Raw genomic sequence first — 70,646 nt, 5'->3', positions numbered from 1 at the left:
TGACAATCAATCAGACTCTGTCCCTACCCCCACCCCACCATTTCCCCCATCCAAGCCCTGGCAGTCAGAGCAGCCTTGTGCAAATCTGAGCTCCCTCCAGCCCACACTGGACCTACCCAACACACCACAGTTGAACAGGATAAAACTTAATAAAAATTATGCAATTAAAATAACAATCACACAATTACTAACTCTTCCCTGAGCCATGTGGAATGTCCCAGCAGTGTCTGATGAGTCCAACATTCACAACTGATTTGCATACTACAATTAATTTTTGACAAACATGGTTCTGTGATAGATATAAACACAATTAAGGTATTGTATCAGGATTCTTGTCCTGGACTGAAGACAGAACAGCTCCAACAAATCCTGATTTGCAAAGCTGTCAGTGGTGGATGGAGAAGGGAGTCAGGCTGCTCTTGGTGTTGAGGAAATGCTGAAGCCAGCCTGATTCATTTCATCTCCTCCTGTCCTGGCTGATCTCCCCTCTTTGGCTTTTGTCTCCCACCAGCCCCCGGTGAAGAGCCTGGCTCTGTGTTCTCCATCCCCTCCTTGCTGGCACTGCATGGCTGGGATGAGGAGCCCCTCAGCCTTCCCTGCTACAGGCTGGACCAGCCCAGCTCCCTCAGCCTCTGCTCACAGCCCAAAGGCTCCAGCCCCACCTTGGAGGCCCTTCCCAGACCCTGCTCCAGCTGCCAGACATCTTTCCTGCCCTGGCCAACCCAACCCAGGCCACAGTGACCTGGATAATCCATGTCCTTGATGTCCTGGTCACACAGCCCTGGCCCCTTGTTCCCTGTCAGTCTCGGGGGTGGATCCTGTGGAACATCCTTTGGTGGAGGCTGTGGCTCCAGGTGGGCCAGGGGGATCCCGGGGGACAGGGACCCTGCTGGGCATGAACAGCATTGGACTTGTTTGGAGAAACTGTGAGGGGGAGCTGGGGCAGAGTGACCAACCCAGTGACCTGACACGGCCCTGCTGGGATGTCACACAGCCTGTTCTGTGATGTCACAGCCCATTCTCTAATGTCATGGAACTGGACTCTAATGTCACTACCAAATCTCTGATGTCATCATCTTCTCCGTGATGTCAGATCTCTGCCCTGTGATGTCATTTCTGGCTCTGTGATGTCACAGAGACAGTCTGTGATGTCATAGATTCTCAATGACCTCACATAACCCACTCTGTGATGTCATAACCCACTCTGTGACCTCATGTTATCAGATGATAAATTGTCTCCACCATGTGAGCTCACACCTGGAGCTTGTTCTCCAAACCCCAGGCCTATGGAGACCACAAAATGCCCATTGTGTGAGAAGGGGAACTGGAAGTTCAGCAGCCTCAGTGTCCTGCCAGCTCAGCCAGGCCCACAGGAACATTGGGGTCCACAACCACCAGGGACCACCAGAGAGACCTCCAGGACAGAAGAACTCATGGGTAAATAGCGGGGAAAATATGTTAATGATTTTTGGATAATTATTATCATATTTGTGTTTAGTTCAGAATAGTCAATGAATATGTGTGCTAAATAAGAAAATAAACAGAAACTTTCCTGTTCTCAGTACACACAGCTTTGGGAGGAGCTATGCCCCCATAAATCCACTTGAATAAAAAATGCTGCTTCTTAATGCTACATTGGGGTTAGGGAGTTTTTTGTTTTACCAAAATTTTGGTAACACTCCCACTGCCAAGGAAAGCTTTGTCTGCTGCTGTTCACAAACAGAGAAGGGCTGGTGGCAGATGTGGGGCTCGGAGGCTGCCTCGGGCACAGTGACCATGAAATAATCAAGTTTTCAATGTTCTGTGAAAGAAGAAGGGGCAGCAACAAAACTTCTACACTGGAATTAGGAAGGGCAGACTTTGGCTTATTTAGGATGCAGATTTGGGGAGTACCAATTCAGGTACTGATTCTTTAAAGGGAAACAGCCCTTAAAAAATAGGGGGTCCAGGGAGGATGGACACACTTCATGAAAGTAATCTTAAGGGGATGGAGGAGCTTCTGTCAGTGTGGCAAAATATGATCTAGTGAGGAAAATGACTGTCCTGGCTGCCCATGGAGCCTTTGTGGGAACTCAGGGGTAAAAGGAGGGTGCATCACTTTTGGAGAGAAGAACAGGTAACTCAGAAAGTGTTTAAGAATGTTGTTAAGTTATGCAAAAAGAAAAGGAAGGAGGTGAAAGCTCAACTAGAGCTTAACCTGGCCACTTCTGTGAAAAATAATAGGAAATGTTTCTATAAATAAAATTATAGCAAAACACCAGACAAACAGAACCTCTACTATTTATTGGATGCAGTAGGAAATACAGTAACTAAAGATAAAGACAAGATTGAGCTACTTAACACCTTGTTTGCCACAAATTTCAATATTAGGACAGGTTGCCCTCAGGAGTAGTGTTCTCCTGAGCTGGTGGATGGGCACAGGGAGCAGAACAGCCCCCTGTAATCCAGGAGGAAGCAGTTGCTGACCTGCTGAGCCACTCAGATGCTCACAGGTGTGTGGGATCAGATGGGATCCATCCCAGGGAGATGAGGAAGCTGGTGGATGAGCTCCCCAAGCTGCTCTCCATCATTTACCATCAGTCCTGGCTCAGCAGGGAGGTTCCAGAGGACTGGAGGTGCCAGTGTGAGCCCATCCCCAAGAAGGACTGGAAGGAGGAGTTGGGGAACTCCAGGCCTGCCAGCCTGACCTGGGTGCCCAGCAAGGTTATGGAACAGATCACCTTGAGTGCCATCACAGGGCACCCACAGGATGGCTGAGGGATCAGAGACAGCCAGCGTGGATTTAGGGGTGGCAGGTCCTGCCTGACCAACCTGGTCTCCTTTTATGACCAGGTGACCCGCCTGTGGATGCAGGAAAGGCTGTGGGTGTTGTGTGCCTGGACTTCAAAGTCTTTAAAACCATGAGCCACAGAATTCCCTGGAAAAACTGCAGCCCATGGCTTGGACATGTTCACCCTTCCCAGGGTAAAGAGCTGGCTGGAGGCTGGTCCCAGAGAGTGGTGGGGATGGTGCTGCACCCAGCTGGTGTCCAGGCACTGGTGCTGTCCCCCAGGGATCTGTGTTGGGCCCAGTCCTGTTTAATATCTTCACTGGTGATCTGGGTGAGGGGATCGAGTCCACCATTCAAAAATTGCAGATGGCACCAAGCTGGGTGTGAGTGTGGATCTGCTGGAGGGCAGGACAAGAAGACACAGCCTTAAGCTGCACCAGGGGAGGTTCAGGCTGGAGAATAGGAAGTTCTTCACAGAAAGGGTGAGTGGGCATTGGAATGGGATGGCCAGGGGAGAGGTGGCAGAGTCACGGTCCCTCTCCAGTGGCACTTAGTGGCATGGTCTGGGTGACAAGGCAGTATGAGGGCATTGGTTGGACTTGATGATCCCAAAGGTCTTTTCCAGCCTATTTGATTCTGTCATTCTGTGATGATTGGGACACTCTGGGGCCATTGTGACACTGCAGGGCCTCATGGAACTAATTGGACCATGGTGACACCATGCAGCCCCAGAGAACCAGGGGTCCAATGTGGTGCTGTGGGGCCAAATGGAACCAGGGAGTGCACTGTGACACTCTGGGTCCTCGTGGAACCACAGAGGCCATTGTGACACTGCAGGGCCTCATGTAACCAAGGGGTTTCACCATTTTGACACTGCAAAACCAAGGAGACCATTGGGAGACTCCAGGGCCCAGAGGAGCCGAGGGGCTGTTCTGACACTGCGGGATGGAATCAAGAGTCCATTGTGATGCTGAAGTGACTTGTGGAACCCCACAGACCATGGTGACAGTGTGGGACCTCATGTAACCATGGGGCCATTGTGACACTCTGAGGCCCCATGGAACGAAGGGGCCACTGTGAAACTGCAGCACCAACGAGAACATTGTGACACTGTGAATCCCCACAGAACCGAGGGGTCAACTGTCACATTTTGGGGCCCAATGGAACCAAGGACACCATTGTTGCTCTGCATGGTTATTACTGCGACCTGAGTGGGCGCAGCTGGTGAGAGAGAGACGGTGAATCTTGTTTCTTGAATCAGAAGGCTGAATTTATTAATATATGATAAAATACATTATAGTTATACTAATAAGAATATAGAGAGAGGTTTGCAGAGCTGCTAGCTAAGCTAAGAATAGATAGAAAAGAATCCACAACAAAGCTGTGGCCAAGGACTCAGTCCCCTGGCTTGCACTGGTGATTGGCTCTTAATTATAAACACAGAAAATTAGCTAATCAAGGTGTTCCTGTTGCATTCCCCAGCAGCTGATAATAATTGTTTACCTTCTCTTCGGGGGCCTCTGGCCTCCCGAAGACGCAGAAATCTGAAAGAGAGGATTTCTGTGGAGAAATGTCTGCGACACATGGTCTCATGGAACCAAGGAGACCAGTGTGACAGTGCAGGGCCTGGTGTAACAAGGAGGCCATTGTGACACTGAGGGGCCCCAACGAAACCAAGGACATCTTTGCAGATGACACCAAGCTGGATCTGAGTGTTGATTCTGTGGAAGCATAGGAAGGCTCTGCACAGGGACCTGGACAGGCTGGATCCACGGGATGAATCCAACAAGGTGAGGTTTAAAAAGTCCAAGGGCTGGGTCCTGCACTTTGGCCACAACAACCCCTGCAGTGCTACAGGCTGGGGACAGAGTGGCTGGAGAGCAGCCAGGCAGAAAGGGACCTGCAGGGACTGATGGACAGCAGGCTGGACATGAGCCAGCAGTGTGCCCAGGTGGGCAAGAAGGCCAATGGCTCCTGGCCTGGATCAGGAATGGTGTGGCCAGCAGGACCAAAGCTGATGTACTCAGCACTGATCTGCCCCCTGCTCTGCACACAGATATTGCTGCTGCAGCTCCAGGGAACGCAACAAAAGGGCATCTCTGGAAAAAACTTTGCTGGGAGATCCTTTAGCTCCTTTAAAGCCACCAGGAGTGCAGCCCCTCATTGACACAGTCTCTGGCCACATGGAAGTTGGAGAGAAACAAAATGAGAAATGGCACAAACATTGACATTTCTTTGTGGACAATACGAAAAACTAATACAAAGGAAAAAAGAACAAACCACAACCAAAGCAACAAGAAGTATGAAAGATGTCTTTTAGTACAAGTGATTGGCAGAAATTGGCCAGCAGTTTAATGTTCCTGGAACCATCCAGTGATCAGTCTCCTCACTGCAGCCTTGAGCTCCTGGTTCCTCAGGCTGTAGATGAAGAGGTTCAGGGCTGGAGGCACCACTGAGTACAGAACTGACAGGGCCAGATCCAGGGATAGGGAGGACATGGAGGGGGGCTTCAGATGTGCAAATGTGCCAGTGCTGAGGAACAGAGAGACCACAGCCAGGTGAGGGAGGCAGGTGGAAAAGGCTTTGTGCCGCCCCTGCTCAGAGGGGATCCTCAGCACAACCCTGAAGATCTGCACATAGGAGAAAACAATGAACACAAAAAAGCCAAAACCAAAAAAGACACTAACTGCAATGAGCCCAAATTCCCTGAGATAGGATTTGTAGCAGGAAAGCTTGAGGATCTGGGGAATTTCACAGAAGAACTGGCCCAGGACATTGCCATGGCACAGGGGCACAGAAAATGTATTGGCTGTGTGCAGCAGTGAGTAGAGAAAGGCACTGGCCCAGGCAGCTGCTGCCATGTGGGCACAAGCTCTGCTGCCCAGGAGGGTCCCGTAGTGCAGGGGTTTGCAGATGGACACATAGCGGTCGTAGCACGTGATGGTCAGGAGGAAAAGCTCTGCTGAGATGAAGAACAGAAAGAAAAAGAGCTGAGCAGCACATCCTGTGTAGGAGATGTTCCTGGTGTCCCAGAGGGAATTGTGCATGGCTTTGGGGACAGTGGTGCAGATGGAGCCCAGGTCGCTGAGGGCCAGGTTGAGCAGGAAGAAGAACAGGGGCGTGTGCAGGTGGTGGCCACAGGCTACGGCGCTGATGATGAGGCCGTTGCCCAGGAGGGCAGCCAGGGAGATGCCCAGCAAGAGGCAGAAGTGCAGGAGCTGCAGCTGCCGTGTGTCTGTCAATGCCAGCAGGAGGAAGTGGCTGATGGAGCTGCTGTTGGACATTTGCTGGGGCTGCACTTGGGGATCTGATAATGGAGAAAGGACAGTGACAAGTCAGGAGGGGCTGCTTTGAGCCAAGCCTGGGCCATTCCCCGCAGACTGTCCCTGTAGCCTTGTTCCTGCTCTGGGAAAACCTTCACCCAGGTCCCTGCCTGAGCTCCAGTTGTGCTGGCTGAGTGTGCCAGGAGCAGCCAGGCCTGTGCTTGGGGGCTCTCGAGGAGCCATCTCTGCCCCAGTGCCCTGGGTTTGTGGCCATGTGGCAGAGGGACAAGGCTGGATGTTCAAGATTTGACAGGGGAATAGCTTCTAAAGCAGACAGGCTTGGTAGCATCTGCATTCACAGTCCCATAAGATATGAATAGCAGAAGGTTTTTTTAGGAATTGTTTTCCTCCCCACACATAATTTCTGGCTCTCTGAGGTCAGAAATCCCCAGCATTCCTGCTGCACTCAGAGTTTGCCACTGAGAGATGGGAGAGGCAAAGGATTCCCTGTGGCTGAGGGAAGGTGAGGGGATGGATGGGCTTGTTCCCAACTGCCTTTGCACCTTTGGCTGCAATCAGAGCACAATCACACTCCTGGATCACCCTGGGATAAACCAGACCCTGCCCAGAGCAGAGGGATCCCTGAATGTCTCACCCTCTCTCAAGGTCTCTGGGAAAGGTCTCAGCACCCCTTTGTGCCAAGGACACTCACGGCTCCCTTGGCAAACCCAGCAGTATTTCCTCAGCTCTGGCACCTCTGCAGTTCCCCATGGGACATTCAGGGAAGTCCCAGAGGCTCTGGCACAGATTTGCACCCAGGAGGGCAGCTCAGAGCTTGGAAGGGCACAGCAAGGAGATCCCTGGCTGTGCCCATGGTGGGATCTCAGGGAGGGGGCTCAGCTCATTCCCCTTTCCCATGGACTGCTTTGTCCACAGCCTCACAGGTGCCAGGGAAGCTTGGACACCCCATTCCCATGGACAGCCCTGCCTGGCAGGAATGCCAAGGGCAGTGCCTGACTCAGCTGATGCAAATGCCAGAACCTCCCTGAGAGCAGCAGATAACAGTGACAATATCAGGGCAGGGCAGAACCAAGAGAAGATGTTGTGGTGCTGTGCCTGAGAGGGCAGGGCAGAGACAGCCGGGCACTCAGGACAGTGTTCCCGTGCCCAGCTGTGCCTGGCACCTCCCACACACCAACAGTGCCCCTCATCCTGCCCCAGCACTGCTCTCTTCAGCCCCCTCTCCTTCCCTGAGCATCTCCCTGGGCCTGGACATTCCCTCTTGAGAGGAGCCTTGTCCCTGCCAGTGCTCACAGAGCCCATCCCAGCCCGTGTGCCCTGGCCGGGGCCCTACAGAAACCTGCCTGTGTGCAGGGCCCTGGCTGGGGCAGGCTCTGTATGCAGCTGGGCAAGGGCAGCTCAGGAGTGCCCTGCTGGGCCCTGCAGAGGTGATGCTGCTGCTGCCCAGGGCTGAGGAGTGGCTGAGGGCCCTTTGGGAGGCTCCCAGCAGAGAGACTGACCACCCAAAGTTACAGTTCTGGAGTCTGTGTAAATGTCCAAACATTCCTTTGATGATCCTGTGTGTCCCTTTCAACTCAGAATGTTCTGTGAATCTGGGATTATAATTCCTGTTCTGCTTCTCTCATCACTCTGTTGTCCATAACCCAAAGAGAAAAAAAACCCACTTGCAACAGTGTTAGAACAGTAAAGTAAAAACCACACATTTATTGGAAGCTTCCAGGCATCGCAGTGGGGATGGGGCACACCTGGGCCCTGATTTACACACTTTATTAAGGTTGATTGATAAAGAAAATTTAACAGTAACATCTAATAGGAGATTCAGTTTCCCTAGTTACACACCCCTGGTACAACCTGTTGGATTAGGTCCAAAGGCTTCTTTGCCAAAAATATTTGTTGTGACTGCTCACATTCTGGTCAATTAAAAAAATGCTCCTATAGATCCTCTTCCTGATAATAAGACTACACAGTATTTCAGGAATATATTTAGACAGTCTAAAATGTCTATTTTTCTAAAATCTAAGAGAAAGGTTAGGAAACATACTAATGGTAATTAAGGATTATGGTTATATAAGTATATAATAGTGATTTAACAGAGTTGGTTAAGAGTTTACTAGAGTAAGGATTATAGTTTTATAACTATATAATAGTAATTTACAGAACTATGAATACATTCAAAATGTATAAAAAGCAAAAATCTTTTTGTCATCACCCCAAATTTCCCATCCTTCTCCAAGAAGAAAATTGAAACACTCTCAGGAAAGCTCCTGATCTTTACAGCAATCCCAGGCTTACCTTCTTTGGGAAGTGTCTTCTGGAGATGTACCCAGGCTGGTCTGGAGCTGGGAGCAGCCCTGCCCCACCCAGCCCCTCTCATCAGCAGCCCCTGCCTTGCTCAAGGTGGCTCCTTCCCCCCAGAGCTTCTCCCCGGTGCTGGGAGCAGCTGCCAGGGCTGGCTGAGAGCTGTCCCTGGCAGGCAGCAGAGTCCCTGCCCCAGCACAGCGCCCTGGGCTGCAGGACCCTGCTCTGCAGGACAGCCCTGGGCACCCCTGGCTGCAGCCCCGGCTGCTCAGCCCTGCAGCAGAGCCTGGCAACAGGAGCTGCCTTGGGCTGTGCCTGGGCTGGGGCAGCAGGGAAAGCCAGCCCTGCCCTAGGGCCACAGCCCTGCCCTGGAGCAGCTCTGAGAGTCCTCCTGAAAGGTCCTAAAAGCCGTGGGATGTGCCAGCTCCAGGAGATCCCTGCAGGAACTGCAGCTTCTCTTCCCACAGCCAGGGAATGACTGTTTCAAACCTGGGCTGATTTCTGCTCTAGTGAGCCCTGGGTGAGCTCTGCTCTGTGCTCCCAGCCCAGGCTGAGTTTAACCCCTGTGTGCCCCTGTGCTGTGCACAGGGGGGCTGCAGGCAGTGCCCCAGCCCTGCTGGGCTGTGCACAGGAGCTGCCCCTGGGCAGAGCCGTCTCTCTGCAGCGCTGCCCTTGCCAGGAGCTGCCTCTGGGCCAGGAGCCTCTGTGCAGGTTTTTCAAAGGACTTTGGGTTTTGCTTTTGCCTTGGAGTCTCTGAGAGGTTTGTGCAGTTACAGCCTCCAATTATCTGCTGTAATTAGTCCCTGGAGAGGCTTTGTCAGTAACAAAACTCAGTGGGGCTCATTAATACTTCAGGGTACTTCAGATTTTTTAAGGTACTTGGTGTTTCCCTTTTGATACAAACTCTGTGAGAGTTTTGTGCAATCATGGCCCCAATTTTCTTCTTTAATGAGTCCCTTGAGAGCTTTGTACTGACACCCAGTAGTGCTCATTAATACTTTGAGATACTCAAGGTTTTTAAGTACTTTGGATTTTCCTTTCTGCACAGAGTCTCTTAGAGGATTTCATGCAATCCTGGCCTCCAATTCTCTTCTCCAAGGAGTCCATGAGGAGCCTGTGTTGGGGATGGACCTCAGAGGGACCCATTCATGCCTCAAGAAACTTTGGGGTTTTTGTCCATCTTTGACTCCTGGAAAGGTTTGTGCAATCTCCTCTCAGGCCCTGAGGTTCCAGGGCTCAGCTCCTAATGCACCATGGGGCTCATTATGATCAAGCACTCCTGACAAATCATGGTTTTGCTTTGATTTCCCTCAACTGTAGTGCAGTTCACTAGGAAGTTCTTTTTCTATTGTTACAGAGAAATATTTCAAATAGCTTCTAATAAATCCACATTCCTGTTTTAAGGGTGTATGTTCTCTTTAGAGAAGAAATGCTAGCAGCATTCTGTGACTGATAGACCCAGGGGCTTTCCTAAGGAGGTCTGGCCTGCTCTGAGAAGCTGTGTCTTGAGATCTGACCCAGTGTGGAGAGCCTTGCTCGACATTTCCAAACCAGTCCTGTCTCTCCTCACTCACCTGGGGTCAGCTTAGCTTGGAGAACTGGCTGCAGCCAGGCAAAGAGGGGGTTTTCTTTATTTATTTTAGTAATCTGAAACTCCTAAGCTCCCTGTTGAAAACAGACTCCCTCCTCAAGTTTGTGCCAAGTCCAATCTGCCACCAAGACCACTCCAGACCTGCCCTGGGCCAGCTGTGAGGATGTGTGGAGGCCCAGAGCCCTGCCATCAGAGTCTCAATCTTCCAAACATGGAGAACTGGTTCCAGATAAGAGGAATAGGCTTTCAGGTTAGGGTGAGACACTTTCTTCTCCCATAGATCTTTGCAGACATATGATCTATGTCACGTTATGTTACCCCATTGGCCCATTGGCCTAATTACCCTAGTTCAACTCCTATTGCCTACATTTGTTTAGCCCTAGAATGCTCTTTTCTCTCTGTCCCTCCATTGGCCCTAGTTTGCTGTGTTCCTTCACCCTTGTTTCCCTATTGGTTGACCTGACCTCTGACCTCTCCTCTGCACCATTTTCCCCCATATCCATTGTGCCCTGACCCTCAGCTCCACCCTCACTACCCCATATAAGGCCCTTTTCCCTCAGCCTACATTCTGTCTTCGTCCCTGGGGCCTGTTCAGCTGTGTACCCTGTTCCTGTACCAATAAACCCACTTTGCAGGAGATCATATGAAGACCCATCCTGCCTATTCTCTCGGCTTTCTAAGGTAGCAGTGAGCTTTGGGCTCATGAGTGCTGGACACTCCAAGAGCCTCAGTAGTGCCACAACACTACACCTGGCACCCAAACAGGGACCTGATTCATTGAGGTCCCTGTGAGTTTCTCCAGTGGTGATCCTGCCAGTCAGACACCACTGGAAGCTGTACCCCTGTGGGTCAGCCGCAACACTGAAATGAGACTCGAGTTTTATCAAATCTCACTGAAGAAGAAGTTCACAATCCCTTCTGTAGATTTCATGTTTCTCTTTGCTGATTTATGACCGGAGATAGCTCAGGGACGCCACTTGTAAGTTTTCTGTGCTGTCTAGGTGGCCTGGAAAGGCCCAGGGATGGCCTTGAAGAGCCCGGCGCTTCAAAGGACGAGGAGAGACTTCTGATCTTGTCTCGGTCTCGGTGTTTATTAATTGTTTATCTAAAAGATTTTCTTTCAGCCCGACAGAGGTCTGCACAGCAAGTCAGCCATGGGCACACTCCGCAAGCCCCCGGGGCGGTCACTTATCTTTATACCCGAAGTTACGTGTACAATATTTATCATTTTTCCCCAATACCTTCTACCCTTATTAACCGGTGCACTTCTAGTAATAACCAATCCCAAAGTGCCACCATCACCACAGAAGATGGAGGCCAAGAAGAAGAAGAAGAAGGACAGGACACGCCCCAATTCCTCCATCTTACTTCTTTAGACCCCCCTGTACCAAAATCCTAAACCCTGTGTTTTACACTTTAACTAACTTATCCCTTCACCATTCACCCAGTGAATTCCTCCCAGTCCTCATACAGGTGTCGTCTTCTGTGTAGGATCAAAGCCCTGCCACCAGACACTTCTGGCAACATTCCAGGACTCCCGAGCCTCCCAAGGGTGGTCTCGGCCACTCTGCACCTCCATCCTGAGGTGCTGAGATCCCACATCTCCCCCCTCTGTTTGCACCAGGAAGACCTCTTTTGCTATCCGATTCATAGTGTGTTTTAAACATGCAAATATGCATGGGACGACAAGTATGAGGACTAGGAGAACTATTAAAACATAGAACCCTACTCTTAAAATTCCTCTCCAAATGGGAGAGATGTCAAAGAATTCTACCATACATTTTGCTTTGGCTGACTAATAGGTAAATTACCCCCATTGCTTATTGCAATGAATGAAAGAATGATGCGCATAAGCATCATAAAACTCATGGCTTCGCTTTTGTGTGACATCATTGCTTTGCATTTCATTCAGGACCTTAACAGAGAATTCCCCCAAAGTCCTTAGTTTCTTTTTATTTCTCTTCCGAGTCGTCTTGGCAATCTGAGTCTCGACCCCTGTCTGAGTACTCGTCTCTTTGTTTCTTGGATCTTTGTTTCTGGGATCCACGTTTTCATGTTCTCGCACTCGAAATGGTTTCACGTGTCGTGCCGACACCCACGTCAGACCTCGATCTGTGGAGATACAAGTGAAAGCCTTGCCCCCCACTAGGTGGCGCTGTCACCGGTCTCCCCAGCTCGGATGACAGCATGAGCTCGACTGCCCCTCGTCCTGTCAACTGCCGTGTTCGTGATCTCGTTTGAGACCGTGTCTGCCTGGCTTTTAATTCAGCTGAAAATGGAGCTTGAACACCAGAACGTCTCCCTTGAAGGGATGAGTCTGGAACTCCGAGGGTTTCATCCAGAGGTACCAAGTCCGAAGAGGGTGTGGAGCCGCTGGGACATAGGATCCCGAGCACGGCCCCTCCTCGCCCGAGACGTCACAGGGAACCTGGCCCGCCCGCGCTCTACTCTCTGCGCATGGGTGCTCTCCGAGCCGCTCCCTGTCTCTCCCGAGCTGACGTCACTCTCCCCCCCTTGTTCCACCTCCGAGGCTTCCTCCCCTCGGTCTGTCCCTGACTCTGTCTCCTCCCCCTCTGACATTGTGTCCCTGGCTCCTCCTGCCGGTGTGTGCCGCCCGCCCCCCGCCGGCACCCGGGTCCTCTCCAAGATCCGACCCGACTTTGCTCCCGGATTGTTGCGAGTTTTGCCCACCACGCGCGTCTCCGCTACTCTGCCGGCCGGAGCGGCTGCCACCCCCGGTTCTGCGCTGACAAAAGCCGCACTGGAATTCGTGTCTCCCTTTATCTCTTCACCCGCGCTCCCCACCTGCTCCGCCGCTGCCGCGCCGCGGGAAAGCGCCCCCCCTCGATCCCTTCTCTTCCCCCTTCACCCCCCCTTCCGATCCTGACTCTCCTGTACTCTCCGGAGTTTCAGGATGCTTTAGAAGCTTCCTGGGGTTTCTGGGTTTTGGGACCGGGGGCTTTAATATTATTTCCTGCTCTCTTTTCTCGAGAGCCCTTTCCCCCTGGCTTCTTGAGGCCAGAGCTAATTTTTTCCTGGAGCATTCCTCCCCCCCACCTTCCGAGGGTGCCGCAACTTTTCGTTGCTCTCCCAGTCTTTTCGACTGTACCGAAATGCCTTTCTAGCATTACTCTTGCCGGCGAGAGCAGCTTTAACGCTGTCTCGTCTTTTTTTGTCGCTAAGAAATATAAGTGCCTATTGATTTCCTGCCAAAACCCCACTTCGAATAGCAGGCATGTTTCGGCCAGTGGGTAATTAAGCCTTGCCCACAACAATAACTGTTTTAATTCTTTCTTTGGGATCCCTTCTGTATATGCTTGAGCCACACCTTGTAAGGCGGACAAAATTTCCCGTTGTTTTTGGGAGAGTGTGCCCCCCGTGTTCTTATTTTTTGACCTTCTCACCGAATCTGTTGTCAGAGCTGTCCGAAGGCTCCCTGTCTCTGTCCAGCAGGTCACAGGAGAAGGAATCCAGAGGCGCCTGCCGGTTCCGATCCGGACTGCTCTGCTACGAACTGTCTTCGGCAGAAGCTGAGAGATGTAATTCTGGCCGTTTTTTTTTCTTTCTTCTTTTTCTTTTTTCTTCAGGCTTCTCTCCTCAGGAGCTATCAGTGCTCTCCTGGGAACTCATCCTAGATCGGAGCTGCCCTCTCGGCTCTTCAGCTCTTCAGCTCTTCAGCTCTTCAGGGCTGATCCCCCCCCAAAAGGGTTGGTGGGGAGTAGCCCACGCAGCGAACGCCACTTGTCGCTTTCTGTTTCTCCCGGCTGATTTATGTCCGGAGATAGCTCAGGGATGCCACTTGCTCGGTTTCGGTGTTTATTAATTGTTTATCTAAAAGATTTTCTTTCAGCCCGACAGAGGTCTGCACAGCAAGCCAGCCATGGGCACACTCCGCAAGCCCCCGGGGCGGTCACTTATCTTTATACCCAAAGTTACGTGTACAATATTTATAATTTTTCCCCAATACCTTCTACCCTTATTAACCGGTGCACTTCTAGTAATAACCAATCCCAAAGTGCCACCATCACCACAGAAGATGGAGGCCAAGAAGAAGAAGAAGAAGGACAGGACACGCCCCAATTCCTCCATCTTACTTCTTTAGACCCCCCTGTACAGAAATCCTAAACCCTGTGTTTTACACTCTAATTAACTTATCCCTTCACCATTCACCCAGTGGAATCCTCCCAGTCCTCATACAGGTGTCGTCTCCTGTGTAGGATCAAAGCCCTGCCACCAGACACTTCTGGCAACATTCCAGACTCCCGAGCCCCCCAAGGGTGTTCTCGGCCACTCTGCACCTCCATCCTGAGGTGCTGAGATCCCACAGAAGCTGACTACCACCCAGACAGACCTGAATGAGGCCCAGGTGGGCTTGCTGCACGCTGGTCCAAGGGAAAAGCTGGAACAAAGTCCCCTTTTATTGCAGATGGAGTCTGTACTGGTGTCTCCAGGGCTGTCTGTGGTACTACACGGCAATCCAGTCAGAAACTGTGGATATGAGAGTTCCAACAGCAACCTGCTTCTCCAGGGTGAGGGATGAGGCCAGTCTGAAAGCCTGGAAAGTGCTCTGGGCACTGGAGAAGGCCAGGCTTTCCTTGTGCAGGGATGGGCTTCAAAGGGGACCTCACACCTTGTGCTGCTGACCAAGGGCAGCTGGTGCCCTTCCACAAAATGCTTCTTTTGTCCAGCTCTTGGAAAAGTTCCAGCCAGCAACAATTCCTGCTGCTCACACCAGCCCTTTCCAAGCAGGAGGAATTTCAGCAGCAGCCTGACAGCTTAGTGGCAGGAGAATAAAATACTCAGCTGAGCGTTATCAACTCTCTGTCAGAAGCCACATCCTCAGCCCCTCATCTCCTCCAGTTGTCTCACATGTGGAGGAAGCAGCAGGAAATCTCTGATCCTGGAAGGGAAAGCAGAAGGAGGAGAGGCAGCGGCTGGTCCCTGGGGCCTTGGGAGCAGTGAGAGCCATCCAAAACAGGATCTCTCCTGGGCTGTGGAGATAAGAGTGACCAATCAGCAATGCCCTGTGTCAGACTGGAGCCATCTGTGAAAGTGAGCATGGAAATCTGACCTTGCAAAACAGAGGAAAAGGTGTCCTTGGGTATTTGCCAAAGCTTGCAGGGGCTCTGAACCACCTGGTCTAGTGGAAGGTGTCCCTGCCCATGGCAGGGGGTTGGATCTAGAGGGTCTTTAAGGCCCCTTCCAACTCAAGCCTTTCTGTGAGCCTGAATTACAAACCTACAATGACAAAGAGAACACAGCAAACCTGGTCTTTGCTGCGTTGTTGGAGGTTGCTGCAGTCACTTGTGTCACCTGGAGAGTGGTTTGGATCTGGAGAAATTTTCATGGTCTCACAGTATTTCAGTGTGACTTTCCTGGTTCAGGGCCCTAAAAGATGCCAGAACTGATTATCTGCAAGCACAGAATTGGTTAAGCTGCCTGTGAACCTGATGGGAGAAGTGTATTCATGTTATTGCAGCATTTACCCTGTACAGGTGATATTTGGTTTCCATTTTGAAGATGCAATGTTCTTGCACAATGCTTGTATATGCAAAAATACTGGCTTTATATCCTAATTCCATCTTCACACAAGGATGTGTAATCCATCAGAAATGTTTAACACAGAGCCATATTAGCTTTGGGCTCAGTGGTATGGGTTGTTTAAAGTGTGTGATGAGTAATGGCAGCTCTTACAAATACCCCTCTTGTTAATTTGGGTCAGCCCTTTGTCAGCCCTGTTGCATAGAAATCACTTCTTTACAGCAGAGACTAAATGAAATTCCTTCATACAGATGAGAATTGTGCAATTCAGGCTGATTTAAGGGGAAGTTTCTTGTTATTAAGAAAGGACAGTCTAGATAACCTGTTTGCTGTACATCCTGGAGGGGCTTTGCAGTTAAGAGTGAAAAGGAAAAAGACATTTCTCTTAAGAAGTGTCTTGAAAGAGCTTTTTGTATTACCAGAAGCAGTTACACTGATATTGACCTCCACAATTAGAAATCTGGTGATTTCACTTAGGTGACTAAATCTGGCCATGACTTTTAGCTGCAATTCCAAAATCTCATCAAATATGTTGCTATCCTTTAAACAAGGAAGGACAGCACAAATACCAACAATTCTCATCAGCCTTCTGGGTTGGAAAGACCATTTAATTTACGCTCCCTTAGCTGTCAGCCTAAACTCTGCTGTGCAAACCTTAGGTCTATGTTGGACCTTATAAACTTCTTGAGCATCAACTTAGGTGCAACTCTGCTACAAAATCCTTCAGGCACCACACTGATTTAGAGTGGCAGGACTTCGCTGTTCTAGCAGAGAATTTTATTTACTTGCTCCTGCAAATCATTTCCAGAGTGGAAGTGCAATCAGCGCCTTGCTATCTGGATGTCATAGGATTTTCCTCCTGTTCCAACAGACAACAGGGGAAGAGATTTGTTTCTATTATACCATTACATCTAAATCTTTGGTTTGAGAGCAAAAGGAAAATGCTCCTTTAAGAAGTAAGTTCTGCCTGGACTTTTTGGCATGAGGACAAACTGTGGTGTGTTGGCAGGAGCAGCACTGTCTCTGTGGGTGCAAACCCCCTGAAGGATGAACAGGCTGCTGTCACAGGGGCCACACCTGCAGCATGAAAACCCACCATGCCATTAACTAGATGCAAACTAAACACAAGTGACTCAGCTCTGCATCCTCAGCAAGGACTTGCCTCTGCAGAGATGTTACTGACAGACTCAGCTCTTGTTTGCAAGGGCTGTAAATTGTCACACAAATCAACCACCCCTCCCTCTCTTGTCCTTGGCATCCGGCTGCTGAGCTGCTGCTGAGAAAGAAGAGGCAGAGTCCTCCAGGGCAAACGGGGACTTTCCAATGGGCAGAAACTTCCTCCTTTCTTTTGTTTTCAGTGACAACAGAGGGATTTGTCATCAGTCCCTGTGTCAGCAGGGAAATTGTTCCTGCCCATCACACCTAGGATCTGAACAACCTGGATTTTTATTGGTGTAAAATCCACAGTGATCTGACCTTCTGCAGGAATATGGAGAGAAGAGTCAAAAGCGATTCCTGGAATGTTGCAATAAGCAGATAGTGGTAATAAACATATATAGATAAAAAGGCATAAAAGCTCATAAAAGCATATGGAACTGATGTAAACCTAATAAAAAGAAGCATTCTATTGTAATAAAGAGTGAGAGTTGCAGACCACAGTGTGAGAAATAGCTACTCACTTTTCATAGTTTAGGAAGGTTTATTAAACCTTATCAAAAATACAACAGAAGATTGAATGAAGAAAATGGTACAGCACCAGGAGCAAAAGATTTCCCCCACCATGTTCTCAGGCCCCTCACAATGGAGGTTTTCCCTTTTTAACCCTTTAACCCCTCCTGAAGTTCTGTCCATCAACCCCTTCTTCGCTGTCCACTGGTGGAGATCTCTTCCTCAAATCCTGACTGGGGGTCAGGTGTGGCCATAGCGACACGCCAGCCCTCCCAGATGTCCCAACCCCAGTTTTCCCTTGATAACCACGCGAGGGATACAGCCCAACTATAAATCTATAAACTTTTCTTAACCTGTATACATTGTGAAAAATGCCCATCACTTGTTTTTAAAATTTTTAAAAGTTCATTAGTAATAAAATTGTTATAAAAATAGTAATGCAATTAGAATAATTTGGACAAGCTGAATTAGGAAAATACGAGACAATAGAGACAAAGAGTTACGGATGTCCGGGTACCTTTTTCTGGGCAGCAGGAGCCCGAAAAAGGACACACATTAACAAAGGATTAACCCTTAAAAGGAATGGCCCGTTGCATATTCATACACTTCATACATGATGCATAAATTCCATTCAAATACAGGATTCTGTCTGGTCATCATCAACTTCTTCCTTCTAATCCTAACAGTGCTTTCGAGGCAGAAGAAGTTCGTTTCTTCTGATAAGAGGGCAATAAATTCTTTTCTCTGAAAGATTTAGGTTTCCTGTGGCTGCTATCAGGTGCGAGTGCCTCATTCCTTTCTTAAAAAAATCCCACTGACATAGTTCTTATTTTAATTACAAAAGCTACCTTTCAATTACAAGACTACATTTATCATATTATTAAAATGTTAATACAGCACTACTAATCAATACATCAAAACACATATGGTAAATATCTGCATAGAGCCATATAATGTGCTCTTTTCACATACATTATATTTGTCTAATAATTGTGAGAGTCAATCATCACATGACTCATCTATCACAACAGGAAAAAAAGTTTCTGGTGGGAGGGACACTGGTTTTAAAGGTAGGACCTGTTTTTGAGGTTTGATTTGTTCCCTCTTTCAGATTACAAGGAAGTCATGGTGTTCCAGAGTAGAAGCTGGAGCCAAAAGTTTGAGAACAGGATGTGATAAGATCACCAGAGTATTTTATCTGTATCTAGGAAGAAGCCTTGCAGAGCTTCTTTTTGACTTTTACTGAAAGTAGAAGTCCTGTTTTTACCAAGAATTTTGATCTCTTGGTGTTTTGGAGGAAGAAAAAGAAAACAACAAAGCACCTGAAGTGTGCATTGAGGTGAGGTATATCACAGAGGGCTGAGGGCTCACCAAGGCAAGAGAGACCCTCCTGTGACCGTGGTGACAGGGGTTTTCAGGTGAAGGGAGAGATGAGAATGGTGACTCCATGTTCAGAAGGCTTGATTTATTATTTTATGATATATGTATTACATTACAACTATACTAAAATGGAAAAGAAGGTAAGGTTTCCTCTCATAAGCTAAGCTAAGAATAGAAAAGAATGATAACAAAAGGCAGCTCTCTCGGGCTTTGTCCGAGATAGCTCGGTCCTTGATTGACCACTCATTATAAAGATCCAAGATGGGCCAATCACAGGTGGACCTGTTGCATTCCACAGCAGCAGATAATAATTGTTTACATATTGTTGCTGAAACTGCAGCTTCTCAGAAGGAAAAATCCTAAGAAAGGATTTTTCATAAAAGATGTCTGCAACATGTCACCTTTTTTTATTTAGTTAAATTAAAAAGGAAAATGCTTGTAATTTTCTCTGCTGGGCTCATGCAGAGAAAAGGACCAACACTTGACTGGTTATCTGTTGCCAATCAAACATCACTCAAGTGCTCCTGTGGAATGAACAGGGAATTTCTTCACCTGTAGAACATAAAATTCTATCATATCACTAAAACAATTTTACAATATAAGATAAAGCAAAAACAATGCAAAGAAAATTCAAGTTCAAGGAGCTGAGTTTCAGGAAAAGTCCATGGACTGAAGATATTCCTCTTTTCCATCTCTGAAAGTCCCTTTTGGTCCTGAAACAGGCTTGCTACAGAAAAATCCATCAATAGTTATCAAAAGTCCATTGACAGTCATCAAACAATTTCAAACAATTTGAGAAAATTTCTGGAATGTGGAATGTCTTGCCCACAGCCCTTTACTGAACAACTTGGGCTGAAGCTAATTTTTGGCCCTTCAATGCTTTTGAGCTGCTGCCAGCTCTTTCAACCCTGTTTTTTTTTTTTCTTTTTTTTTTTTTTTTTGTCTTTTTGTCTTTGTCTGAAAGAGCAGCAGCAGCAGAGCAGCCAGAGAGGCCTTGGGGGACCCTGGCCCATGTGGACGGACAAGGAACCCCAGATCTGGCCCACAAAGCGGTGGCCCAGGACCAGAAGGGGGAAGCAAAATCCCCAACCCCATTAGGAGGCCAGGAGGTAGCCTTGGCCCAGGGACCCGAGCCCAACAGCCCAGGCCCAGCCCACGAGGCAGGCTCGGCCTTGCCACAGGCCTGCACCCTACTGCCAGTACAAAGGCTGAATGGGCCGAACGCTTCTTTTCCCCAAAATCACCAAGGCACACCAGCAGTGGGGGAATTGAAGATGCCCCGAAGATCTCCATCTCAGGTCTGGGAATGTTTGTTCATCACAATTATCCTTTTTTTGCTTTTCTGAAGAAATATTGTCATCATCTATTCCTTCCAGACAATCTTTTCCTACTTTTTGGGGAATTCCTTTTGCTGCCCTCCCAGATCAGGCCAATTCCCAGGGCTCCTTCCCAAAGTGAGGTGCAGCCCATGGCCTCCACTCTCCAGCTGGAAAAGAAGGAAACACAGAGTTTGCTGTTGTGGGAGAGGAGCTTCTCTATCCTGCCTGCTTTCCCTTTGGGACAGGTTGGTGTGTGCTCATTTGGTAAAGGCAGGTTTAAACTCTGAAGCAGTTGTGTTTCAAACTGCTCCCTTCTCCAGCTCTCCTGTGGGTATCCTTGGACAAAAGGCCTCTTGGTGGGAGCTCCCTGTGGCCGGTTAAGGAAGGAGGTTGATACTTCAGGGTTGTGAATGCTGAAAGCAGCTAGTTTCTGGAGGTGTCCAGAACTGGGAGTGGATCCTTTTCTCACCTGCCTGCAGAAAAGGAAGTTGCAAAGTGGGAATTTCATTTGTGGAGATGGCCATCAGGGGTGTTTGCCAAGAGGTGGGCTGGCAGAAAGGCAGGTCTCATGCTAAACTGGCTGTGTGTTTGTTTTGATGGTGGGGAGGGTCAGAGATGCAGACACAGACACCAGCTGAAGGAACAGTGTGATTTACTGTAATGGAAAAGTGCAAAGAAGAGTCAGGAAAGGATAAGCTAAGCAATGCACCTCAGCATTATTACAAAAGGGTGCCTCTGGTGATTAAGGAAGATGCATCACCAGGTACCCCAATGGTTTCCCCTTCATCCAGAGCTGCACATCAGCTGGGGGAAGCTGTCCCAGCCCAGCCCTGCAGAGCCATGGCCAGGAACCGGGAAATCCTGCAGTGCCTCCACCTTTGGTGGCCACGAGGCTCCCGAGTGCGCTGTGAGAGTAGCCCGGCTCTGATCGTGCTGGACGAGCAATGTGCCAGAGCTTCTGCTGGGGCACAGCTGGTGTCATTCTCCTCTTGGTTTTCTCCCTGAGCCTGGCCAGGGCTCAAGGAGGAACCAAGGCCAGGTGTGGCCTTGTCCTTTTTCCTCATGCAGAAAGGTGAAGACGTGTTTCACCAGTGAATGGATGCAACATTCCTTTTGATAATAACACTTGGTTAAGGAGCAGATACATGGAACATTGGGTTGGGAAGGTGATCTAGAGAGCAGCTTTGGCTCAGGTCCTGTTGTTGAGGCTTCAGTCAGGATCTGTTGTTCAGGCCTTAGTCCTTCAGTATTTTGTGGTGCAAATCACACCTGTGCAGAGCTGCAAACAAACAAGTCTGTCCTTAGCACATTTGAGATAGGGAACAGGATTAGCCCTGCAAGGCCAGGCTGGGGCCAAGAGCAGAAGGCCAGCACCCTGCTTTGCCCACAGGCAGCCCTGCAGAGCAAGCAGCCCCTCCTGCCCAGGGGCTGAGGTGCCCGAAGCTGCCTCCCCGCTGTGCAGCTCTGCAGAGCCCGCGGGGCGCAGGGTCCTGGGCAGCCAGGGCAGCCCGGCTGCCTTGGAGCACAAGGAGTGGCCCAGAGAGAAGCTGCTGCCCTTTGCTTTGGAACTGATCCTCAGAATCTTGTCATTAATCCACAGTGTCTGATGTGTTTTCCTTTCCTCTCCCAAATTTAACACAGCTTTTTGAGAAAATTGACCGATATAGCTTCTGCTGGTGGTGGTGGTGCTTTTGTCTGCAGGTAAGGGCAGGTGATTTGAATCAAGGACAGAGTCCATTGTTAACACCCCAGCTTTGCCAAGTCAGGAAAACCATTCACAATTGGGCTACCACTGCTGAGCTGTTTTCCTAGGCTTTGGAAAGCTACCACCATAAGAAACCCATGAGATTTTCCTCCAGGAGGATACCAGCAGTAGCTCAATGCCAATGTTTTCCACCCCTTTTCTGTGTCTTTTAAGAGTTCCTCATTGCCCAGCAGGAATGAAATGACCTGTGATAATGTGGTTTGGGAGCTCTGTGTTGTTCATTGCCACATGAGTGGCAAGCTGGACACCCCACTCGTGGCTCTGTCGAGTTAAATTCATCCCAATTCTGTGCAAACAGCAGCCCTGAGATGCTGAGAAGAGCAGGCACAGTGGGTGGGTGTGCATGCACACACCTGGGGGCTGACTGCTGAGTGGGCAGAAGGTTTTGCACTGCGGTAAATCATCACACTCCGAAGCTGGAGGAAGAAAACAAATCTATATGAAATGAAAAGATATAAATCTATATGAAATTAAAAGATATCAAAATGAATGAAATAATACATATTAATTTATCATAGATGCAATTTAACACATATATACCCTTGCCAGCTGGGGGTCTGTGTACAAATCACGAACGGGACGGGGCTGCTGAGGAACGCGCCTCGAGCTGCTTGTTTTCCAGCATCAGTCTCATTACATGGTTATGACCATGGGAAGATGCCAGCAGCTCACATCGCTGGCAGCAGGCAATGAACTTAATATTACAACTTACTTTAAAAGTTTTTTGACCAATCACACAAAGCAAAAGCATATTGACAGTAGTTCTATCCAATCACTATAAGCACACGTACCTTTTGTTAAAACACTGTTTGCTTATTTTGAATACAATACCCTCTTGTAAGCCTTAAAACACAATGGACAGAGCTCCATTTTTAAGCTTAGAAGTTCCTAATACCTTGCTAAAAATACTTTTTTGAAGCTTAGGGAGTCATTCTAGCCAAGCATTAATACACAGACCATTGTTCTATTTGTCCTTATTTTTCTACCACTTATATAACTTTTCTGCTGACAAGTCTTATGGCTGCTGCTTAGCTCTAATTGCTGTTCTGCTGTCTCTGAGGCCTGCCTTTTGCAGCTTTCCCAAAACCCTCTGATTTGAAGGATTCCCACAATTCCCTCTCTCGGTACAACTAAAAAGAAACCTTTGTAACCATGTTGTTTGTTAACTACCTTGCATTTCATACTTTTACTATAGCATACCTGCTTATTACTTGCTTAAACCATCCTTTTTGCTAGCATTAAGCCTTGCTATATTCCAAGACAGCAATTTTAATGCTGTGAAAGTCCAGTCAGTTCAAAGGGCATAAGTCATGTCTGACAGCAATTACAAGTCATTGTCCAAAAAAGTTTAGCCTGTTCCAAGGTCTTAATTCAAAACCTTCCTCCATGTCTATACTTTCACCCACCATCTCTGTGAGATTTCAAGAATTCTCTGTGAGTTCTTGAATCCATTTCCTCCCTCTCTCTCTTGTATGATAAAAACTTTTTGATAGTTTTGTCCATCATTTATTACACACACCAAAGTATGCAAGGTATTACTACTACTATCACTACCAAAACTCCCAATACATATAGAGACCTATTCTACAAAGTTCCCTTGGCCAAGGTGCAAAGCTCCATCCTTGTTACAAATCATCTAACCATGACCCACCATCTTCTTTAACAGGAGCTGTCAAATCTTTCAGCTTTTGTATGCTTTTGTGGATGGATTCAGTGAGTGATCAGACAGGTTCATGCAACACAATCCTTCAAATTCCTCACAACAATGCCCATGTGCCTGTAAAAGAAAATTAATTGCTGCTCTGTTCTGTAAGGTTGCATGTCTGACAGAACTAACATCAGTCATCATGTCACTAATTGCAATGAAAGTAGCACTGTCTTCTTTCTTCAGCCAACACCCCAATCGGTGTAATGGTTTCAATGCCTCGCCCGAGGCAAGTTGATGGAGAAATAAATTCGATGTACCTCATTTTGCAGGGTCCTAGGGTCTGAAATTGCTATTACAGTTTTCTTTATAATGGGCACATCTTTTTGCTCTGTTTTCTCTTGATGGCTTATTTAATGCTAGGTGCTATCACAGTGAGTTGTCTGATGCTACATGGGCCACATTTAATTTTTGAGGGAATGTCCTGCCAGGCTCTATCTCCACAAATGATCCAATATTCTGTTGCTAATTGGCTTGAGGACTCATCTAGGTCATCTACTCGTCAGAGTTTCACCCTTAGGGGGCACTGGGGTAGTACAATTGCACCACAAACTTGAGTATCTGTCCTCAGGATGATGGGGAGTAATATTTAACTGTTGATCTCCCTGGTACTGAAACTCAGCACAAAATTCCATCACCAATGAACCAAGAATTCCAATTCTTGAGGTTCAGAAGGTGCTTTAAGATGATCAGGGGCCCAGTGATGCCAGCTGGTTATGGAATTGGTCTCGTTGGCAGCCTCACACTAATATTTGTCACGATTGGGTATTGGCTGCTCCTTGGCTGGCACAGGCACACCGGCCAGACGAGTTGCAAAGGATTTGTCTGGGCTGAAATGGGTCAAACACACAGTGTCTGAGCCTGCTGACTTGGCTAAAGCAAGGCAAACATCCATTTTTGGTTGATCTACAGGCATGTATGCATGCAAAAGCAAGCAGCAAAACCAACAAGTGCCAGTATATCCTTTGATCAAACTCCGTGTTCCTGTTCAGCTGTTTTTTGGCAAAAGTTTCCTCATCCATTTTAGTTTTCAAGCAAATCTTTTAGCATTTGTTCAGGGACTGGCCAACTACAGGGCACTAAACTGTCCCTCTAACCTTCAATTTTTACAAATTTGGATATCTTAGAATTCTTTTGAACACAGTGGACACCATGCTTTTGCTGAAAGAGCTCTACGATACAAACCATTTTCACAGTCCAATAATCAACATCAAACTCAAGATTTGTAGCTTTCACAGGTTGAACAGGGAACATCAGGCATGAACTGTAGCTTCTCCGTGCGGCTCACGTCTGTATGCTCATTTCCCTGCTGGTGGAATTGTCACTGCACTCTCGTGTATGAGACGGTTTCATGTCCTTCACGGGGACCCACTTAGGTCCGACACCTTTGCAAATACAAGCATACCCTTTGCCCCAAGTGATTAGTGCAAATGGTCCTTCAATTTGTCCTAACTCAAGGTTTCTGATCAAAACTGTAGGATTTTCTTTCAATTTTGCCTGTGTGCTGTTTTAAAAGTGCCTAAAAATTGGAGGATTAGGTCCTGCAAATGCGCTATTCAAAACATAAAGACATAAAAAGCTTTGCTCAGCGTCATCTGGGGTGTTGCTTGGGCCACTCCCCCTTTTACTGATCTAGAATGGGATTTAGAGTGTGGTGCATCCTTTCAACAATTGCCTGACCTGTGTGGGAATAGGGAATTCCAAAAATGTGGCGAACACCCCAGTCCATCAAAAATGTGGCCAATTTTTGAGCTGTGTATATGGGACCATTTGTCAGTTTTCATCTTGTGGGGATCAGTTTGGTGAGCTCTGGGCCCAGTGACACTGACAAAGACAAAAGCAAAAGACGAGAGGTGCTCTCTCTTCCCGGGACCAAAGTCCCACAGCTTTAATGGAGAACAGCGCCAGGAGAGAAAGGGAGTGTCCAGGAGAGGAAAGAGGATGTCCAGGGGAGGAAAGAGAGCGTCCACCTCGTGGCAGGAGACTTTAAATGCTCGGAGAGGGGGGCAGTAGAAAGGAACTGCCATAGTTTAACATAATAAATCACCAGACTGTACTTTTCTGCATAAATTACTGCAGTTGTTGAAAACAAAATCCTAAAATCTCCCCAAACACAACCGTGCAGTCCCAAATGACCACAATGTGGGAGAAAAACCTCTCAACCCCCCTGTATTCCCAAGCACCAGGTGTCACAGGGAGTACCAATCCCTGCAACTAGAAAGTCCACACACACAGGCTCACCGGGAAGGGAATATCTCTTTATGAGGGGACAGAGAGCTCACTCTTCTCAGCACAACACACACCATACACCACATCAGCATCCACCTACATCATCTTCCTCAAACATTCACACACTGAAAACACAGCCACAATTACAACACACAGGAAAAATAGCAGCAATAAAACAGGATTTGCTCAATTCACCCCCAGAATTGCTAGCAGGCCCTTATTACAGAATCACAGAATCACAGAATTTTCAAGACTGGAAGAGACCTATAAGATCATCTAGTCCAGCCGATGTTCTAACTGTTCAACTAGATCATGGCAGCAAGTGCCACATCCAGTCTTTTTTTAAATTCTTCAAGGGATGATGCCTCTACCACCTCACTGGGTAAATGATTCCAGTTTCTGACCACTCTTTCTGTGAAGTATTTCCTTCTTACTTCTAACTTACATCTAGCTTGATGCAACTTGAGACTATGTCCTCTTGTTCTATCCGTTGTCGCCCGGAGAAAGAGGCCAACCCCCAGCTCACTACAGCCACCCTTCAGGAAGTTGTAGAGAGTGATGAGGTCACCCCTTAGTCTCCTTTTCTCCAGGCTGAACAACCCCAGCTCCCTCAGTCGCTCTTCGTATGGCTTGTGTTCCAAGCCCCTTATTAGTTTCGTTGCTCTCCTCTGGACACGCTCAAGTAACTCAACGTCCCTCTTAAAGTGAGGGGCCCAGAACTGGATACAGTACTCCAAGTGAGGCCTCACCAGTGCCGAGTACAGGGGAAGAATGACCTCTCTGTTCCTGCTGGCCATACCATTTCTGATACTGGCCAGGATGGCATTGGCCCTCTTGGCTACCTGGGCACACTGCTGACTCATATTCAATCGACTGTCAACCAGCACCCCCAGGTCCCTTTCCACCTGGGCACTATCCAGCCACTCCATCCCCAGCTTGTATCGGTACAGGGGATTATTATGGCTGAAGTGCAATACTCGGCACTTGGACTTATTGAAGTTCATCCCATTTGATTCTGTCCATTTGTCCAGCCGTTCCAAGTCTCTCTGCAGAGCCCTACACCCCTCTAGTTGATCTACACTCATACCCAATTTGGTATCATCAGCGAAACTACTAATAAAAGACTCTAAGCCCTCATCCATATCGTCAATAAAAATATTGAACAAAACTGGTCCCAACACAGAACCCTGAGGGACACCACTGGTGACTGGTCACCAGCTGGATGTGACACCATTCACCAGCACTCTCTGGGCCCGGCCATCCAGCCAGTTCTGAACCCAGCAAAGGGTATTCCTATCCAGACCACGGCCAGCTAGCTTGTGTAGGAGTATGCTATGGGAAACAGTGTCGAAGGCCTTTCTGAAATCCAGAAAAACAACATCTACAGCCTTCCCTGCATCCACTAGCCGGGTTACCTGATCATAAAAAGTGATCAGGTTAGTTAGACATGATCTACCCCTCTTAAATCCGTGCTGGCTAGGTCTGATACCCTGGCCATCCTGCAAGCCTTGCATGATGGCACGTAATATGAACTGTTCCATTATTTTGCCAGGTATAGATGTCAGACTGACTGGTCTATAATTGCCAGGATCATCCTTTGCGCCCTTTTTGTGAATAGGTATCACATTGGCCAGCTTCCAGTCATCTGGAATCTCACCAGTAATCCACGACTGTTGGTAAATGATAGAGAGTGGCTTTGCAATCTCACTCGCCAACTCTCTCATCACCCTGGGGTGGATCCCGTCTGGTCCCATAGATTTGTGAATGTCCAGGCATTTCAATAGTTCTATAACTGCCTCTTCCTGGATAATGTGGGGACCATTCTGTTCCCTAAAACCATCTACCAGTCCAGACGGACGGGAGTCTTGAGGGCAAGTTATCTTCTCATTAAAAACCGAGGTAAAATAGGCATTGAACACTTCTGCCTTCTCCTCGTCTGTAAATACTAAATTACCACCTGTGTCCATTAAGGAACAAAGGCTGGTCTTACCTTTTTTCCTACTATTAATATATTTATAAAAACGTTTTTTGTTATCCTTAACAGCAGTCGCTATCCTGAGTTCAAACTGGGCTTTGGCCTCCCTAATTTTTTTCCTGCATACTCTAGCAGCCCTCTTGAATACATCCTTGGAGACCTGACCCTTTTTCCAACTCTGATACGTCCTCTTTTTATTCCTAAGCTCTTCCAAGATCTCCTTACCCAGCCAGGCTGGACGTTTGGCCCGTTGACTGATCTTTCAGGATACAGGAATGGTTTGTTCCTGCGCCTTCAAGATCTCTGCCTTGAAGTAAGCCCACCCTTCCTGAACTCCTTTATTTTTAAGGGCGGCTTCCCAAGGGACACTCTGAATTAATCTCTTAAACAGGCCAAAGTCCGCCCTCCGGAAGTCCAATGTACGAGTTTTACTCGTGCTCCTCCTAATATCGCCAAATATTGAAAACTCTATTATTTCATGATCACTCTGCCCTAAACGACCTCCAACCATCACATCCCCCACCAGCCCATCCCTGTTTGTAAATAACAAATCTAATGTAGTCCCTTCCCTGGTGGGTTGATCTACCAGCTGTAACAAAAAGTTATCTTCCATAGTTTCTAAGAATTTTCTTGATTGCCTCTTTACTGTTGTGTTAAATTCCCAGCAGATATCTGGTAGATTAAAGTCACCAACAAGAACAGGGTTGATGCTCTTGAAACGTTGCACAACTGCTTATAGAGTAAATCGTCTACTTCTTCTTCTTGATCAGGTGGACGATAACAGACTCCCAATATGATATCGGCGTAGTTGGCCTTCCCCTTGATTCTTATCCATAAACATTCGACCCCTTCTTCCTTTGTTTCAATTTCAATGGCATCGAAGGTTTGCTTAACATAAAGAGCTATGCCACCTCCTCTTCTTCCTTTTCTATCTCTCCTGAAGAGTCTGTATCCAGCCAATGTAGTATTCCAGTTATATGAGTCATCCCACCACGTTTCCGTGATGGCAACTACATCATAACTTTGCAGTTGTACCATGGCCTCCAGCTCTTCTTGTTTATTGCCCAAACTGCGTGCATTTGTATACATGCACTTCATCTGGGCAACTGAGTTCACCCCTATCTTACGTTTACAATTCTTGGGGCTGCTTCCAGTTAGCTCAGCTGGTTCCCATTCCCCCTTCAAGCTTAGTTTAAAGCTCGCTCAATGAGGTCTGCCAGTTCATGAGCTAAAATCCTTTTGCCCTTAACAGAGAGGTGTACTCCATCTGATTCCAGCAGAGAAGATGCTGTAAAAGTTTCGCCATGGTCATAAAATCCAAAATTATGTCGATGACACCAACCCTTAAGCCACTTGTTAATGATACGAATTTTATTTTTACGAATTATTGACACAGCAAATCCTTTCTGCCAGCAGCCAGACCCAAACCCAAACTGTACAGGTGTACGTTGCGCACAGGACATCTCTGTGTGACTTGTGAACAGCCCTTCCCCTGCATACGCCTTACGGGTTACTTTATACAGAGTTAAACGTTCCCTTTCTCCACAGTGCCAGCAGTCTTGTCTGTCCCCCACGAGGAGCAGCTGAGAGCGGAGGTGCCTCCAGGAAAGGAATGTCCTGGCAGCGCCCAGAGACGTCCAGAGCCCGGATGTTCTTGCTGGAGCAGGGAAGCGTTCCTGCCCTGGTCACCAAATGAGGTGTGGAATAGAACTCCCCACAGTTAAAGGTAGAAGGTGGTGTGTTTATTACAGCACCAGGCACAGGAGGAGTTGTCTCCTAAAGACATGTGTGAAGAAGAACTGTCTCTCTACTGATCTAAAAAAATCTTACATATTCATATAATTCCCAAAACAACTAATACATATTCATTAGGTAACCCCACCTACCCCCTTTGTATTCAAATGTATTATAACTGAGTCCAAAGTTCCTTCACATTTGCGGATTGTTTCACATCACATGGGTGAGTGGGTTTTAAAGTGGGGAATGGTCTCCTTCTGATGAAGGCCAAGATGTCTTCCTCAATTTGACCTCTTTCCTTATGATCTGTTGGCAGGCTTTCACACCCCTTGGCTATAGCTGAAGTTTCAGGGCCCAGGTGCAAGCTACGGTCCTCTTCTTTGTCACAAAGAAATCTGCATCCCATCCTGCTTCTTTAAACATAGTAAAGACAGGCAAGTGATATATTACCCTAGCCTTAACTACCTTATCTGATAAAAATTAACTATCCCCTATTATTTCTACTCTTCTTGCTATACTCTTTCCCCCTAACTAAATCTTGCTAAAATTTTAACTCTTCCAGTTCTTTTAAATCCTGGATTCATTGGCCTCATCTCACATGCCAGGCATGTGTGAGCCGATGCTTTAACTGGGAAATTCCACTCCTGAGCAGGAGATACCAGGCCTGGTTCTGAGCTGGAAGTGTGAGAAGGATGAGATGCACAGCATTTTGATCCAGGGGATGTCCTGAAAGTGCATTGCCTACCTGCGCCTGCTGCTAAGCACCACACTCCACCTCCTTCTCCTGCTCAGCAAATTTTTAGGAATCCAGGGCTTGGTATGTATTATTTGCTAGTGCAAATAGAATGAATTTGCTTTGCAAGCCCAGTTTTGTCCTGGGTTATTTTGTGCATGGGTCTGTCTCCTCCTGAACCTGGGGCAATGACCAGTAGGGACCTACAGGACACTCCTATTCTCTTGTCAGTAAATTCGGAGAGGTGATTTAAGTGTCAATAACTATCAATCAGTAAATCAAATAATTTGGGGGAATGTGATGATGGTCACAAGGGTTGCAGGATGAAGAGAGAGGTGAGAAAGTTGACCTCATGTTCAGAAGGCTTGATTTATTATTTTATGATATATATTACATTATAACTATACTAAAAGAAATAGAAGGAAAAGTTGTCAGAAGGCTAGCTAAGCTAAGAATATAAAAGGAATGAATACCAAAGGTCTGTCTCCTGGCAGAGAGCAAGACCCAGCTCTGCCATGAGTTGTCAGTAAATCCAAATATCCACGGGAGACCAATCATGCATCCACCTGTTACGTTCCACAGCAGTAGATAACCATTGTTTACATTTTGTTGCTGAAACTTCTCAGCTTCAGCAGGAAAAATCCTAACGAAAGGATTTTAATGAAAAGGTGTCTGTGATAGGGGAATATTTAGCCTGTGAGTTTCAGCAAAGTATTGAATATGTCTTAGATCGATGGACACAAACTAGTAAGTGAGATTGCTGGGTGTGCACGTACTAGGGAAGTGATTCCCCACACACCCAGTGCTGAGATCAAGGATTGTCTCTCTTCTAACCCTGAGCTGGCAGCAGGGATTGGGCCCTGCTTGGTAACGTTCATTTTGAAGACTTCTGTTGAGCAGGTAAGAATGGTCAAAATGAAATCTTTTCCAGCTGTTTCCCTTTGGTTTACCTGTTTGAGGGTTAAAATTGTGTGCTGCAGGTGTGCTGGGTGTGTGCAGAGCAGTGCAGCCCCAGAAACGCCTTGGCTTGCCCACAGGTTGTCATGCCTTGTTCCCAGGTGTGCCCAGCTGTAGCAGGAGAAGGAGCCCGCAGCGCAGTGGGCACCGTGCCCTGCCCAGCCGGGGCTCTCTGGCACAGAGCAGCAGCAGCGCCAGCGCCGTTCAACCCGCTCCTGCCTTGGCTTCCCCTGGCACACAGAAGCCTCTGGAAATCAGCACCGCCAGTTCGACTGCTGCCAAAGGGGAAGAGAGGCAGAGATGTACACGCACCGGAGCCCTGGGCATGTCCAATAAAGGTGCAAATATGTGGGGAGATTTGTTAGGAAACATTTCAGCTGTGATGCCAACAGTGGCTTCTCTCCTGGTTCTGTGTGTTCTAGATGAGTAATGCAATGGTTGGCTCTGACAATTAAGAAGTAGATGTTATGTGGATGTTCAAATGTGCAGTGATTATATTGTAATATATCCTCCCATAGTCCTCTTTCCCGTCCCCCTTGTAACAGCCTGGGTAGTCAGGGCATTTGGGGAGGGCTGGCTTGTGACCAGCAGGCAGCGTGTAACAACACCTGACCTCCAGTCAGCATGCAAGAAAGTAATCTCCACCAATGGACAGCAGAGAAAGAGTTGACTGACAAAACTTTTGGAGGGGCTGAGGGTATAAAAGGCAGAGCATCCTTTTTGTAGATGAGCACATGGCTGCTAGTCACAGAGACTCCTAATGCTGCAACTTTTCCTGATTCAGTCCTTTGTTAAGGTTTAATAAACCTTTAAAATTTTAAAAGTGAGAGTCATTTCTCACATGTGCAATGCTGTGGGCCATTGTCTTGGTCTGGTTTCCTTCGCTTGGGTCCCATCTGAGTGCTCAGCTGGGGTACAGGCTGTAGGTGCTTGGGGCACTCCTGGAGTTCCTCTTGGATCCCTGAACAGGGTTTGGCCCGTGAGGGGGTTTTGCGCTGCTTTGTGACACAGAAAAACTTCCCAGGCTCTTTTGTGTTTGCTGTAGGGAAGGTTGGTTATTGCTTTGCATAAACTCACAGACCAACATGGAGCGTTTGCTTTGTGATGTCAGGGCATGGTTGCCACCTTGTCGTAGTGGCATCAGAAGGTTGCCTTGGTGCATGGAAGGCCTGAGTGTCAGAGCAGCCCTAGGCCTTGCTCAGTTGAGGAGAACTTTTCTGGTTGGGGTATATGTCAGTGGGTAGCTGCCCACTGACAAGAGCCTTGTTTCTTCTATTTACCTAATTTTCAAAAATGACAATGTTTCACCATCTGGCCACAGCAGCTTTTGCTGCTTATGGCATTTCTTTTTCCGCGTATTACGTTACACACTTTGCACGTAAGTAGAGTTTTCCATTCTACTTAGGTTAGGGTGTATCCTTACCTGGCTTTTGTATGTCTTCCTGCTCTTTCTTGGGGGCTGAGTTTCTGATTTTGAAAGAGAAAGAGCATTAGGATGCCCGTGGTTTGGTAAAGCTCCTGTCAAGAGGCCCAGCTAAAAGGGGGTGTCTGTAGCCAGAGGGGCAGCATTTGCAGGGGAACCTGCAGGGCTCCGTTCCCTCCACGGGAGAGTCTGTGGCAGCAGAGTCTGTCATTTCCTCAGGTTGCTGGGACAAGCAGGACAGCTTCCAAAATGCAGACTGGGAGGCCTTCTCAGAAGGCCTTCTAAGGACTTTGTAGTTCTCCCCAGAACTCAGGGAAGGCTTCTTTTGTTCCAAATTTTGTAATGAAAGGATTTGACTGTCTATTTTGACCCTTGACAGAGTGCTAAAAGAGTGATTCCCTTTGCAGTGAAGTGCAAATGCCAAAGCAGTGAGTGTCTGCTCCTGAGGCCTGGAGCTGCTGCTGTGCTGTTTCACAATAGAACTGCCACAGCTCAGGGGGATTCGGGGCAAGCTTCTTTTCTGGGTGACTGTTTTCAGCAACTTAATGGGAATTAGTGCATGCAACTTCTTTTTTTAAAAAAGTACCTGAAAAACAAGAGAACAATAGCTGCTTTATCTGCTGGACAGAACAGAAGCATTGAGTGTTGAAGAACAATTTGCATTTTCTTGATCATGTTTGTATTCATTTACTGGCTAAACTGGCCAAAGTGTAGGCACAACCAAGATTATTGTCCTGATCTCTTGCTGGCTGTGTGAAGGAACTATGTCATGTGGAGGGATGTTGATAAAGAAAAATACTCTCTGTTTGGGTTGACTTCTTCTCTTCTGTGGGATTCAGCAGCCCAGGCAGTTTTCTCACAGCACTTGTTCATTTTCCCGTGCCCACTCCAGGTCACCTGAAGCGTGTATTCAGAGGTGCTGATCCTGAGGTGAGTGAGAAAGGAACATATCATGTTCCTGGTGCTTAAGAATTGTAGAGCAAGCTGTGAGCTTGGCCTGTGGCAGGGCCAGCTGGGTAGGCTGAAAGAAAATCCATATCCATGTCTGCAGCAGCAATAACAAAGGCATCGCTGGTTATTTCCCAATTTTCCATTTCAGAACTTTCAAGGAATGAAAAGCTCATTTTGCAGAGAGAATGTTGCTTCTTGATAGTAGCCAGGGCAAAATGTCTAATTCAGAACTATTAGTAATTCTGTTGAATTAGCCCATTTAAATTTAGTTGCAGTGACTTAAAATCCCATTGTTATCAAAGTTTCTGATTTGTCCTTAGCAGAGCTGGTTGTAGAAATAGAGCTGAATAGCATAAAGTGCTGAATAGAAATAAGGTTATAAATTATAGGTAACTTTGTGTCCCTCACACTGCTGTCTGTCCACAGATCACAGAACCAACAGCAGTCTCTCCTCTGGCTCCCTCTGCTCATGGAGAGGAGGCCGAAGAGGAGGCAAATGAGGTGGATGAGCGCCAGCCTCCATCAGTGCTCACACCACAGCCTGAACATTCTGAGCCAGTAAGTGCCAGCTGTGTGTGCTGCTGTCTTTAGTGCAGGGCAGAGCTGCAAGTTTCTGACCAGCCAGCACTTACTGTTGCTGAGTGCTGGAGTCCTGCCAGGGCCTGGTGATTGCCCCCAGCCTGTGAGAGATGGACAATGGGCTTTGGTCTGTCATGTTTAGGCACCAGCTTCCTGGCATTTTGATAGGGGCCAGCCTGAAGCATGAAGGCTCCCAGATCCCAGAGGGGGGAGCATGTCAATGACACTGTGCTCAGCCTTGTTGGATACACAGGGGACACTGTGGCATGGAGAGACCTGTCCCCCTGCACAGACTGGCCAAGTAGCTGCAGGCACAAAAAAAAATGTTGATCTGACCACACAAGTTCTTTCTGGTGCTTTGTCTCCACAAACTTCTTGGGTGTGTTTACTTGGGAGTATTTCAGAGACACACTGGGGATGTAGAGGTGCTGCTTGAAGTCAGGGATTTTGGTGCCTTTGTTGCCAGGTTGCTCTTTTGCCTCTTCAGGCAGAGCAGCCAGTAGCAGAGCAGATAGGTGCTCTGAGTCTGCCTGTTTCTTGGTCTTTGATAAGCTGTGAGGAGATGACTGTGTTGTCCATGAAGCTGTGGGGCGGCATTCTTGTCAGGCGTGGCAAAAGAAACAAAGAGAGTAGTTCTGAGCCCTTCTTCTGAGGCAAAAACCAGACACTGCATGTGTCTGTCGATACCTTCTATTGTGTAGTCTGCTTTGAAAACTGCATTTGAAAACTGCATTGGAGCCTAGAGTGGGAGCAAAGCTGCAAGTCCTTGACTGCTGTCTTGTAATGCTAAACCCAGGATGTACACCTTGCAATGATGCCTGCAGTATCTGAAGTGCAATGGGCACCTTTGTGGCTGGGGAGCTGCGTGGGCCCAAAGGACGCAGGGCTGGCGGCCGTGAGCAGCTGGAGATGAGGCAGCGTGGGGCCAGGGGGCCAAGAAGGCTAAGGGCACGGTGACTGTGCCAGCAGCAGTGGGGCAGCAGGAGCAGGGAAGGGAGCGTGGCCCTGTGCTGGGCAGCGCTGCGGCCACAGCTGGAGTGCTGTGTGCAGCTGTGGGCCCTGGGAAGCAGAAAGTCATGGAGGGGCTGCAGCGTGGGCACAGAGGGACAGGGGAGCTGGGCAAGGGGTGCAGCACAAGGCCAGGGAGGAGGGGCTGAGGGAGCTTTAGCCTGGACAATGGGGGCTCATGAGGGACCTTCAGGCAGACTTCCCATGATCCCTGCCTTGGATCCATAGAGCCAATGCTCAGCACAAGGGCTGTTTCCCTGCCAAACATCCCTTCACTGCATCCAAGTGCTTTAGACACTGGAGTAGGTAACACTTTCATATTTTGTTGATTTGTTTGTTTGCTAGAAGGAGAAGCCTTGTGCAATTTCTCCTTCTCCAGGGAGCAAGGGAGCTTTTTTTTCTCAATCTTTCCTGCCCTTTTCCAACACTGGCAGAAATTCTGCTAGAATTTTAGTGTTCAAGGAGGCAGTTCTTGATAATGCAGTATTTTTGCACAAGAACACATAGTTTGGGGCAAGGATGTTGGTGCAGAACGAGCTGTTCTGGTGCCAGACCAGCCAGTACGGCTTGCCCATCCTTTTCAAGTTAACAGCTCTTGTGTCTTTTGGCTGCCCAGGGAATCAGTGTGTGTTGTGTTTGGGAACTGAGTAGGAAATCAATGCCCTTGCATTCCAGCTGGTGCTCAGAGATTAGAGGAGCTGGGAGGGGCTGGGCTGCATTTCTGATTCCAGCCACTTTAACACCATCAGTGTGGGCGAGTCCAAGCGAAGAACTTGCCCGAGCACAGATGCACAAAGAGAGCCGTTCCCAGTGCAATGCTCTGGGTCTGATTGCATTCCATAAGAACCTACATGCTCCAGATTCCCCAAGAGTGTGGGTTACTGAAGCAACAGGAGAGCAAGTTCAGGATGGCTGCCGGTTGGGGCACTGCTGCCGAATGCTGATGTGTGTAGCGACAGAAAGGAGAGGATTGATTCAGGGTGACCCCCACGTGGCGAAAAATGTGCTTTCACGCTATGATTTAGAAGTTTAAACAAATGCTTCATTAAGCTATGTTATATTACACTAGTACTATATTAAAACTATACTAAAGAGATATTATACTAAAAACATACGAAAGAAAAACTCGTGTCTGTCTCCACACAGCCTTTTATCTAATTATCTAATCAGTCTAAACAACTATCACTAAAATCCAATTAACAAATCACTTTCAGTAAACAATCACTATAACACATTCTTCATGTACTAGAAAACAAGAACAGCAAGTAGAGATAATAATTGTTTTCTCTCCTTTTATGAGTTTCTCACTACCTTCCCTTAAAAAAAACCTAGGAGAGAGAATTATATCTCTCTCCATTCAAAGAATGTAAATACTACAGCACAGTAAAGAGAGATTATAAAAGTAAGATCTCTCTATCTATCTATTTTAATCTTCCTGGCTCTGCTCCAAAGCAGTGGAAGATGCAAAGCTCCCCTAAAGGCATCCTTTCAGGAGAGAAGTAGAGACAAGTTCCATTGACTGATCCTGAGCAGGCAGAGATGTTTACCCCTCCAGAGATGGTTGTTTTTTCCACTCATGTTTTCCTACTCCAGCCTTTTCTGACCTGAAGCCTTCATTTGTCCTTCAAATTTTTGCATGTCTTAAGGGAGTGGAACTATCCCATGCTGTAGCTGGGGTCTGGTGACTCTGGTCATACATGCCATGCCATACATGACACATGGTTTCCTTCCCTGGCATCCCCAGGGCTGTGTGAGTGCATTCGTTAATGGGGCCTTAGGAGAAACTCTGTTACTGCTGGTCAGAATTCTCCGTTGACAAAAGAGGGAGAAGAAACACCTTGGTCCTCCTCCATATACTGAGGTGGCCATAGAGGTTCTCTGACTTCCATCAGAGATCTTTGCATGCATCCTTATCTCCTGAATGACCCGGTTTTCTAACAAGAGTGTGGATGTCAGGAAGGAGGAATGCTGGTGCAGGCCTGAAGAGAAGGTGAACTCCAGAAGTGTCTCTCACAAGGAGTGAGCTCACCCAGGAAGCCCCTGCAGAGCCAGGATGGAGCTGTGGGACAGGGCGGGGAGTCAGTCACTACTGAAAGACAAACAGGACACGGCAGAAGCAGAGGGAGGCCCTCACCAGACCCTTGAGAAATGCCACCCCTTCCCTGTCAGCTGCCTGAGAGGCTGCTGGAGCTTCAGTCCCAGATGGCCCCTGGTTGTAGGGCCAGGGTCACTTTGGAATCTGTGCCTCCCCTCGGGCAGAGAACGACCCAGGAGAGCAGCAGCACAGTGCTTTGGGAACGTGTGAGCCCAGCAGTCTGTGAGTCTTGGCCCACAAAGGGCGTATGGGAAGTTGAAACCCATCTTCTCTTGCTTTCTGTGCAGGTGCTTCTAGAGAAAGAGCAGGAGCACACTGCCTCATCTGAGCTGCCATGCCAGACTCAGGGAGAGCTGTTCCCTGCCCGAGGGCAGGAAGAGCAGCTCAGGCAGCAGGTGGAAGAGCCACAGGAGAATGGCCAGGTAAGCCTGACTGGCCAGGGGACAGAGGGAAGGGCAGGAAGAGGGGCATAAACCAGAGCTCTTGGGACTGAGGAGGCCAGGAGTCCCACAGGCACTGGAAGCACAGAGCCTTGCAATCTGCAGAGATCAGCCCTGGGACAGGAGGTTTGCAATGGAGGCAGATGTGGGGAGGGAAGCAGAAAGAAGGGGCTGAATAAATGTGATTTTGAGGCTGCAAGACAAAAAAAGCTGAGCCTGATGGCAACTCTCAGTCCCTTGCTCTGCTTTTGTGTGTACAGAACATCAAGGCAGAGCCACAAGCAGAGCTGCCCGAAGTTCAGAGTGACATCATGGCAGTGAAGAGAAAGAACAAGGAAGACATGGGAAGAATTCAAGAGGAGAATCTCCACCAGCAGAGGGGCGATCAACAAAACCAGGTGAATGAAAGAGTGGCAGCCACTCCACTCATGAAATGTCCTCTCTTTTGTTTGTTAGAGAACATGAAGGAACAGCTGGATGCAGAGCTTCAGACAGCTCACAGTATGATCAAGGCAAGGCATAAGCAGCTGGAGGAAGAAATGAAAATCATCAGAGAGAAACTTAATCGCTTCCGTCAGTCTCTGCAAAACCAAGTGAGTGAAAGAGGGATGCAGCCACTGCAGTCACCAATCTGGTGATTTCTGCCCTTCTTGCCTTTCCAGTGCAGAGCAGCAGGGAGTGGGGCCATGCCTCTGAGTGCCATGCTGCTGTAGTGTGTGTATCACAGTCACTCTGAAGGACATTTCCTGGTGTGCTGAATCTCAACTGCTGCCCTGGACAGTGAAACTTGTCCTTTGGCCTTTTGGCCAGCAGTCATCCAAATTGATTCCTGCTGGCCTGTTCCTGCTCTCCTTTTTTCTTGAGGTGTTTTTACAGTGGAACTTGGTGACCCAGATGGAGGATTGAAACAAGCTGTTGTATCCCCTGTCAATCTGTTCTTTGCCTTTCCTCACAGTCGATGACTCCTGGCTGACAGGGACAAGCTGTAGTGTCTGACTGCTTTGTTCTGTTTGACTTGAGGTGCAAGTGTTGACATCTCACCGGGCAGCCTGCGAAGACTTGCAGGGAATGTGTGGCAATGAAGGACCCCAAGTTAGGAGTGAGGCACAGGAACAGTGCCCACCAGAAATGCTCCAGGTCCAGCACATCATGGGCTCTGAACCTGCTGCTGCAGCAGCATCACCTGGAGGAAGCCCTTCTGTGAAACCTGGGAACTCAGGCTCGGGCACATCCCGGGAACAGAAGATTGAGGAGGAGTACCTGGAGCTGCTGGGTACGTCTGGGGTGTTTCTTATCTGAGGGACAGTGTGTTGTGTGCAGGTGTCAGCAGAGCTGTACCAAATGCTCCTCCTGAGCTCGGTGTCACAGGGCCATTTAGGACTCCCCAGAGGCAGTGCTGTGCTCCGAGGCAGCGAGAGAGCTCTGGGTGTTCCTGCTGCCTCTGAGGGCACCTGGGACTGGCTTGGGTTTGCCTGAGCTTCCCTCTCTGCTAAAGGCTGAAGCAGGGATTGTTCTTGGATCAGCAGAAGGCTGTGACCTAGCAAATGTTCTAGGCAAGTCCTGTGTGCCAGTGGCCAAACTGAACAGAATTTTTAGCTTCCTAAATTCTCCTTAGACTCTTGACTTCCAACCAGTCATCACAGCAAAAAAACTTCACAGAAATGGATTGACTTTGGAGTTTTGTCTTTTTGGTTGGAGATTTTTTTTTGGGGGGGTGGGGTGGGATTGCTTTTCTGTTGTTCATTTTTGGTGGGGGTTTTTTGTTGTGTTTTTCTCCATCCTGAAGGAGCCCTTCTACCCCACTTTTTATTGATGTCATTTTTATGACTGTTACTGTTACTTCTACTACATCTGCAGTTTATTTTCATGAGAATGCTATATTTTTGTCAAGAAGAGAATGCTATCTTTTTGTCAATTAGAACTACTTTGAAAGAACATCAGGTTACAGGACAAATAGAGAGCACAAGGTATTTTCCATGTGCCCCCAAAGAAAAAACAGAGACTTTGATAACAAACTTTATTTAATCTTCTAATTTTATGCTTATCAAAATGTGTCCAGGAGACACATCCAAGTGGCGTGATCAGATAAAACTGTACTGCAGGCATTTCTCATGAGAGAGCCTCCAGCCCAGCCATGGTATATCCCTCAGATCCATGGCACTTTTCCATACCTGATTCCCACTCTTTCCCATGATTGTTAGAATCCTACCCATTGGCCCAGGCCCTGCTCAGATCAGTCTCTAGGAAAAAACATCAAGCCCTTTGTGACTCTGCAGCACAACCCAATGAATCTGCTTCTTGCCCGTAACAGCTGCCAGTGCTGTGCTCTCAGATAAGAGACCTGGTGGGGCTGAGACCAGAGCCCAGTGAATTCTGTGTCTGCCATCACCAGTTGGGACAAAAAGGGCACTGATCTGTGCCTCAGTGTGGTTGATCTCAAAGCCCATCCTGTCGTGTCCTGAATGGGGGCAACAGCTTGTCTGGGGCTCAGGCTCACTCTGGCTTCTTCCCATCAGTGCCTGTCAGTGCTCATGCTTGGGCTTTGCCAGCCTTGTTGTGGTCGCTGCCCTGTCCCTGAGGGCTGGAGGGACTGCAGAGGCTGGAGCCTTCCTTAGCTGGGAGAGGGGCATCTTTGAGCTCAGCCTGCTCAAACACAGGTCAGGGTCCTGATGCTGAAAGCCCCGTCAGGATCGGTTACAGCTTGAGCTGCTCTGGTTTACAAATGGGAAGGCATTCCTTTGGCAAACTGCTGAAAGGTGGGGAAGATGTCCTCCTCTCCTGGGATTGTATGTCCCTGTGCTTTGTTTCCTGTCAAGAGAACTCTTCAAAGGACTGTACAAATCAGTCTCTGTGCTGGCCACCTGTGCTGCAGGGCTGTCTGCCTGGTTGTGGTTGTTGTTACCCAGCCGACCACAAAGGGCTCAGAGCTCCAGGCGCTGGGGCTGCCTTTTGTATCTCCTGGAAGCTGGGATCTCTGCTTTAAAGTCAGCATCTTGCATTTTATTTCCCTCAGGGAGAATGGTGAACACCACTGAAATTCCCCTGATGAAATACACGCATCTGAATTATATTGGCAGCGGGTGAGTCCAACAGCAGTTACTCCTGCACAGCCGTGGGCCAGGTGTTTTTGGGGTGGAATGTCTATCCAGCGTGAAGTCAGGCCAGCTGCAAAGATGATCACACACTGGGGATAGATTGTCCCATCTCTCAATGCTGCTCAGAATTTGTGAGTGGGCTCAGAAGGCATTGTCAGAGATGCCTTGCCACTGAGGTCTTGCCTGCATCAAGGAACAGGACCTGGAAGGTCTCCTTGTCTCTCAAGTGTGGGACAGCTCTGTGTTAATTTCTTTAGCATTTTGTGTATGTCTCAAAATCATACTGGCACACTAATGAAAAGAGAAGAAACTTGCTTGCCTGAAAGAGCAACCTATGCCCTATCAAAGCTTTGAGATAACAGTTCCCAGGAACAATTCTTTCCCCTGGTTTGAAGAGGGAAACACTCTGTGGTCAGGATAGGAATCACACTGTTTAGACAGTGAAACCCAAGAGGAAAAACTAAACTCCCTTTAGAAATTGAACCCCAGTGCTTCAGGAACAGGCCCAGTGCCCATGCACTTGAGAGGAAAATGCATCATCTCCCTTCTGGCAGAGCCCTCCTGCATCCTGCAGGTTTTGACACTTCCAGCAGAGATCTCCTGTGTGGGCTGGCTTTCACTGCAAGATCTAAACAGCTTCTCCTTTCTCTGCTTCTGTTTTGTTTCTAGGACTTTTGGAGATGTTTACAGAGCACTCGACACTGCCACAGGAGGAGAGGTAAATGTCAACAGCCCCTGCAGTCTCTGCTGCACTCGAGGGCTTTCCCCTCTGGTGTGAGCTGTGGCTGGAGCTTTGGGCAGAGCTGTGCTGAAAAGGCACAAGAAGCACAGACTGGTGCCAGCCCACAGAACACATTTGATACTTTGTCCTCCTCAGCTGCCAGAAGGAAGGCACGGAGGGCAGCGGTTCCTTTCAGAGAAGGACGCGCTCACTCGCTCTCCATTGCTAAAACAAAGGTGGTGCCTGCGAGCACCTCACTGCTCTTTGGGGCTACAGCTTCAGAGTTCTGAATTCTCATTTCTGGCTGCCAGCAAATCCATCTGAAAGTTACTGGTAGTTCCTTAGCCACCTGCAGTGCTGCACTTGGGAACTGCACATAGGGAGAGATCTCCAAGGCCTCCCTGAAAGCCCTAAGCCCTGCCCATATCACAAGATGTATCCACAGAGTATTAAGGCATGGATTCCTTCTTCTGAGTCCCAAACAAAGCAGCAGAGAGTGCGGTCAGAGGTTTGTGGGTGATAACTGAGACACCGCTGTTACCAAGTGGTCAAGGCAAAATGTCAGTGGCCCCACGTGTCCTGTAACTGGCTCCCAAGGGAGCAGAGAAATGGGCTGTTGGAATGTCAGTTCCTGATTACTGCAGTGCCTAATCACAAGGCAGTTTGGCACAGCTCAGCTGTGTCATTGCAAAATCACTCGCTCCACCTGCCTTGTGGTCTCGTGCCACCAACCTCTCAAGTTACTGATTTTCAATGTCATTTTAGGTGGCAATAAAAAAAAATAAATCTTCAAGGAGTGAGGAGGAAGGAGCTAACCTTTAATGAAATAATGATCATGAAGAGGTACAGGAGTCCCAATGTTGTGAATTATTTAGACAGGTGAGAGGTCATGGTCTTATCCCATGGATGTGTGTTTACATATCGCAAACATGAGAGGTTAAAAACCCACTTTGGTCAGTGGCAGCAAGTAAAGCTGTTAATTTTTATTTATTCATATTTCTCTACTCATCTCCAATGGATGAGAAGAGAGTGTATCTTGTCTGCATGAGTCTTCCCTGGCACACCTAGTTTGATAATTACTCCAAAATTATTCAAAACCTGGATCAGCTGTATCTTCCTAACTCAATAGCCTCAAAGTTCACTGCCTCCACATTTATTTGGGATTGATTTTTTAAAGTTTCTTAAGTGCAGATGAACCATCCTAAAGTGGATTTCCCTTGGATTGTTGCCCCTCTTTGCCATTGCTCTGCATGCCAGGAAGACTAGGTGCTTATTTCCAGAAACACCATGCCTGACATGTTTTTTATCTGGGCTGTTTCTAAACTGCACTTTTCATTTGCTGCCCATCTAAGACATCTCCTTTTTCACAGATGTGTCTTTCTCCTTGAGACTGCACAGATTGCAAACAATGCACAGTCAAGAGGGAATGTCTATTCCTTTGATTCTGTCCTTGTCAGAAAGGCATCTGGAAATAAGAAACCTGGAAGCAAAAAATCAACATTGCCATGCAAGTTCATCTCTACCCGCTTGTTTCCTTCTTTCAGCTACCTTCTGGGCGAGGAACTCTTGCTGGTTATAGAGTACATGGATGGAGGTGTCCTGAGCGACATCGTCAGCCAGACCTGCCTGTCTGAAGATGAGATGGCAGCCATCAGTCGGGAGGTCAGCAATCCCAGCTGTGTTTCCAAGGGCTTGGGCAGGATTGTCTGGGAAACAGGGGCTCAGAACAGGAGAGGTTTCCTGTGCCGAGCTTTGTTTCTGTGTTGCTGGTATGCTATGGGCAAGTAAAAGCATCTCAAGTGAAAGGCCTGCCAGTGCTCCTGCACTCCCTGTACTCAGTGCCAGTACTCTTATCTCCTGCTGTTGTATTCTCGCTCTGTCTCTTGTGTTTGTATTTGCTGTTCTCCACGTTGCCTCTCTAAATGTTTGCCTGGAGTCTGTCTTCACTGCATTCCTTGCCTGTAAAAGCAAAGGTGCTGGTGGCAGGATTTGAAACAAACAGCAAAGAAAGAAGAGAGAGACTCGTTTCTCTCAGTGCTCAGCTAAAAAGGATAGGAGTGCAGCCAGAATGCTCTTTGCTTCTGAGCACATGCGCTGCAGCAGGAGTCATCCTGGCTGGTTGGCAGGGGACAGCCTACAACAGCAGGTGCTGTTGCTCTTTCAAAAGCTGACGTGCCTTTCCTCAGAAAGGTCCTGCTCTGCAAGTGTTGGAGCAGCAAGCTCTTCCTCTCAGTGGCCATTACTGTTCTGCCATTACTCCCCGTTCCCCTGGAGAGGGAATCTTTTAGATTCTTTGTTTCCTTTCTTGTGTGATGCAATCACATCACTCATTTTTGCCCTTCTGTTTCTGTTTTCTCGCTCAGTGCCTGCAAGGACTGGATTTTCTTCATTCAAACGATGTGATCCATCGAGATGTGAAGAGTGACAACATCCTTCTCAGAACCGACGGTTCTGTCAAACTGGGTCAGTATCTTCTTGGCCAAGTGCAGCGTTCCAGGGATGTGGGTGTGGGGCTGCTTGGCGTGACTGCCAGCTCCCCAAAAATGGTGCTGGTGGCAGTGCAGGGACCCCTGCTGCGAGCTGAGGGCACAGTTGCAACGTGCACAGAGGTCGAAGGAGCCACAAGAGTCAAGAGTGGCCTTGCTCTGTGTGTGTCCCTTCCAGAGGGAGGGAGTTACAAGTCTAAAGTTTCCAAAGAACAAAAGCCACTGCTAGAGGCAGTGTAAAACATGGGGGGATTTTTAAAGTTGCCAATGCCAGGAGATTCAACAGAGCAATTTCAAACTTCTGGTGGGGAATTCTTTTGCTTGCTTTCCTAATTGCACAGAATTCAGATAAAACCAGTATTTTGTTTTCTCCTCAGCTGATTTTGGCCTCGCTACTCAGCTCACCCCTGAGCAGAGCAGACGGTGCTCAGTAACCGGGACTCCTTGGTGGATGGCGCCTGAAGTGGTGACAGGTCAACCATATGGCCCCAAAGTGGACATATGGTCTTTTGGTATTGTGGGAATTGAAATGATAGAACAAGAACCTCCTTACTTGAGCGAAAGTTCTGGTATGGTAAGGAGCAAATATTAACTGATCCCACTGTCTTTCTCACCTGTCCCATGTCCTGTGTGCCACTGGACAAAATCCCATTGCCATCTGCTGGAACTACTTCCACCAAGGTCGCCTCCTACAAATGTCCCTGCAACACATCAGCATCTGCTGGACTTTTGGTTGTATCAGTGGGGGAACTCAAGCCTTACCACATGCAAACAAACTCCAAACAAACTCCATTCTCACTCAACACTTTCCATTGGGTTAGTGGTTCCAGTTCTTTTGTCTGTGTAGATGGCCTAAATAACAGGAAAAAAGCATCTTAAAAGTGTTGTTATCTTTCCAGAAATGAAGGAAGGAAATCCAAACCCAACAAAGTTTTTAAAACCGTGGTCTTTAGAGAGGAACCTAACACCGTGTGCAGTTTCTTCTCACTGGGAAACATGGGCATGAGGGTGTAATGCACAGAGTCTCTTCTGCTTCTTGTGCAGTGCTGCTGAAACACTCAGTGACCGTGTTTCTGTCCTAGCCCAAGCAACATTCTGCACGTCACCAAGCCAGAGCCTGGTGATGTGGAGAGCCTGCCAAAACCTCCTGTTTGTTTCCTGGCACTTTCTGGCATGGGCCTACCATTAATGCATTGACTTGAGCAGCCAAATGACTAGAGGGTGTCCATAGGGATGGAACCTCTCCTTCTTCTGACCTAGACAATTTTTCTTTTGCTGCAAAAATGGGAAGCTGAAATTTTCAGACTGCTGAGAGACAGAGCTGCAGGTGGCTCCTGTGTGCCCAAGCAGGCATTTTCATCCCAATACATTTGTGAAGGCATCTTAATGTGTCTATGTTGAAGAGGAGATTGCAAATGTTTGTTTCCCTACCTGGGTATTAACTGATGGGTTTCCTTTCTTTTCTTCCAATTCCCATTGTTTTCAAGAACAGCACAAAAAGCTTGATGAGTTTTGTTCTAGGGCACGTGCGCTTAAAGGACCAACAAGCACTGCAGAGATGCCTTTCACGTACTAACCCTTGAAATTAGTTAGTATAGCAAAGTCCCTCTTCCAAAAACCATCTCAAGCTGGCATGAATCCTCAGAGAAGCAAATGTCCTTTTGCTGATGTAGTTCCCACTAGGAACTAGGTCAGGCAATGAAATCAGCTGCCAAGGCAAGATCTGCAGGATGGTGGAAAAGCTGTGGCTGCATCGGAGTTTGGGTTTTTGGTTGGTAAAGGAAAGTCATCTCTGGGTCTGTGCCAGGGCAGAAACTGCCACTGAAGAACAGAGGTTAAACAAAGGGATCTGGGAGAGCCTTAGAGATGTGAAAGCAGGAGGTGGAGCCTTGTGTCTCCTTTTTCTCCAGGCTACATACCTGATAGCCACAGTAGGGACTCCACAGCTGCGGCAGCCCAAGCTCCTCTCGGCTTTGCTGCGTGACTTCCTGAGCTGCTGCCTGCAGACAGACGAGGAGCAGCGCTGGTCTGCCAAGGAGCTCCTGCAGGTAAAATGTGAAGGGGCTGCAGGTGAAACAGGCTCTGAGGGATGGGCTCCTCCTCCACTCAAGTCCAAGGCATCAGATGAGCCCCCTTCCTCCTTACCTCCACTCTTGGTGCTCTTCAAATGAAAATGGTGAGGAATCCTAGACTGGGCTGGGCTGGCAGGGCCCTGTAAATGTCCTGTGGTGCAAGTGTCCTGCAATGAGCAGGGACATCTTTAAAGAGATCGGGTGGCTCAGAGCCCTTTGCCACCGGAGCCGGAATGGTTGCAGGAATGGGGCACCTACAAGCTCTTGGGGCAAGCTGTGCCAGGGTGGCACCATGCTCCGAGTAAACAAGTTCTTCCTTAGACCTACTCTGATTAGGTGCCCTTAGTGTTTAAAAATATTTGTCCATATCCTATTGTAACTGGCCCTGTTAAAAAAGATGTCCCCCACTTTCTTCAAAGCCACTCTGAAGTCTTGGAAAGTGGCAATAAAGTCTCCCTGGGGCCTGTCCTTCACAAAACTGAATAACTCCAGCTCCCTCTGCATTTCCTGTGAGGAGAGGTGCTCTGTCCTCTGACTGTGTCTGTTGCCCTCTTTTGTGATTTGGTGGAGTGTTCAGTTTTATCTAATGGCAAAAGAATTGAAGTAGAGCAATGCGGGGTACAGAGACATGAAATGGTGGTGGAGGAACCCAAGGAAGCCAGTCCCAGCCTAGGGGTCAGAGATTTGGCTGTGGGCAGGAGGGGCTGTGGGGGGCTCACCGTGAGCCTCTGAGGGGCCCTGGTTGGTGTCCCCCAGCCCACCCTCAGAGATTTCTGCCACGCAAACAGGGACAGCTGGGAGGGACTTGTCCCAGCCCCATCTGCTGCCTGGCACGCTCAAGCAGACGGGAACTGTGCCAGGGTTACTGCCAGGTTGTGTGGCAGAGAGGGAACTGCAGGGCCCAGTGCCACTGGGCTGGCCCTGCTGGGAAGGAAGGTGCCATCCAGCACACAAGGGGCAGGGCATGGAAAGGCAGACACTGCTTTCTGTCCCTGTGGGAATCAGCACAGTGCCTGTCTTTCAAAGGCAGGGACCTATGTGAGTCATTGGAGTTTCCTGAAAGGAAGAAAACCCAGGGACAGAAAGCACCATTTCTAGAGCACTGGCAGGGCAAAAATCCCAGCATGATGAAGACATCACAATAAACAGATGAGTGGGATTCTGGGCCAGGTTTGCCTGTGATCGCAAGGTCTTGCACATTGGGGATGACTGGGGAGCAGATGGTCCCATTGCTCCTCTTTCTGGGTCTTTCCAGCAACTTGATGTATCCTGATTGAGTCCCTGAAGCAATGAGCTTCGAAAGTAATGGTTCACTGTTCTTTGTTGTATTTTTTTTTTCCGGTGGACAGCATCCATTTGTAACTTCAGCCAAGCCACCATTCATCCTGGCACAAGTCATCAGCTCAGTGAAGATGACGAATAACCCTAACCCTAAACTCTAAACCTAAAACCTAACCCTAACCTTAAATGCTAACCCAAACCCTATCCCTATCTCTATCCCTTACCCTTTCCCTTACCCTTTCCCTAATCCCAACCCTAAGCCTAAGCCAAAGCCTAAACCTAAACCCAAACCTGAACCTAAGCCTAAGCCTAAACCTAAGCCTAAGCCTAAGCCTAAGCTTAAGCCTAAACCTAAGCCTAACCCTAGGAGACGAGAACATAGCAATCATGTCAAGATGTTATCTCTGTTACCAATTTAGAGTAGGATTGTAGAGTAGGGTTGCTAAAGAGATTTGTAGCATAGAATTATAGATTAGAGTTGTAATTAATAAAGTTTCTGAAACATCAACTCACTTGGAAGATTCTCCTCCTTCTGACCCCTTCAGAAAATTCAACATTTCCTTCTGAATTACCAATTGTTTTTTATTGGTACTAAGTCACACATATGGCTTTTTTTGTATGGTTTCATAAGTGAGGAGGGCTCTTCTTCATTCATCCTCTCCAGACCGCACTGCTTTTGGAATATGACCCACTGGCTGGTTATGGCGCAGCTGTGGTATTTCTAGTTGAGGCAGAAAGGGCAATGGCATTTGAAGGCAAAACCAAAGGAAGAATGAGGCAGCCCAAACACCCTGTGCAGATGCAGGCCTTCAGCTGTGACTGGAGAGCATTGGGGTTCCTGCCACTTGGATTTGTATCCCTAAATACAATAATGTCTTTGGCTGGAGGAGAGCCTTGCTCAAGTGAGAAAGCAGAAAGATCAGAGAGGGTGCTCGGGAAGGTCTCCTGTGGCACAGAGCTGTCAGCGCCTGTGAGGTGAGAGCGGGCCCGGCCTTGCCCAGGCTGGAGCCCCAGCAGAGCCCCAGCAGAGGCCGGAGCAGCCTGAGCCCCGGCAGAGGCAGACTGGAAGGAGGCCCTTGGAGCTGCAAGAGGCAGCAGCCGGGCCCTGGGTGCCTCTTGCTGGGAGCGGGCGAATCCTCTGCTCTCAGAGCCCAGGTGGCAGCTGGCTGCTGCCGAGGGGAAGCGCAGCCGTGCTGGGCACAGCCCGGCCTGGAGGCCATGGCCGTCTGGAGTGTGCCCAGGAGCAGAGAAAGGCCAAGGGCAGCCGCGGGCCGCTGGGCTGGCTGAAGATTCCTCCTTTTCTGCTGACTGCCCTGCAACTCCTTGCAAAGGCCAGCAGTGTGTGCAGCACTCTGGGCACCGGGGCAGGGAGCCGGGCTGCTCGGCAGGCTGGAGCACAGGGCAGCTCCTTCAGGCCCGGCACTTGTGCCAGGGAAGCGAGGCCAGCGTGAGGCAGGGACAGCTTGGCAGGGCCCATCTGCAGGAGCCAGCGCCTCACGCAGCTCTGGGAGGAAGCGCCTGCAACCCTGCAGTTCTGCACTGAGCCAGAGCAAAGGTGTGAGATGCAGAGTGTTTGGCAGAAATATTCAGGCCCACCAGGCCAGCCTGCTCTGTGCTCTGTGGTGCACAGCAAGCGCTGTGCAATGCAGCTCTGAGCTGCTGGGAGAGAGGGCATTGGGGATGTGCCTGAGGTTAGTCAAGGGGTTAGCTGAAAATGGAATTAGGATAATTGAAAAGTGCAGATGAAAAGCTTTCCTTGTGTATTTGATTTACGGCTGCAAATCTTGATACCTAACTTTAGGTACCTGAATTTAGCCCATTTCTCCTCTCGTTTTAATTTCAGAAAATGTCAGAATTACAGATGTATGCACTAAAGTATCCAAGATTTCTGTGCAACAGAAAGATGAGTAAACAGTTGTACAGCCCAATCTACATTATCTTTAGCAGTTACCAAAGCCAGTAGGGATTTAGAAAAGTGTGCCTTCTTTCAGCAATATTACAAACAGATTGGTATATACAAATTATAATATTATAATACTGGCTTTACACAAATATTAAAATGGATTCTATATGTGTGATGTTAAAGTTGTGATCTTTATAGCTTTGTTATCAAGATACAGTTTTTATTTCTGTTGTTAATTAAGCTTAGAGAGCTCCCAAGGCCTTGAACATACTTGAGACTCATTTTGCAATAAACTATCTTTTAAAACTTTGTTTGGAAAGCAGAAGGTAGGAACATCAGTCATCTGTTGTGTTTGACTTTATTGTTATTTGAGATTGTAGTAAATACTGAGCATAAATTGTAGTAAATACTGGGATGCAGATTGTAATTGCTCATCTTTCCAAAGACAGATATGGATACTATTAACATGTGCCTTGTTTATTGTTCCTAACTGACTAATTTACTGCAGTAGTTTTATAGAGCATTTTTATTGTTGTAATGTCTAAATGTAGTGGGAGAATATATATTTGACTTGGGGTAGTTTTGCTTTTGTTTTTCGAATAATAAAACCACTCTCTTCAGCCTGGTGAAGAAGAAATCTGCTTCTGGCCTTGTGTACAGCTATGGATTTGTTTACATAGCTTCTCCTTCCCTTTTCTGCCTAGGCTTTCTCACCTGCAGTTTTCAGTAGAAAAGCAACAAACCTTTGAAAGGCTAAACCTCAACATAACTGTGACCCTCAATCAATACTTCCTTCTTCCAATTTCTAAAGATCTCTTTGTCTTGGGCACTCAGTATGGCCTTTTCCCTCAAAGTTCTTTGGCTGTCTTGAATGCTTACAGGTAAAAGGTAATCCCTGATCTATTTTCAACTCCCTGCTCAGATGCAGACTGCTGGAAGGGAGCTAGAACTGGTACTGGAGACCTGGAAGCTTTTCCAGGAAGCAAAATTTTTGAAATAATGGAAATGTGGAGAAGCATGCAAGTCCGGGTGGTGAACTCATATATGCAAGTACTTGCAGATTCCTGACAGGATTTTACAGTTCAAAGGTATGGTCTCTTCTTACTTCTGTCCCTTAATGCTCAATCCTTGCCATTGTCCCGTCTCGGCTGTTCTAATGGCCTGGTAAGGCTCTGGATGGCCTTGAGGCAGCCCGCGCTCCAAAGGACGAAAGGAGTCTTCAGGTTTTTCAATTCTTCAGTGTTGTTTATTAATTCTTATCTACAATATTTTCTCCCGGCCTGACAGAGGTCCGCACAGCAAGCCAGCCTTGAGCACACTGACCTCCCTCGGGGCGGCCGCTTTATTTTATACCAAAAACTACGTGTGAGATATTTACCTTTTCCTCCCAATACCTTTCACCCTTATACAAGTGCACATTCAGTACGAACCAATCTCAGAGTGCCACCATCACCATCGAAGATGGATGACAAGAAGAAGAAGAAGGACAGGACACGCCCTAATTCCTCCATCTTGTCTCCTAGAACCCCCCTGTACCGAGATTCTAAAACCTGTGTTTTCACTCTATAATTAATCTATCCCTTCACCACTTATCCCCGTGTGATCCTCTCATCCTCATACAGGTGTTGCGTCCAGTGCAGGATCAAAGTCTAGCCACCAAGCACTTCTGGCAACGTTCCAGGACCTCCAAGCCCCCCCAAGGGTTGTCTTGGCGACTCTGGACATCAGGAATGATGTGCTGAGTTCCCACATGCCACATTTCTTCAACTTCTTTTGCATTGTCATCTTCCATGTTTTCTTCCTCTCTTCTTCTCTCTGTGACTTTCTATGCAGGAAGGATAACCTGTCATACACTGTCAGCTTGCTCAGTGACTGAGTAGTGATATGATGGTGTAGAAATTGTAGGTGCACAGTAGGCAAACGTGTCATGCTTCTGTGTGCCCTCTGCAGGCAGACCTGCTTCCCAAACCTTCAGTCAGACTTGGAAAAAAGGCTTGTCACCACTACTTTGTTGTGGTTTATGCATTGATGAAGAAACACTTCCATCTCAGCCCGCTTAAGCCACTGCAGAGTAGGAATTGTTGCTTTGGTAGCAGATGTGCTGTCAGGGTCCTTACAGCTCCACAAGATGTGCCTCTCCTAGAACAGATTTCTGCATTTTTGTACAAGAAAAACTATGTTTTAAATCGCACCAGTGTAAGTCATGCACTCTTGTAGATGTGTTTTCAGACAGAGACATTTATATATATGCCTAGTGAATGGCCTCCTGGGCAGCAGAAACAAATGAGGAAGGAAACTGGGCTGATAAAACATGCTTCTGCTTCAAGAAAAAACCCCCAGTCTTCCCTTTTCCAGAGAAGGCTATAAACCTTTTCTTGATTGGCCTAAAGGGGATAAACAAGTCTCTCCATGTCCTAATCTTTTACTAGTCTCAAATTATTTAGAAAAGTTTTAATTTTTTTTTTTTGGTGGGGGGCAGTGGTGTTCAGGTCTGTACTTCAGACCTGTTCTCCCAGCAGCCAGGGACCTACAGCTGCTGTGGGTGGGGCAGGTGCTCAGGTAATTACCAACAGGTGCTTGGTAATTGCTAACAGCAGTTGAGGTGAGAAGTTGGCTTGTGCCTGGCTGAGGGCTTGAGGACTGTGGTGAGAGAAGGGATAGGGAGTGGAGTGGAAAATATAAGTTACACAAGCAAATCTGAGGTGTAGGTGGGATTTAACTGGATTAGGTACCGCATTTCATGGTCTTAATCACAATTTATGAAGAACTGAACATTTAACTATGAGATGGGACTATTTAGTTATTATTCTAGATGCTGCATTTACTAATATGTAATGTAGTTTCTTTGTATTTTGCTCAGAAGCTGTCCCAAAAACATTGAAGTCCAACTAAAGTCTTCATAAACACAAGTTAATAGCTTACTTTTTGTTAAAAACAGAAGCTGAAAGGGCGAATGGCTCTTGCATTCAGTAATTCACACATTTTAAAAGAAGTGGCTCTCTCCTCTTCCTGTGGCTAGCTTGTCTCTTCAGGCTAGAAAACATTTCTGGGAGCATTTCCTTGCTGCTCCTATATCTCTATGCCCTTGGAATCTGATGCTAATACTATATTTTTCTAAAATTAGAAAATTTTAAATTTCTGTAGGCCCTTTCATGTTGTAATTTGCACCTGTCACTCGGGGCGGGGGGGAAGTCTGATAAGTTTTTTTTCTTGTAGGCCTCTCAAATTGCAGCCCATTGCATTTAGCTGCAAAATCCTAGGTCATGATAACAGAATGCCTGAAATGGACACTGGTAGAGGGTAAAAAAATTGCCTGATACAGATGCTATCAACTATTTTTAGTTCCTGACAGTCCAGTATTTCCCTTACCTAAGGGATACCTGTTCATATTTCTTTCTCTTTTTCTTGCAGCTCTCAGTTCTGTGATGACTGAGAAACAAAAATACAAAGTAAGGGTGTGCAGAGTAGATGGACTTTGTGAGAATTAGGGGGCAATCTGATTATACACTGATCTGTATGATTGCCTTCTTCTGTGAGATAGTAGTGGTGTTGTAATATATGTTGGGAAATAATTTATGCAATAAAAGTGTGTATTTCATATAGACTGCAAAATCCAAACAAGTCTCTGACCACAAGCAGCCTGAGAGGCAGGCATCTATTCAAATTCCAAAATTCCTGAAGGTGGCCAGACAACGATCGGCACTTTAGCCCAAGAATAGACACACCCAGTGCAATGATCACCATTATCCCAAGACATCTTCATCCTCATGTCATCGGAAGATGCCCAAGAGTGATCATTGCCCTGTTGATAACATCGATCAAGATAGCCAAAGTTGCCAGAAAGATACGTGTGAATACGTGACTTCCCTGAATCCGATCAGTGCTGGCTATCAACAAGGAAATGGCGATTGTCCAGCTCTGCACAGTGAAAGAACCAACTATGAATATGCAGAGTTACAAAAGAAACTGGGACTTCTTCTCTCAGGCATAATAAACTGTATAAAGCATCCCTGCAAGAAGCAGCTCTCGTGAATGGTGGAGGGTCCGATGCAATAGAGGTGGGATCCAGGTTCACCCAGCACCGAACCCGGGCTCGACACTGTCTCTTTGGCTGTGGTGGCTTTGAAGACCATATTTTAGTCGCAGAAAAAGATAAAGAAATCTTTTCGCATTTTTTATAATTTGGCTTTTGACTGATCATTCATAACAGTTCCATATAGATGATTCCACATTTGCTGTCTTGGTGCATAAATCAAGAGCACAATCAGTTCATGATTAGCACCAGTACAAGCTGGACTTCCCAGAGTAGCCAACTGAAAGAATCTGAAAAGAAGAAATGCAGGAAATGACTTGGTAAACCTTGCCTGGAAGATGGGTGACTTTTTTTCAGTAATCTATAATCCATTCCCTTGGCCTTCAGCTTTCTTAGCAAGGCCATTTGCATCCCAGATTCCCCATGAAGTGCAAAGCCTGAGCTTGCGCAAGTGCCTGAAAGATGCCCTGTTCCTCTGCAGGGACACTCAGGCTGCAGCAGGAGCCAGAGCCCTCTCTGGGGAAGCCTCCTCCGAGCTGGAATTTGTACCGTGCTGGGAGAGGAGGAGGAGGAGGGGGAGAAGGCTGGTGCTGTGTGGCAGGAGCAGGAGTTTTGGGTTGCAGGACATTCCATCTGCGCTGCTGCCCTGCAATGGGCGGCCGTGCCCGGCGCTCTGGGCCTGGCCCCGTGTGCACTGAGCTCCCTGGGCTGGGCTCAGGTTCCCACTGGGACTGGGCAGAGCCTGGGCTCAAACTGGGGGCAGCAGCAGTGCAAAACACCTCTGGGCATCTCCGCTTCCTGCTGCTGGGAAGGAGCAATGAAGCGAGTTGAGAAGTTCTGGTTTCTGCTTCTCCTGGTGGATTTTTTAATTTAACTCCACACTGTGGAAGCGAATTCTGTGACAGCCTCTGTCAGTTTATTCTATTTCAACAGTGCCAGCAACAGGGCTCTGTTTGAGCACTGCAAATGTTGCCTGTGTGGCTTTAATTCCCCTCATTTTAGTGCTCAGGGGCTGGTGGGCATCGAGTATCTGCTGATCTTTAGGTACGAGACAAAAATACTGACTTCACTGTCATGAAAGCACCGTGGGTAGCACCAACTGAAAGAGGCACATGCAGTTTTATGGATAAAATTCAGGTGGCAAGCAGAACAGGGCGAAGAGCAGCCATGATCTGCAATTCCCAAGGCAAAGGCACCAGTAGCCTCCTGCTGTCAGCTCAGGGTGAGTAAAACAGAGCTGGAAACAGCGATGGAACCCGATTCTTTCTTCCTCTGAGGGCTGGCTCAGGGCAGCACAGGCGAGCCCTGAGCAGTCAGGGCTGTGTGTGGGTGCTGGTTTCTCTGCTCGAGAATTGAGCTGGAAAAAGCCCTTGGGAGCCGAGGCAGGGGCAGGCGGGAAGGGGCCGGCGCTGCTGCTGCTCCTGGCCGGGAGCCCCGGCTGGGCCGGGCCGGCGCTCCCTGCGCTGCGCCTGCTGCTGCTGCCAGAGCCGGGCTGGACTCGGGGACAGGGAACGGACACAGGGGGACAGCAAAGGCCTGGCGGCTGCAGGGATGGTGGCGCTGGGGCCGGGGCCAGCACAGAGCTTCAGCCCGCAGTTAAACCCGAGGGAAATGCTGGGGAGAGGCGCCATTTCAGCCTTTCTGCACTCATGGGTGTGAAGGGATGGAAATGAAAGGAGAACAAGAAGGGCCCGACCCCTCCTCCTCTGGGAGGAGCCCCGCGTCTGGGGCTGTGAGGGGCTGTAAGGGGCTGTGAGGGGCTGTGAGGGGCCATCAGCCATGATGGGCCGTGGGGAACTCTGAGAGGCCATAGCAGTCTGTGAGGGGCTATGGGACGCCAGGCACCTCATGGAACCAAGGGGCCATTGTGGCCTACCAAGGTCTTGTGGAACCAAACAGACCATGGTGACACTATGGAACCTCATGGTACCACAGGTCCATTGTTACACAGCAGCCACAGCAGGGCTGCACAACCAAGGAGATCATTATGACACTGCACAACTGTGCAAACCTGTGAGCCTACCAGGGAAAAGGAAGCAGAAATGCTCTGGAGAGACACACCGTAGGCTCTGGGCATTCCTCAAAGCTCAGGGTGAGAAAAAAAGCTTCCCCGTGCTGCTCTGCAACACTATGTTAATTTGTCTCAGTTCTGTCCTCCCTATTGGCCTATTGGCCTTTCCAACTCATTTTATATGTTCATTTTCTGGTGAGTTCTCCCTTGCCTGTCTTCTAATTGGTGTGTAACGCTGTCCATCTACCCTGGCATTTCCTGTTGGTCCCTTCCCTGTGTACCGCCCTTGAGCCCTCAGAGCATTGGATCCCTGGTGCTCTCCTCTGCACCCTCTTTCCCTGTATTTATACCCTGGACCCTCCTTTGTCTTTGGCCCCTGGACACTTTTGGTGTTGCTCTACAATGAAGCATGTTGGAACTCCATGCCTGGACCCTCCTGTGTCTTCACTGCTGAACTGCTGCATATGTGTGTCTGTGTGTCTGTGTGCGTGTGTGTGTCTCTGTGTGTGTGTGTCTGTGCTGGTGCTCTCATGGCTCCTGCCCGTTGGCACAAGGTTGTGTCCACCACCACCATGGACCACAACAATAACTCCTTCCTTTACTCTGTGGTGTAAATGAACCATTCTGTCTAATCATGATCAGAATCAATCAGAGCTGTATTTATATAAATATATCTGGTATTCCATCATTATTCCTGTGGGACAAATTGTGTAAAAGTTTAATTCCGCCTGTCCAAGCTTTTACAGCTTTGACAAAATCTGGGGCTGGGATTGGATCCAGCCACTCCCAGTCTCCTCTCATAGAAGGAATTTTAGAAGTCTAGGGGTCCTGCAGGGGTTTGAGGAACCATGGTGGCTGTTGAGCGTCATTTTTCCACCTCACGTCTCGGCAAGAGTTTCTTTAATAAAGAAACAAAGCTTTTGCCTGAAGCTCCCACTGTGCCCTGTGAGTGTCTGGGACATCCCAGCTCTTTCGCAGCCTGGAGACTCCTGGGATGTCACCATGGGCCCCCGTGAGTGCCTGTAACAGATCTGTGCCTTTGCAGCCCAAGGTCCCCTGGGATGCCACCATGGAATGGCTGAGACTGCCTCTGACCACAGGGCTCTTTACCATCCCCAGAAAGCCCTGGGAGGTGTCCATGGAGCCCCAGTCTCTGCCTGTGACATTCCAGCTCTGGAACAGCCTGGAGACTCTTGGAAAGTCCCCCTGGAACCCCTCTGAGGGCCTGTGACAAATCTGATCCTTAGCAGGCAACGATCACCAGGCCTCTGTTGCTATGGTCAGTTTCCATGGCAACCATCACCAGTCCCCAGTTGCTATGCTCAGTTTCCATGGCACCCATCACCAGCCCCTGTTGCTACAGTCAGACCCTTGGCAGCTCCATGGAGACCCCATGATGGGGTGGTTGCCATGGACACCAGCTCAGGCCTTCAGCCAGAGCCCGTTGCCATGGCAACCATTGGCAGCCCCATCCCCAGGCTCATGGGATCCCAGAACCACAGAATTGGCTGAGCTGGAATGGACCCATCAGGATCCTCCAGTCCAACTGCTGGCCCTGCACAGGACACCCCAACAATGCCAGCCTGGGCCTGGCAGCGCTGTCCAAACGCTGCTGGAGCTCAGAGAGCCCTGGAGCTGGGACCCTTCCCTGGGGAGCCTGGGCAGGGCCCCAGCAGCCTCTGGCCAAAAACCTTTTCCTGACATCCAACCTGAGCCTGCCCCGACTCAGCTGCAGCCGTTCCCTCCACGCCTGTCCCTGGGCACCAGAGGGAAGAGGTTCCCACAGGCCCAGCCAGGGACTCCCTCCCAAGGCTGTTGCCATGGCCACCAGGGCTGGGACCAGCTGGTATGCTCCATTTCCATGGGCCGGGGTTCAGGAATGGGATTCCCCAATTTCCTGCTCCCACTAAAACCGCACTGCCCTCACTGCCCTCCTACCTCCCATGGAAAGCAGAAAAGGCAAGGATCCTGGGCTGGGATAAGAACAATTTATTGGGAACATCAGCGAGATAAGGAAGAAAGAGAAACAGAAATGATATTGATAACAGAAGAGATAAGAAAAATTATTTACAGGGAAAACTAATACATCATAACAGGCTCTTCCTGGCCATGCATTTCCCCTGCCTTGAAAGGACACTCTTCTCCTCAGGGAGTGAGAGAAAGAGTCCCTTTCCAGCCCCTGGCAATGTTCTGAAGTGGGAGTGAATGTAATGACATTGCCATGGCCAAACCCTCATGTTCTTCCATCCCACATCAGGCCACTGTCAGGGGCAAGAAAATGGACAGGTGTCTTCCCAGCATGGATCACAGGGAAAATGGATCACTAGGGCTCTTGCCAATGTGGGCCCTCTAATGGGGGATGAAGCTGGAGTGGTGGATGAAGCTGTTCCTGCATTTGGGGCATTTGCAGGGCTTCCCTTACTGGTGGCTCCGTTGGTGTTGGGTCAAGTGAGAGCTGCTGGAGAAGCTCTTCCCGCACTGGGGACACTCGTAGGGCCTCTCCCCAGTGTGGATGTGCCAGTGGGTGATGAGGGCGGAGTTGTCCATGAAGGCCTTCCCGTAGTCGGGGCAGGGAAGAGCCTTTCCTGTGTGCGAATCTGCTCATGCAGGAGGAGATGGGAACTGGTCTGAAACCTCTTCCCACATGTGGCGCACTGGTAGGGCCTCTCCCCAGTGTGGATGCGCTGGTGCCTGATGAGGTGGGAGCTGCGGTTAAAACCCTTCCCACAGTCAGGGCAGCAGAAGGGCCTCACATCTGTGTGAATTCGCTGGTGGCGGAGATGGGAGCTGCTCTGAAACCTCTTCTGGCACTCGGGACACTCGTAGAGCCTCTCCCCAGTGTGGATGCATTGGTGGGTAACAAGGTTGGATCTGTAGCTGAAGCCCTTCCCACACTCCCCACACTCGTAGGCCCATTCGCTGGTGTGGATCATCTGGTGGCTGATCAGGTGGTTGCTCTGCCTGAAGCTCTTCCCACACTCCAAGCACCTGTGGGCCTTCTCCCCATCATGAAGCTGCTCATGGACCACCAGCTCTGAGCTCTGGCTGGAGCTCTGTCCACCTTCCTGGCTCAGGGTGGGTCTTTCCTCCTCAGAGCACCCTGGGCTGGGTTTGGAGCCCCTCCTCATGTGGGATGTCTGAGTGTTTTCTTCCCTGTTGGATTCCTGTGTGCTAGAGTCGCTCAAAACAGCCTCTTTCGCAAGGTTCTGCCATGCAGATTTTTCCTCCCTGGTCTCCATCCTCAGTTCCTTCCCTGGGGCTGAGGAAGGACAAGGAGAGTATGGGATTTGCCTCCATACCAGAGGGAAGGGGAAGGAGATCCCACCAGTGCATCCCCGGCAGGACGGTGTTGGCACCGGGGTTGTCCTGCAGCCAGGGGCTGTGCTGGGCTGGGAGATGGAGCAGGAGAGGGGGGGAAATAGGAACTGACTTCCTCCTCACCTGCCTGAGTATCCCAGGGCTCCTTCCTCTTCCTCACAGCCTCCTCTTCCATTGAATACCAGTTTGGGAATGGGAAAACCTGTTTAGGGAAGAAAACAAAGGGTGTGCACATTGTCTTTTGTACTGGTTTGAAGGCAAACCTGGGGAGGGTCTAAACCAGAATATCAATTTAATAAGAAAATTTAGATCAGGGCAATGATACAGAAACAGTGCCTTAAACTGACACAGTCAGGATATAACCTGATACCCTGTTGGTCAGGGTGGTTGCAGCAGTCCCATTAAATGGTGGCTGCAGTCCTGTTGGAGTGATGAACGTGATTCAGTCAAAGCAGTGATCCTGTAGAAGGGTCTGGTCTTCCTCTGGAGGTCCAATGGTGGTTATGGAGTTCTTGTCCTCTGGGAATCCAGTAGGCAAGCTGCTCCTTATGTTAAAAGCCTCAGCTTATATCCAGGTAGGAATGCTTGGATCCTCCCCCTGGGCAGAGCATCCCACAATGGGATGATGGAATTTTATCAGTTCTGCAGTGACACTCAATGGCCCATTAGCACAAGATATCTCCCCTGGAGGGCGTTATCAGGGGTGAGTCATGGAAGAGATAAAGAACAATGCCCCACCTGTTTATAGCAGTTGATGAAGATGGGGATTGAAAACATGCATTTGGTTACATCTTACATTGCAACCTGAAACAGTGGGGTAATCCCTGCTCAGGGGGTGAACACCACCCTCCTTACCCAGAATGGCTCAGGTATAAAACTCCAACCCTGGAAAGGCCACACACACAGGGGACAATATCACACTTGCCCTTCCCTAGAGGAGGGCTCATTTTCCTGTCATTCCCTTCCTGTCCCCCCTTTTCTATCCCATTTACTGTTCAATAAAATCCATTTTGAATTTGGTTTCATTATCACCTTAATTGGGGCAGAGGAATCTCTCTAACAATTTTCTTAACCAGACTCACCAGACTGTGAAATTATTTTGGCACAGTGAGTTTTGACACTGTTCTCTGACCCTAAGTGCCTTTGACAACAGCATGGTTTCCTCCTCTGAGGAGGTTCTGGCTCTCTCTGGAGGAACTCTTGGAAACTGGGCTGCAGCTTCCTCTGAGTGACTTATGGGAGAACTGATAAGGAAAATCGCTGTTGTGGGTCCAGAAAAAATATGTAAAGAAAATATTTTGTTGTCCTTCCTTGAAATGTTTTTTAAAATCACAGGAGGAAAGGGAGCAAATGATACCAGCGAGACTGACAAGGTTCATTCACCCCATGGTGAGGAACACGAGGCTGCTAAAAGTCCTACAAGAAGCCCAGCTGAAGTAGCAAAATTCCCAAATAACTCCTGAATTTCCAGGCTTGCATTCTTTGCAAAATGTAAGAATCATTATTCTCTTCATCCCTGTAGCCTTTGTGAGAGCTACAAAGAGTTTACTTTCCTTTTTATGATATTTGTATTGGGCCGAATTTACACTTTTCTTATATCAGAATGTGCTAGCAGCTGAGCTGAAGCTGTGCAGGAACCAGTGGAACTTGGAATTGCCAAAAAATTGCTTGTACTGTCAGTTTATTAATGTTTGGGATTTGTTTGCGTTTTCATCACATGTGACTTGTGGGAAAATCAAATATTCATCAAAGTGATTTATGCAGAGTCAAGTTTGATTTCTGCCAAGTTATTTTGTCCAGTGCCCAGGGGATGCTCGAGGGGTCTCTGTGCCTCTCGCCCTGGGGGATACTTGGGCAGGGTTTGGGAGGGTTGTCCCTGTCCCTGTCACCCAAGGCCATTCACCAGGGGATTGTCCCTCTCCCTGTCACCCCAGGCCATTCCCCAGGGGGTGTCTCTGTCCCTGTCACCCCAGGCCATTCCCCAGGGGGTCGCCATCATTCTCACCCCAGGGAATGCCAGGGGGGTCTCCCTCCCTCTCACCCTGTGCCAGGGGGTGCTCGGGGCAGTCTCTGTCTCTCTCAGCCCAGGGGATGCTCGGGGGTCTCTGTCCCCTCACCCTGGGGGATGCTCAGGGGGGTCTCCATCCCTCTGGCCTCAGGCAATGCCTGTGCAGGGCTGGGGACCAGGGGCTCTGTGTCCCTCTCACCGCTGAGGGTGTTCGGGGCTGGGGGTCTCTCCGACCTTCTCACACCTGGGGAGGCCGGGGGGGTCTCTGTCCCTCTCAGCCCTGCTGTGACCCCACTCAAACATCATCGGGGTCAGAGGGACAGAGACACCCCCAAACCCCCAGAAGGGCTGAACCTGGGATTTGGTTTGGGACTGAGGATTTAGGAAGCGGCTGGAATTTGGGCTAGGGTCAGAGCTGGGGCTGAGATTTGGATTAGAGCTGGGATTGGGGTTAAGGCTAGACATGGGATTGTCTTGAGGGGTTGTCTTGGGGTTGGGATTGGGTCTGGGGCTAGACGAGTCTGGAACTGGGATGAGATTAAATACAGAATTGTGAGTGTGTTTCAACACGGAGTGAGACTGAGGCCAGGATCAGGGTCAGGTTTGGGACTGAGCTCACCCAGGGCAGGACAGGGGGGATGTCACTGCAGGATGTCCCTGGCATGGTCTCACCCCTTCTCAGACACCTTCAAACATGGGGGGCAGCTGGGTACTCCAAGATTCAGGTGCTCCCACGCTGACCCTCAATACCAGGCGAGCATTCCCTCAGGCCAGCCCTGACTGCCAATACATTTTCCCTGCCCCTGTGCCATGGCAATGTCCTGGGCCAGGTCTTCTGTGAAATCCCACAGATCATCAAGCTCTCCTGCTCACACTACAACCTCAGGGAACTTGGGCTTCTTTCTGTTAGTTCCTGTTTATCATTTGGTTGTTTTGTGTTCATTGTTTTCTCCTATGGGCAGATCTTCAGGGCTGTGCTGAGGATCCCCTCTGAGCAGGGACGGCACAAAGCCTTTTCCACCTGCCTCCCTCACCTGGCCGTGCTCTCTCTGTTCCTCAGCACTGCTACATTTGCCTACCTGAAGCCCCCCTCCATGTCCTCCCCATCCCTGGATCTGGCCCTGTCAGTTCTGTACTCAGTGGTGCCTCCAGCCCTGAACCCCCTCATCTACAGCCTGAGGAACCAGGAGCTCAAGGCTGCAGTGTGGAGGCTGATGACTGATTCTTTCAGGAGCATTAAACTGCTGGCCAGTTTCTGCAAGTCACCCATAATAAAAGTAATCTTTGAAACTTCTTGTTCCTTTCATTTTGAATTTATTTTTCTCTGTTTTAATTTTTAAATATTTTCAACAAAAATGTCATTTTTCGTGCCATTTCTCATTTTGTTTCTCTCCACCTTGCCTGTGGCCACAGCCTGTGGCAAGGAGGGGCTGCGCTCTCAGTGGCTTGAAACAAACTGAAGGATCTCGCAGCAAAGTTTTCTGCAGAGATGCCCTTTTGTTGCCTTCTCTGGAGCTGCAGCAGCAATGTCTGTGTGCAGAGCTGGAGGCAGATCAGTGCTGGCACAGCAGCTGTGCCCAGCAGCAACAGCACTTGGTGTTGCTAGTGCTGCTGCCGTGGCCCTGCCCCACTGCCCTGGTGGCCCTGGTGTTGCTGCAGGGCCTGAGTGCTCTCGGGGCCAGGCACAGCCCTGGGGGTGGCAGTGCCGGGGCTGCAGCAGGGACAGGCCATGGGCACTGCTGGTTGAGCGCTGACGCCTCAGGCCAGGCCCTGGGGGCTCCAGGCTCCTTGCCTAGGCTCTCTCAAGAACACACCCAGGCCAATGCTCACCACAGAAACACCCGTGAGCAAGCCATGGGCAGGCTGGGGGCAAACAGCATGGCTGGGGCTCTGCAAGGGCCCTGGGGCAGACAGGAAGGAGCAGCAGAGCAGGGGCTGATCCATCCCCAGTGTGCTGGACAGCCCAGGGCAGCATCTCAGAGTGTCCTCATGGAGCTGCCAACAACATCCCCCCTCTGCAGCCCTGGCCTCTCCCCCAGCTCACACAGGTGCCCCATCCTTGCAGGCACAGACATAGCAGCACTGGCTCAGGAGCCCCTGTTTGCATTGCACAGAGCCGGTGGCAGCACCCCCATGCTGTTGGTGTGGGGACATGAACCGGAGGGAGCACAAATGCCATCAGCCCCTGGGGCCAGCAAGGGCTGAGGGACACCAGGGAAACCGCTCGTCGTTGTCATGGCCTCTGCAGTCAGCCAGAAAGTTTGTTCCCATCAGCTGGGAGTTTCCTGTCCCACTGCAGACGCTGTTGCTCAGAGCCAGGGCTGCCTGGCAGCCACCCCCAAACTGCCCTCAGCATTTCCTCTGCTTCACCTTTGCTTTCTTTCCTCTTCCTGATACAAATGTCTTCCCATTGCCCACCCCTGTTCCCTCCCCTGCAAACAGCCCATCCCTGTTTGCCCTTTCCTCTCTGGCCCCACTCCCCATTGCAGTTCCTGACTTGGTACCATGGGAACGTCCCTTAGGGAGCAGGATCATCCTACAAGTGCTGCAGGAATTGTCTGCAGGCTCCTGCAGTGCCTGGTGCTGCTCCCTTGCCAGCGGCACCCCAGGCCAGGGGGGCACATCTGGGCTGCTGTGTCTGGCTCTGGGGCTCCCTGTTCTGGGCAATGAGGAGGAGCTGCAGAGGCTCTGCAGGACTGACAGGATGGGCTTTGGGGCTGGCAGGAGAAGCTGAGGGATCTGGGCTGCTGGAGCTTCTGAAGAGGAGGCCAAGCCTCATTCTGCAACTTCTCCAAGGGTGGTTTCAGAAAATCCCAGAATCGGCAAGTTTGGAACAGGCCACGGTGAACATAAAGTCCAGCCTGTGCCCTGGCACTGCCTTGTGTCCTCTGAGCCTCCTCTTCTCCAGGATAAACAACCCTAGCAGCTCCCTCAGCCACTCCTCACTGGACTTCTGTTCCAGACCTCTCCCCAGCCTTGTTGCCCTTCTCTGGACACACTCCAGTTCCTCCATGTCTTTCTAATTAGGGGGGCTCAGAACTGCAAACAGCACTCAAGGTGCTGCCCAAGCAGTGCTGAGCACAGGGGAACAATCCCTGCCCTGCTCCTGCTGGCCACACCATTCCTGATCCAGGCCAGGAGCCATTGGCCTTCTTGGCCACCTGGGCACACTGCTGGCTCCTGTCCAGCCTGCTGTCCATCAGTCCCTGCAGGTCCCTTTTTGCCTGGCTGCTGTCCAACCACTCTGTCCCCAGCCTGTAGTGCTGCAGGGGTTGTTGTGGCCAAAGTGCAGGACCCGGGACTTGGACTTGTTAAAACTCACCTTGTTGGATTTGGGCCCTGCATCCATCCTGTCCAGGAGCCCTGCTCCCAGCATGAGCCCAGTTGCTGCCCCTGTGTGTTTCCAGTTTTCTTGTCACTCCCAGTATGATCCTGGTCACTTCCCCTCACTCCTGGCAGGATGCAGCGATGACTGGCCGGAGACCCTGTGACCTGGCTAGCTGAGAAGGTGGCCAACAGTCCCACTGCAGCAGGGGGTGTCAGCCCCGGTGGCAAGGCCCCAGGACTGGCAGCTTCAAGCACCCCTCGGCGGTAATAGCCTTGGGCTGTGCCTGCAGGACGAGGTCTCGGGGTAGAGCTGCTGAATAGGGTGGAGCAGAAAAGAGCCGGACACTCTCTGGGGTCAAACGAGTTTAATGTCCTGGGGGGCGACCAGCAGGGAGTGACCGCGAGAGAAAAAAAAAGTTGGGCATGGGATTATAAAGGGAGGTGGTAACTGGAGGTGGGATTTACAAAAAACCAATCAGGGGAAGTCAGGGGACGTGCTTAACATAATAGACTGTAAGGGAGAACTAATCGATACATTATAAAGGAGGGGCCCCGGGACCTCAGCCAATCACTACTCCCACTGAGAGGAACATTCTGGAAGACTGGGAGTGGTGGGGAGTGATTGACTGGGCCCAGGGAGGACGGAAAATAATACATATTAGGAGATACAGGGTGGGGAAATTACATGACATGGGGGCAACCATAGCAACTAAATAATAGACAGAAACTAGGGTGGGGAAAACTGGGAGGACAGAACCATCGTAACAAAGGGGGGGAAGAAACAGAACATACCAACACACCACAACATCTCCCCGTTTTTTGTTAAATAAAATTGAAAAGAACGGAAAAATCTGTACTAAAAGGTTCAAAAGGCTGGATTCCGGGGCTGATCAGTCCAGGCGTCTTCTTCTTCGAAACACAGCTCCTGGTGGTATAAGGGAGGCGCAGCGAGCTCTTCTTCATCTGCGGTTTCCTCTGCCTCCGAAGGATAGGTGTCTCCCTCTGCAGATTCTCCCGCTACCACCTGGTTGACACTTGGAGCTGTGATCTTATTAACAAGTCTTTGGACCAGCCCACGGACCAGCGAAAAGCAAATCAAAAGTAAAAATAAAACTAAAACAACTTTCATAACCGATTCTAGAACAGAACTGGCCCAACTGCCCAAGCCCCAGCCCTTAAAAATGTCCCTCAGCCAATCTGATGTTTCTTGCTCCATCCGATGGACTTGGTCTTTCATCTTCAGGATGGTGTGTCTGACGTTCTCAGCTCTTGATGACAAATTCATGCAGCAGAGGCCCTCAAACTCCTCACATTGATGATGATGGAGCAGCAATAGGAAATCTATTGCTGCCCTGTTCTGGAGTGTCGCCTTCCTTGTTATTTCCTCGTCTGTGAGGAGGTCGTATATAGCAGCCAAAGTCAAATTGGCTTGCTTAACCACCCAACACTCTAGGCGGCCCAATTCACCTAGAGACTTTGCCACTGATACCCACGGCAACAGAATGGTAAAAGCGACGGTTTTGGAATGGGACCAATGTGTAATTTCATCATCACAGTCTTCTGGGAGATCTTTAAGATCTCTTTTGGACCTGGCCAATTCTGCTGTGATGTTAGTCTTCTTCCAATTCACAATTTGAGTCATGTTGGGGGTAAACAGCGTCAGCTTGCCTAATGTGCACGGCCCTCCGATCAGACCAGAGGGGATGCCTGCCCACGCTCGGTTGCCACAAATTAAGAATGCTCCCCTGGGAAGGGCGTATGGGGTGCGGCCCGTGGTGGTGGGGCCGCTGATCTTTAAAATGGCCTTGCACCACTGGTAGGCTTGATATTCAGCTTTATTCTGTTGCACCACCTCATTGCCCTTCTCAATAGAGGAAAAGGTATACTCAAATTGAAAACAAATAGAGGAATTGGCAGAACCGAGCAGGTGCAGTTCAGTGGGCTCAGAGGGCAAAGGATCCAGCTTTACCACTCCGTCTCTCCAAGCGTTGCTGGAATCAAAACTAGGAAGGATAGTAAGACTCCGTGCCAAAATCGGGGAAAGGGCTGACTGAAAAGCAGAGGGGAATTCGCCTGGAGAGAAAGGGATCCCCACAAGGCACGACGACATCGGGTCCTCTGCTGATGCTGCGTCGAGGCAGATATGATCTTGCCCTAACGCCTGAGCCAAGGTACGCCAGACATTCACCTTTGGCTGAGGGACGATCCACGCTGCCCAGGGTGGAAGGAGGAGGCAGAAGATCAGGAGATGTAAAGGAGCGCTTGGGCGCTGCCACAGTTGAGGGCTGAGCTGGGCCATTCTGGCGTGGTGTGGGCCAGGCAAAGGGAGACAAACTGAAAAAACAAAACAAGCATGGTTATAACTTAAATATTTTCTTAAAGAGATGGTTCTGTCTCAAAAAGTAAATTAAGTTCAGGGGAAGAATCTGAGACAGGGGAGGAAGGTCGGGAATCAAGAACGACTCGAAAAGGGGCGCGAATCAATGGTGGAGAGGAAGGGGACCCGGTCGGAGGGAACCTGTGGAGAAAATAAAGGTGAGAGAAAGTGAGAGGTTTCCTCCTCTGCCGCCAACATGCCTCCTGCACCTGTGGCACAGTCTCGGATGTTTTTGCCTGCTTGGGGAGGAAGGGCTTGACCCATTTTGATGGTATCCATTTCAGCCCTGAGGGAGTGGACACGCAAGCGTATCCCCTCCCCCAGGTAACCAGGTCATATGGCCCTTCCATCCGCCAGGTCTCCGGATCCCTTATCAGAACCGGAGGCCTGGCCTTCGGCTGCAGCTGTTGGTGACTGCCGAAGTGCCGGACAACTGGAGGATTCAGGTTGTCAAAAGAGCAGTTTAGGAAGTTTAAGGTGTACAAAGCTCTCGACAACCGGACGTGGGGGGTCTCCACCTTCACTGCCGCGCGTTGTTTCTCCAAGATCCTTTTCAGGCTCTGGTGGGCCCTCTCCACCATGGCTTGGCCTGTCGGGGAATAGGGGATGCCGGTCTTATGCTCTATTCCCCATTGTTGCAGGAAGCTCCGCAGCTCCTTGGAGGTATACGCTGGGCCGTTGTCAGTTTTTAAAGCCCTAGGGATGCCCAGGACAGCGAATGCCAGAAGCAAGTGCTTCTGGACATCCGCCGCCCTCTCACCTGTGTGGGCAGAGGCAAAGATAGCTCCTGAGAAGGTATCGATGGAGACATGGACGTAACACAACCTCCCAAAGGACGGGATGTGTGTCACGTCCATCTGCCACACTTCACAGCTCGCCAAGCCCCTGGGGTTTGCCCCAGCTGCGATGGTAGGCATTTGATGGGCTTGGCATTGGGGACATGTGGCCACAATCGCCTTGGCCTGATCCTGCGTGAGATGGAATTGCCTGACCAGGCCTGGTGCATTTTGGTGAAAGAGCTGATGGCTGATCTTAGCCTGGCCAAACACATCTGGGAGCGGGCCCACAGTGACAGCAGCCGCGGCCAAAGAATCAGCCCGACGGTTGCCCTCAGCGATGAACCCTGGCAGATCAGTGTGTGATCTTACATGCATTATAAAAAACGGATGCTCTCGGTGGGAGACTAATTCTACGAGTTTTGAGAGCAAATTAAACAATTTTTGGTTAGAGACCTCCTGCAGAACTGCTGATTCCGCTCTAGATACTACACCAGCCACATATGCGGAATCTGTGACCAAATTGAAGGGACCAGGAAACCTCTCAAATGCTCGGACGACTGCGTCTAATTCAGCTACTTGTGGAGAGGCCTCCACAATGGCAACATCAGCCTTCCACTGCTGAGTCTGAGGATCCCTCCAAGTCATTACAGACTTGTGGGATGCCCCGGACGTGTCGGTAAATATTGTCAGAGCATCTAGAGGCTTCTTACTCTGAATTCCCTTGATTGATAATTTAAACTCTGAATTAAAAAGTTTATGGGCCGGCCGATCGACCGCAACGCGGCCAGTGTAGCTGTCTAATGCGAATTGAAGCATTTCATTGGTTTCCAGCAGTTCATTGAAGGTCTTTAATTTGAGTTGGCCCGAAACCAATTGAATTGGAAGGTGAATGCATGCAAAATCACAGCCTGCCAGCTCCCTGATCCGAGATCTCGCCTTTCGGATCAGTTCGGCCATCAGCTCTTGTGGCCTTGTCATCCTTTTGAACCTGTGGTGGCTGAGGAACACCCACTCTATGATTAAGAGGGGGTCGCCCAGACCCTGGTCCTTTAAACTCTTGTCCCACTGATGGATCAAGCCGTGAAGATGTGGCAGCTTCCCCAGAATAATGAATTTAAATGGCAGGCCCGGATGGTAGTGGTGGGCCTGCCTGGCCGAAATGATTTTCTGAACCTTCTCCAGGGCTACCTGAGCCTCTGGGGTGAGTTCCCTAGGAGAACTCAGCTCCTCTCCCCCTTTCAATAAATTGAAAAGGGGGGCTAGGTCTTCTGTTGGTATACCTAACCAGGGTCTCACCCAATTTAAAGACCCACACAGTTGGTGAACATCCTCTAGGGTCTGGACTTTCGTCCGGATGGCCAATTTCTGCGGAACAATGGTCCGCTTGGTGATTTCAAGGCCCAGGTACCTCCAAGGTGGCATCCTTTGAATTTTTTCTGCTTGGAGCTCGAACCCTGCAGCAACCAACGCACTGGTTGTCAGGTCAAGCGCATGGGCAAGTAGATCATCTGTTGGGGCACAGACGAGGATGTCATCCATATAGTGATGTAACAGGACGACATCCCCAAGGGCTGTACGGACAGGAGACAGCAGCGAAGCAACATACCACTGGCAGATCACAGGACTATTCTTTAATCCTTGCGGAAGAACTCGCCAGTGATAGCGCTTGGCCGGGGACTCACGGTTGATGGAGGGAACCGTGAACGCAAAACGCGGGGCATCATCAGGATGCAGAGGAATTTGGAAAAAACAATCTTTTATGTCAATTATAGCCAAATTCCAATTTTGGGGGAGCATTGTAGGGGATGGCATCCCTGGTTGGAGGGGACCCATGTCAATTATTTGTTCATTAATTTGGCGGAGATTGGTCAGGAGCCACCACTTGTCTTTATTAGGTTTTTTGATGACAAACACTGGGGAGTTCCAAGGTGACATGGTCTCCACCAGGTTGCCTTTGAGCAGCTGCTCCTGAACGAGCTCGTTGAGCGCCTTCAGTTTTGTTTATTAAGTGGCCACTGCACTATCTGTACTGGCTCATCTGATCGCCAGTCCAGCTTCCAGGTAGGGCGCTCCTCAGTGGCCACTGCCCGAAAAACCTGGGGAGCCTTTGGGAGATCAATTCTGGCTCCCCATTGGGCTAGCAGGTCTCTTCCCCACAGGGGCTCGGTGTAATCTAAAACAAATGGGCGTACAGAAGCCAATTGCCCATCTGGCCCCGTAATTTGTACAATGCTCTTTGATTGCTTCGCCAATTTTAGACCCCCTACACCTTGTATGTGTCCGGCTGCGTTTTGCAAATCCCAATGTGACGGCCAATCCCTAGAGGGAATGATCGTCACATCTGCCCCTGTGTCCAGTAACCCCCGCACAATTTTACGGTCTGAGCCCAGGGACAGTTGACATGTCAGCCTGGGCTTTTCTCTTCCCACAACTTGGGCCCAAGCAACCGTTGGAGGTGAGGACCCCTTAGATGACTGGGAATCCTGTACCTCCTCCGGCACTGGAATGGCTTGGGCGATGATTTGGCCCTTGGGGAGAGAAAGCGGAGGCTGGACGCAGTACAGCCCTAATGCAAATCTGTCCCGGTCAGTTGTTACTAACCCCGGGACTATGTGAAGATTGAATGGTGTGTGCTTGGTGTCCCCAACAATGATCCACCTGCTACGTCCAAGTCTCCTCCAGCTGCCGGGATGTTGAATGTCGGCAGTCACCAAGTGGAAATCAGTGTCCGGGAGATGTATTTCGCGGGTCAGCTGCAGCCTAAAGGGAGAAAACGAAGAGGTGGTGGTTAAAGCAGGTTGAGGCTGAAGCCAACAGGTACAGTAAGTCAAGTCCGGTAAGGAAAAGTCAAGTCCAGTAGAGGCATGTGGCGGGCTTCTCCCTGTTCCCTCCTCCCTGCCTGGTGCAACCTTGCCCGCCTTATTTGTATCATGGCACAGGGAGGGGCTGCGCTCGCTTTCTAGTTTTTTTGTTGTTTTACTTCCTGCTTCCCAGCAGGACACTCCTTCCTTTTAAATGTTAAAAATTCTTGCCGCAGTGGGCAGTCAGGCATCCAGTGCCCCGTTTTTCCACATAGATGACACGGGTGGGTCTCTGGATGTCTCCTTGCAGCTCCTGGGGTAGACGTTCCAGCTGCTGCCGCGCTGTAATCCTCCTCATCGGCACTGGAGGTCGACGCGAACGCCACTGAGTTCCGCTTGTTCTTCAGCTTGGAGTCAGGCGCTCCTGGCAGTGGGACTTCTCGTGCCACGACCTCCATCATTTGCTCGATGGTAGGTCGTGGACTACGGGGGAGGGTTCGGATGGCTCTCCGGCATTCAGAGTTTGCGTTCTTGAACGCCATCCGCCGCAACAGGTTTTCTCTTTCTCCTTCCTCGGAAGCTTGAGTCTCCACGTATCTGTAAAGTCTTTCTAAAAAACGTAAATAGGACTCGTGTGGCCCCTGCTGGGGCTCTTCCTCGTCTTGCTGAGAGAAGACCGCTGGGAGCTTGAAAAAGGCCCTCTCTGCAGCCCGACAGGACTCGGTGATCTGCGTCGGGAAGAGCACCCGCGCCTGAATCGCCCCACTGGCCCATGCCCCTGTACCCACCAGATGATTCGTGGATATCAGTTGGCCATCTGCGTCATGTGCAGTCGCTTGGTTCTCCCAGAGAGCTGGGAGAACTTCCGCGACTTCCCTCCCCCACTCTACCGCCCAGGCCCTAAACTCCATAGGTCCTAAAAGGCTGGAAAAGAGAGCTCTCAGGTCAGCAGGGATCAGATCTCCCGGTGCAAGGGCCGAACAGAG

The 70,646-nt window shown here is 49.2% G+C and overlaps 2 protein-coding genes across 2 annotated transcripts; one reads left to right on the top strand and one right to left on the bottom strand.

Moving 5' to 3' along the window:
* Nucleotides 1–5,121: 5,121 nt before the first annotated feature.
* Nucleotides 5,122–6,054, bottom strand: LOC132076967 (olfactory receptor 14J1-like). Its single transcript, XM_059478401.1, has one exon. The coding sequence runs from the start codon at nt 6,052–6,054 to the stop codon at nt 5,122–5,124; it is 933 nt and encodes a 310-aa protein (XP_059334384.1).
* Nucleotides 6,055–42,833: 36,779 nt separating this feature from the next.
* LOC132076963 (serine/threonine-protein kinase PAK 3-like) lies at nt 42,834–50,074 on the top strand. The gene is made up of 4 exons (XM_059478390.1): nt 42,834–42,926; nt 43,628–43,727; nt 44,128–44,319; nt 49,929–50,074. Exons 1-4 carry the CDS (start codon nt 42,849–42,851, stop codon nt 50,072–50,074), a joined length of 516 nt encoding a protein of 171 aa, XP_059334373.1. The 5' UTR covers nt 42,834–42,848.
* Nucleotides 50,075–70,646: the final 20,572 nt, after the last annotated feature.

This window comes from Ammospiza nelsoni, chromosome 9 (assembly GCF_027579445.1).
Source record: "Ammospiza nelsoni isolate bAmmNel1 chromosome 9, bAmmNel1.pri, whole genome shotgun sequence".
NCBI classification, from domain to species: Eukaryota; Metazoa; Chordata; class Aves; order Passeriformes; family Passerellidae; genus Ammospiza; species Ammospiza nelsoni.
The sequence above is the reverse complement of the archived record's forward strand: the minus strand, read 5'-3'. Positions and strand labels throughout refer to the sequence as shown.

Coding starts and splice junctions, on each gene's coding strand:
- LOC132076967 (XM_059478401.1), bottom strand. CDS start 6,054: ATGTCCAACAGCAGCTCCATCAGCCACTTCCTCCTGCTGGCATTGACA.
- LOC132076963 (XM_059478390.1), top strand. CDS start 42,849: ATGGATGGAGGTGTCCTGAGCGACATCGTCAGCCAGACCTGCCTGTCT. Junction 43,728..44,127: donor CGACGGTTCTGTCAAACTGG/GTCAGTATCTTC, acceptor TTTTCTCCTCAG/CTGATTTTGGCCTCGCTACT. Junction 44,320..49,928: donor TTACTTGAGCGAAAGTTCTG/GTATGGTAAGGA, acceptor CTCCCTGCTCAG/ATGCAGACTGCTGGAAGGGA.